The following is a 72,089-nucleotide window of genomic DNA, read 5'->3' as shown; positions in this document are numbered from 1 at the left end:
CAGCTCGACTGTGGGCTGACACGTCAGATACGTGAACGGGAGTAACCACTCTCCGTCTGTGTGCCTGTACGGACACAGTGGGGGGGGGCAAACGAACACGCAGCTGCTGAAAAAAAAAAACAAAACCCGAGTAACGACACCAAGGAGGTTGCTGTGAGGGCGAAGTCATAAATTGTACTGTCAGTGGTCAGAAGAATACATCACACGGAGGGGAAGAGAAGTATGTGGGGGGGGTTTTAAGATAGAGATATATATATAATATAGATTATATATAGATATGTATAGATATAGATATACTATATACTATTAAAAAATAAAAAAAACTTACACTGTTTTTTTCATTAAGGGGGGAATACACAAAAAAAAAAAAAAACACACATCATTCGCACACAGACGATCGTATTTTTAAAAATACCCTTCCGTCCTACTATTGCTCTGCAAACAACAGTTAACGACATGAAACAAACTTTAAACAAATTGTCACGCGGCCGGCACACAGACCATAGGTGCTAAATATAAGATTAATGATGCAGTGCTAGCTGTGCATTAAATGATTTGTTACTGCGATGGTGGTGGGTGCGAAGAAACACCTGATCTTGAAGAAGCCAAAAAGGAGAAGAGGTTTACCCGGTTCCACTTGGTTATGCATGATCCCTTCAGTTATCCACCTTATTCTTCCTGTAGAGAGCTGCAGACATTTGTGACGTTAAGTACCTGTATGTGTCTTGCCTTTCTGGTGTCCACTCCCTGCGTATCCAGATATGTCTCTGAAGTGAACAGCTGCACACTCGAAAGAAACGGCTTCGCGATAGGCACTCAGGAAAACGACGCTTGTTGTCTCACCCATAGTTTTTTCCACACTGTATTATCTTGAACCCTATGAACAACAACCTGGTTTTTGGTGCCAACAGTTTTAAGCGTTCGCAGCACGTTGTTATTCCTGCCCTTATTTCTCTTTAAAAAAACAGCTGCTGACTGAAAGCCAAGCTGGCCGGAAGCGTCACACAAAAGGGGTTCACAAGAAAAACAGCTGCCTTCTGTGTTGAAAAATAAGGTGGATAGGTTAACCAAAAGGGAAGTGATGCTGTGATTCGCGGCGGTTGTTATCCCTAAGCCGCCACTCTGCTGTCAGCAGAGTATGAAATGTGCATTTTTCATTCATTGGGTCCGTTCTGCCTGTTTGGTGGGTGTGTGTGATGGTTATTGTGCAGGTGTCCATGTGTAGATTTTCCCAAAAAGCTAAAGTCAGACGCGCAGACGTGTTTGTTTTCTGGGTTTCTTCGGCTTGACGTATGTGATTACGGTCCCCTAAGTTCAAATCGGGTGAAAACAACTGCTTCGTCAAGGAAGGAGGACTATTTGTGTGGTGTGGTGTGGGTGACTCCAACAAATAGACGATACGTTAGGCTGTAAACGGGGAAGACGGCGGTAAAAAGGGCTGAGTTCAAAATAAATGAAAAAATAATTTCCATCATTGATCAACCATGACTCGTCCAAACCCGAGGTACTACCGAACCCGGAGCTCTTGTGTTTACCACTTACACCCACTAATATATATATGTGTGTAGGTTGGGGTTGGGTGGGTGTGGTTGGGTGATGGTGGTGTGTGGAGTGGGATAGGGTGTGTTGTAATAGAGCATGGGGGGAGTGGATGGAGGGCAACTGGTGGCGGACACTCGTCAGGTGGGGGGTAGGGGTAAATGTTGAAGTGGGTGGTGCGGGGTGGGGGGAAATGTTGTAGGGGGGGTATTGATTGGTAATTTATGTTTAGTTAACAGTAACACTGAAGTGAAATGAAAGTGAAAGTCGTGACATTTGTCCAAGTATGGGGGTTAACCCACACACGACATTGGTGGTCTACTGCCTTTAGACACCAGGCAGTGCACACACACTAGCAGTGAGAACAGAAGGAACCACACTGGGTCCACACACCCGGAGCAGCGGCAGCTATATCCAGCGCCCGGGGGGCAACTGGGGGTTCAGTGCCTTGCTCAAGGGCACTTCAGCTAGGGTATTGAGGTGGAAGAGAGCGCTGTTCATTCACTCCCTCCCACCTACAACTCCTGCCAGCAACGAGACCGAACCTGCGACCTTCGGTTACAAGTCCAAGTCTCTAAACCCATAAATACATGTGTATAACACGGCTAGTTGAGTGAATGACTGCTGTTTAAAAAAATTAAACCTTATAGTAAAGTGTTACGAGATAAATACATGTGTATAACACGGCTAGTTGAGTGAAGATTTGTCAACTTTTCGTACATACTGGTTTCAAGCTTGAGTGAATAATATTAGTTTTAATAGTTTAAAGTGTAATTCATTTGAAGTGATTGTAATGCAGAGAATGAGGGAATGAATAATATGGAAACATTTCTCTCTGTGTGTTTTTGCAGTGCATGCATCTGAAACGAAAGGAGGGTTCAGACTCCCTCAGCTCTGTATGTTCTGTGACATTGAATCTACGGCGTGTAACGCCACCGGCGTCTGCAGTCCTCGTGCAACATCACCTCCATCTGCGAGAATCCCGAGAGGTGTGCGTCAGCGCTGGTACGCATCACGTCTCTGTGTTATACATCTGTGTCTATGTCTACAGACTCAATCTGCAAATCTGAATCTCAACGATGCTAAAATAACACTGGAAAAGCAGAATCATCTGCTCTCTGTCCAGTAGCACTGCTGTCTAGACATTCATCATTCTCTGTGTGAACTCTCTGTGTTTCTTCAGTCTCTCACGACTGTGTTAATCAGAAAATGGCTTCACTGTGATACAGGAAATCCTGTCTGACTTCCAGAGAATCCTGCAGGAAATGGTTTCAGTTTCAACTCTGAGAGTGAAAACGCACAGTTAGAGTGATCAAGAAAAAAATCACTTCTGTAAATGCTTTCTGTCACATAGAAAGCATTTAAAAAGGTGTTTTTTCCCCCTTTTTTCTTTTTCAATTGGCATGGCCCATTTTATATTGCAGTGATTTCACATTCAATCTTTAATGTAAAAACAACATAAAGACAAAGACAGTAAATATTTTTTTTCCTCTAATATTTAACCATTGACTAGCTGTTCAACATGGTATAAGTGAGAGCTATCAATTTTAACATTTATTAGACTTTAAAAAAATAACAACTTTTAATTTAAGTGAACAGCAATCTTTACATGAACCCATTATAATAAATGTCATATTTAGCTACCTGTGCCCTTCATCAAGTAGGAAATATATAGAAATTGAATAAACTTATCAAACACTAAATTCTAATTTAAATAAAGATGAATCCTAAAAGCTAAAAGTAATATGCATTGCTAAGAACATCATTTGAACAACTTTTAAAGGCGATTTTCTCATTATTTAGATTTTTTTGCACCCTCAGATTCCAGATTTTCAAATAGTTCAGCCAAACATTGTCCTCTAACAAAACCATACATCAATGGAAATCTTAGATTTATTCAGCTTCCAGATGATGTATAACTTCAATTTTGAAAAATTGACACTTAAGACCATTTTGTGGTCTAGGGTCACATTTGATGAACAGCTGTTATGTGAGGTGTTATTTCGGCTGCTTTAAGAGCTGCTGCTGCTGAACATGAGGTGGATCTGACACACATCATAGTTTCTCATTACTCTTTACCTTCTCTTTGATTCACTTCAGCTCTAAAAGCTCCTGTACGAGCTGAGAGTTTGAAACTGCTGGGTGTTAGATGAGGGAGACAGTGCTGCTGCTCCAGGACAGTTTGGAAAAACCACTGCATTTCAGTGAGACCTGTTCTTAAATCTGACTTCGTATATAACACATATTTACAAACATGTACAGCTTTAAGGCAGATTATAATCGCCTTTTTGGTAACTCAATGACTTAACTGATGACATAACTGTGACATTGCATGCTCATAGTTTCTTTTGCACTTTAATATGATACAGTGCTTTAATATAATACAGCACGGCATTGCATTTGTGCGTGCAATTAAAGAGCACGTGCTATGAGCACGTGCTATGAGCACAATATAACGGCTGACATTGTTTTTTACTGACATACATCTCATCTGAACGCTAGCAGTGTTGTTCTACTGAAGCACCTCGTCACCTGTAGCTTTTATGTTGTCATATGTTGTAATGAAAGTCTCCCATTTGATGTGGTCGCAAAGACGCTCTGTGTGTCCAAATAAACACACTTTTGTCAAGAAAAAAGAAAAAAAAGAAGCACTTCTGGTAATCTCAAATAATTGAATAATAGCCAATCAACTCACAATGTGTGCATGTTGTATTTCAGGAAGAGAGAAATGAGGCATCAACCGAGGAGCCGGTGTTAATGCAATCCGGCGTTCCGTTTCGACCGGTATCTGACAGTTCTACAATAACAACACCGTCATCTGGTGAAGCAGGTGAAGGACATGGAGGATTTCTACATCTGCTCCTGCAATCAGGAAGAGTGCAACGATAAATGCTTCTTCACTGACGGTAAGACACTCAAGAAATGAACACTTTTATTAACCAAGAATAGAACGTAGATCAAAAGTGACCATTGCAAAGACATTTATAATGTAACAAAAGATTTTGATTTCAAATAAATGCTGCTCTTTTGAACTTTCTGTTCATCTGTGAATCCTGAAAAAAAAAATGTATCACAGTTTCCACAAAAATATTGGGCAGCATCTGCTTTCAACATTGATAATAATCAGAAATGTTTCTTGAGCAGCAAAATCATCATAGTAGAATGATTTCTGAAGATCACGTGACACACTGAACTGGGTAATGATGCTGTGAAAATACAAGCTGTGCATCTGAGAAATAAATTACAGTTTTAATATATTATTCACATAGAAAACAGCCATTCTAAATTATAATAATATATCACATTTTTTTACAGTATTTTTGATCAAATAAATGCATCATTGGTGAGCAGAAGAAGAGACTCTTTTTCAAGAAAACATTTGCATCAGTCAGATGTTCACTTCCTGTCTAAGTCGTGCCGTTCTCGATCTGAATAAGAATATTAATGCTCGTACGATCACAGTTTTGATGCTTACTACGCTGTGTGTGGAGTCGTACACAAAAACTATCGTTGGGTAAAATTGTGTAGAGTATGGTTTCCTATAATGTGTCTCTGTGTGGAGCTGCTGAAGTGTTGAGATATTGGCGGAACTTCCTGTCTGTGTTTATATAGATCATCGCGAGGCAGAAAATGATGTTGTTTTTATAGCCGCGTGTTATTTCCTCATTGCATCTGCTTCTGCACACGTGTGCAGTTTGTTTGTGGCCACGCATCACTGTGTTAACTGTAACGTGTAACATTAGGTGGTAGTTTTCCACAAGGAAAGCACCACTCATGTTTATTTCTGCTGCAGGGATGGCAAGGGAGAATCTAGTTTTAGATGAGCTAAAACAGGAAGCTGCATCATGTAATTCTGGGAGGAAACTTTTGGTGCAGAAAATATGTATTCGTCTAAATGCAAACACTGCAGATGTGACGTTCAGCGTCTGTTTTGGTCTTGCTTTCCAGTACAAATATCTAAATATATAAATGCAAAGTTAATATAAAAAGTTTGGTTTTCTGAGAAATGAATCAAAAATGAAGCAAGAACAAATAACTGTCGATTGGAGTGAGAGAAAAATAGAACTTAGCTCTTTTATTTTTCTGAGATATTTGTTCTCATTTTAAGAGTATAAACTTACTTAATTGTTATTCATTTCTTGGTTTAATAATGTTTATATATTTGTTACTGGAAAACCAGATAAAAATACTGAATACACAGGGGAATTTTTTTTTTTTTTAAATATAAATATATGTTTGTAAAAAAGTTTCTTCCAAACGCATCAAACAAAACTCTCTCTGTTCCAAAAGTTTGAATGCCTCTAGCATTACTACAGTAGTTACTGTAATTACTGGCCCACAATGATGATTGAGTTAGCTCTTCCCCCTCAGAAGTGCTCATTGTATCAGCTTTTTATTTTTGTTTCCTGTTATTGCTGTTATTCCAGGAAGTTGTGTATAGACAGTCAGATAGGAAATGGAGGCGATTATGTTCAAGGTTACTTAGCTTGTTTTTGTGGCAGGCATATTCAAAAATGAGGAATATATATATATATATATATAATTTAAAATCATTTTTCATTTAAAATTATATTACTTGTTATATATAATAAAAATACAAGTGTTTACAAACAAATATTTTTAAAAGTAATGTATTTTAAATGAATTGTAAAAAAAAAAAAAATCTAAATTTTACATATTATGTAACAGCATCCATCCCAGCTTTGTTTTTATTAATGACACATTAATTATGGCACCTAATCATGTCCATAATTATAACAGCTTAAAAAAATTGTTCAATGAAATAAACATTTTAAAAGAGCATTTTTCTTATAATTTCCCTCTGAAATAAATTATTATTATTATTATTTGTATACTAATTACATTTTTGTTAAATTTTAAATTACCTTTTATTTGTATGTTTTCATTTTTATTACTAGTGCTTTTTATTAGGATTTTTGTATATTGCTATTTATTTTTATTTATTTCACTTTTAGTTAATTTTTTATTTTTTTATATTAAGTTAGAGTTGAAATTTTAAAAGGCTTCAGTTTAAAAAGTTTTTTAATTTTTTGAAAAGGTGACTTTAATTTTTCCTTTACTTTGAGTATTGTAATATTTTTATTTTTTTTTTATTAGTATATTTTTTTAGTTAGCATAATAACCCCGGGTTTAGTAATTTTCCTTTTTGTATTCCTGTAGTTTGTCTCCTCAGGAGACTATAAAAATCTCCCCCGGGTTTCTTTTGGATGTTTCCCTGGCTGATGTTCGTCGTTCTGCCTGGCCTTCTATGTTTTTGCGGTTCGCCACAGGTCTCCTGCGCCCAAGCCCCAAAAGGATCGACGCGAGACCTGGCCGATCATCATGGCGATGACGACCGATCCGAAACGCTCGCCCGCCAACGCCTAACCAAAAACCCCGACTGCCCCCGATCCAGCTGGCGTTTTGGGGGGGAAAAGGCCCGTTGCTGAAGTTCGGCCAAAACTAAAGCGGGGGCGCCCGACGCCTTCCCGATGGTGCGTAAAAATTTTTCCCTACAAGATGCCTCGGGGAAAAACCCGGTGGGAGATTTTCTCAGAACCGAGCCCGGCACAAAAAAGTGCTCATTTTCTAACCGCCGAGCCCGGAAAGGGCCGGCGGTTTTGGTTGTAACACCTATCACGGCGGGGAAAAACCTGGGGTTTTCCGGGCCCCGCCCGTGTTTGGTTGGGACAGCTGGCGAGGAGGTCTCTGGGGGGGTGGCTCATCTCCATGCTGCCCGGGCCGTGCGGGCCCGCGCCCATGTCCCCGGGACCTGAAAAGGCAAACTCTTGGTAAAGCAGACCTCGCTGCTGCTGTGGACTTGGCTCAGTCGGGAACTCGAAACCCAAAATCCGGAAGAACTGGCCAACCGGGAAGGTGAACTGAAAGCTAATGAGTTAGTGCTGGAAACCCTGCGGCATCTGCAGGAAAATTTCAGGTTTTTTTTTTTTTTTTAAAAAAACCATTCTTCCCACCTAAAATTATGAATACAGCTCGTGTTTTAAAAAATCATAAAAATTAGATATAAATGTAAAATTAAAATTTGAAGTTTAAATTTTATATATTAAATTTATTTATATATTTAAAATTTAAAAAACTTTTTAATAGTAGTAGTTTTATTTTAAAATTAAATCATCAAAATTATATCTAAATGATTTTTTTTTTTTTTTTTTTTTTTTAAGAAATTGTTTGTATATTATTTATTTAATTCCAACCATTGCTTTTTGAAAAAAAAAAAAAAAATTGTAAAAAACCATTAAAAAAAATCATAAAAAAATTAGATTAAATATGTAAAATCTGTTTTTTGTTTCAATTTTCAATGAAATTGTTTTTAAAGATTTTTTTTCTCTGAAATAAATTATTGTTTTTATTATTTATACTAATATTTTTTTATTAATATTTTAATGCCTTTTATTTGTTTCAGTTTTCTTTTAAATTACATTTTTGGCTTTTTAGTAGGATTTTGAAATTTTACTATTTAGGTTTTTTTATTTTTTTATTTCATTTTAAAAAGTTCAGTTATTTATTTTATATTTAAAATTTCATAAAACTTTTTTTAGATATATTTAGATTATTTAAAATTTATAATCACAAAAATTTTTTATATAAAGTTTTATGTTACAGTTTTTAAAAAATAAAAAAAAAAATTAAAATTTTTTGAAATTATTTATTTAATAAAAAATCTTTGCTTTTAAAAAAGAAAAAATATAACAATTTTTTTAAAAAAGCATAACAAATTAGATATAAATAATCTACAAATGCTGTATATATTAAAATATAATTATAATCATAACTAATATATATATATATATATAAATTTTTATATATATTAATATATATATTATATATTATATATATATATAGTATTAATTCTTGCTTTCTTTAAAATGTTGTTTTAAAAGGTAAATGCAAATTTCTAAAAAAAAATCAAAATTAGCAGATAAAAACACTTTTACACATGAATTGCAATCATTTTTGGTTTATCCTTGTTTCTTTTTTTTCTATTTTTTTTTTTATTTTTTTTAAAATTAACACGTTTTTTTCTTTATAACAGAAATTTGTTACGTTAATCTAAAAAAAATTGAGCGTGATGGGGTCAGTGTTTAAAAAAATATAAAATACCAGACTGAAAGAGAAAGAAACGTCTTTTTAACCCACACACTCCAAAATATGAGTTTAGAAGAAGTAAAGCTTATTTTAAAGAGGAAATTCCCGGTGCAACCGAACTGAAAGTCAGCACACTTCCCAGTCTAGAAATTTTTTAAAAAGAAAGCTTTAATTTAAAAGCTAATAAGCAAAATTTTTTTTTAGGCGTAAACTCATTAACAGTGAAACAACATTTAAAATAAAAGTCTGTATTTTGCATTAAGTCTTAAAAATTAAATCTACAAAATAGTTGTTTTAAATTCGGTAATATATTAAAAAAGTTAGGAGGTTTTCTGCTTTATGCCCTAAAGGACTTTTTTCTTCCTCTTCTGTCTCTCTCAGGGGGAACGGCCCGTATATGGCTCCTGAAGGCTGGGTCCAGGATGGACCCGGGCATCGGTCCTTCAAACGGCGGGTTTTCTCCCGGCTCTGGTTTTGTGGAAATCCGTCCAGAGCAGGCCATCGGGAAATGCCTCATTACCAAACCCCAAACACACACCCACACACACAACAACCCAACCCCCACTGAATGACAAATCTCCGCCTCTCACCCGTCCCCGTCCACAGACCACAGCAGATCCCCTTCTGACCCACAGAAATTTTTCATGAAAAAATCTATAAATCTTTTAAAAAAAAACACCCTTCCCAGTTGATTTAAAAAAAAAGATAAATACCCCAAAAGAGTGGTTTTTTTTTTAATAAAATTTTTAATTTTAAAAACGTATTAAACATAAAAAACAATTATATTATATTATTTTACACCCCTTAAAAATGATTTTTTTTTAAAATTTTTACAACTTTTTTAAAATTAAAATTATATATAATATATATATATTATATATAAAAATAATTTCATCAAAATGTATTTAAAATACACTGTAAAATTTAAATATTTATTATTCTTTTAACAATATAAATTTTAAAATTTAAAAAAATATAATTCAAAAAATATGTAAAAAATTTTATATATAAAATTATATGATTTATTATAAATTCGATTAAATTTTAAAAAATATTAAAAAAATAAATAAAAATATTTTATTATAAAAATAAAAAATGTTTTTTTTATTATGTTGGTATTTAATATTTAATTATAATATATTTAAATTTATAATATTAATAATATTTATATAAATAAAAATAATAAATATTAATAAATTTAATAAATATAAATTATTTAAAAATAAAATTTTTTTTTGTCTTTTAACATATATAAATTTTGAAAAGCATCAGTCAAGCTTTTTTCAAAAGTTCCAGGAAAAAGCTCTAAAAAAAGGAAGCTCTTGTCATACCGGACATTCCATGTCACACAGCCCTTCTGTACCTGCACCAGCACTTCTTTGGGCTTTTCGTTGTTGTTAAGGGTTTTTTAGATTCAGGAGTTTTTTTGGGGGAAAATACCAATTTTGCTTGTTTTGAAAGGCTGGTAAAACCCCGGTGACCCACTTCCCCCAATCAATTCGTCGTGGCCAAAAGGGTCATTTTTTTTTTTGGTTTTGGGTGTGTGTGTGTGTGTGTGTGAGATGTGGGGAATACGACCTCCCTTCGGAAAAACTGAAAAGGGTCATCTGTTGTGGAAGCTGAAGGACGGCTGGACCGCTGAACCGAGATCCCCCCCCCGGGGTAAACCCCCGTAAACCCCAAAATGTCTCACAGAGTTACGGCCCCACTAAACCAGCGCCCCCCGCCCAATTTCAAAACCCCCCTTCAATTTTTTCAGACACTTTTATTTTTCAGCAAGTTACATAGTTAAATAAAAAAAACTTAAACCTTTTTTCTTGAATAAAAAGAATTTAAAATTTAAATAAAATTAAATATTTAAATTTTTTTTCTCTAGTTTCCAAAACAACATTTCTCTTTTTTATTTATTTTAACATAAATTAAAAAAAAAAATTAAAAAACTTAAATAAAACTATTAGACCTATTAAAAAAAATTATATATATAAATTGAAAAAAGGCAACAAAAAAAATAAAACACTAAAATCACATAAAAGCAAAAATTATAAAAATAAATTTTTAATTTAAAAAAATTAACAAAAAAATAAATTAAAAATCTACTCACTATGTTTTTGTGCTGGGAGATTTATTTTTTAATCTACTCAAATTTTTTAAAATACATTTTATTTTTTATTTTAAATTTTTTTTAAACAAATATTATATTTTTATTTTTATATATTTTTTAACTCATTAGTACTATAGGATGGAGGGGCCCAAAAACTCAAAAAAATAATTTAAAAATTGAAAATATAAAAAAATTGTGAAATACACAATAAATGATAAAACAAAATAAATGATAAATCCCAAATTATATATTAAAAATATTTATTTCTTCATTTTTTTATTGTTTAATTTTTTTTTTATTCATTCTTTATTTTATTCATTTTTTATTTTTTCGGGGTTTTATGGTTGTGGACACGTCACTCGTGGGCGGTGTCCCCTTTAAAACGCGATTTTTTTGGTTTTCTAAGTAGGCCCCTTTTTCTTGTTTTTCGGCTGAAATCAGTGCGTACAAAGTTGGCTTTACGCCCCTTTTCAAAAGGAACAAAGCGGCAGGGCAGGGGAAAACAGAAACCACCATTTAGCTTTCATACTGGCAGCTTTTGTCGCGGGTGAACCGGGGGCTTGTGTGTGCAAATACAGCGGTATTTAAATTAGTAATTTTTTTTAGCGTTCCCTAACACGTGTGCCATGGCTTGATGATGTTTGGCCCCAATACTCGTTGGATCTACGTGCCCTGTCCAACACTAGAAAAGAATCCCGCATATAAGTAGTTTACTTATAAAAATATCTTAAAGTTTTAGCCTTATTTTTATTAATTTTAAACGGCCTTAAATTTTGGGCAAAAACTGTAGAAGGTGTGTTTTTCAATGCATTTTATTTTTGAATAATGGTATGTAAAACTAAATGTATTTTTTACCAAAAATGTGTTATTTTAATTTAAATCATGTCGTTTTGACAAGAACAATATGCCGCCTGCCCCTGCTGGGGTGAATACTCTCGGGTGCCGAAAAAAATATGCCCTGCTTTTGTTTACTCCTGAGCCAAAATCTCCCAAAAAATTTTTTCTACTTTTATTTAAAAATTTTGTCATATCAACATTTTTTTTGCAATTCTATGCAAAATCAACAAAAATCTTTCGTACCCTCCCGCCTAGCCCTATGCCACAAAAAAGAAAAGGCGCCTGAAAATAACCTAAAAAAGTAACCCCCGAAAAAAAATTTGGAGGGGGGACATAATTACAAATAAATAAAACAAATAAACCCTAAAAAAAAGAACAAATAAATGAAAAAAAATAAATCATGAATGAAGAATAAATAAAAAACTAAATTTAATAATATTTATTTCGCATTTTTTTTGTTTAAAATTTCTTATGTATTAGTTTTTATTTTTGGATTTTTGCATTTATTTTGCTTTATTTTTGTGTTTAAATATTTCATATGCATTTAACGATTATTTATATATTTAAAAATTTTTGCAAAATTTTTTAATTTTAAGTATTTTGGGTTCCAAATTTTTTTTATATCTATTTTAATATAATTTAATTTTTTTTTTTTTATTTTAACAATTCATTTTTATTGAATGTTTTTTTTCAGTTGAAAATTTTTTTTAAATTTTTTTCTATTTTTTTCACTGTTTTTCTTAAATTTTCCCCCTTTGCATCAGGGGCCAGCTCCCGGGTAAGCATGAGGGGGTTGGGAAACACGACCCGAGGGCGTTTGCGGCGCAGTGCATCGTGGAGCGATCGTGAAATCAGCGCGCTGTGATCCGCCCTTTAGCTCCCACAAAGCCAAGGATTCTGGGAAGGAAATAGATCCGAACCCCAGACCCCCGCGCGAAACACCGAAAAATCCGTTTCAGACGATTGCACTTCAGGAACAACCAAACACGCCAAATACACGCTTGCGACGTCATGATTTTATTTAGCTATGAACTCATACTCGATATACGGAAGCGTGTATGATGCACCAGTCCTTCGTTATGAATCATTTATAACTGAGGAAAATCTGCTTTTGCTGTGAAACAGTCAAACACAGAGGAACATGAATCCTGGCGCGAGGATTCTGGGGCGTTACCAGAAAATCAAGTTCTTTGTGACGACAGTGTTATAAATCCCCAAAGATGATTATAAGCGATAAATCAGACCGAATCCAGCTGATTTAAGTGTTTATTAAAGAAAATATAGAAAATAATACAAAGAGAACGTGAGCCAAGATGATCCAGATGAGTGAAATATGAATTCTACTGTATTTGAGGCTCTCAGGTGAAGCTGTTTTGTTTATTAATGTGAAAATACAGTCTGAAGACTTTTACACGATTGCCTTACAGAGCAGAATTGATTTTGATAAATGCTGATCTAATTCTTCAGGTTCAGCATCTGAAAGCAAGTATAAAAAGCCTAGAAAATGAGCACACTTTTACTATGCATACAATTATATAATGGTATGTACATTTGTTTAAAAACTTTATAAAAACATCATAAAATCATTCATTGTAATTCACCGTTTTATGGACATAAACTTACTGCAGCTGAATATTTGTGCTTTAAGTAACATGAAATCAAGTTTAACTCCGTTGAAGATATACAATTCATGTTTCTGGTCTTTATTGTGAACCATTCTTCGTTTAGCGAATACCTGATTTCTTAAATTTCTATCAGTATATCAGATTACAGATGTAAAATGAGCTGCAAACTGTTTCATGTTGATTTCTAAAAGGCTTTTCACACACAGAGTTTCGGCTATTTTATAGTGGCGATCACTTTAGTAGCAGAGCTGAATCAGTAGAAGATAATCACGTTGATGCCGAGATGATTTCTATGCATATAAACAGAACTGTAAATACAGGGTGGATTTAGTGAGGACTCAGTCTCGTGGTGTGTTTGTGTCGCGTGTGGAGGCAGGTCTGACTCTGATTAAATCTGCCTCCTGCTGGACAGATTCAGCTACATGAATACAGAATAAGATTGGTGTTTAGGAAGCACAGACTTTTCCAATCACAGCAGTTCTCACAATAACAGTTTTTTCTCTTAGATTTTAAATGAAAAAGCATACACCTTATAACATTGGGTCATTTTCATTTTTTGAGGGTGAGTAAATCATTGGGTCATTTTCATTTTTGGGTGAAGTATCCTTAATAGAGCAGCCCCCTCATTTTAAGTTGAATCCCAAAAATTAAAGGTCACCCCTTTTAAGTGAAGTGACCTGTGGCCGTATGAGTGACCCATATTCCAAATTTGTCCCATCCAAAGTGCACACACATGCACACACCATGGAAGAAAGTGCAGCTCCAGGGGGGTGCAACCTTTACATATTATGAAGAAATGAGCTGCAACTTCCACCCGACTCGAGAGGGGTGGAGCCTAGACGTCTCTGCTTTGCATATGGCAATAAACAGAGGAGGAGAAGCAACATGAGCGAGAGTGGGGAGGCAGTTATTCTGCTCTATTATGGCTCTCAGCGGTACTTTGATATCAAACATTAATGGTTCTGCACAGCACAGTGCATCTCGGCCGAGCTGAGGGGCTGAGGATATGGTTATATCGCCTGTCTGTCAACAGCGGCAGAAGCGGGAGCTACTGATATGGCGATCATAATGCGGACAGGGATGCGGCCTTTCGTTTTTTGAGCCTGGTTTGGTTTATGAAGATTAAAAAAAAAAAAAAACTGGATTCTTATCATTCTAAAGATGGCTGTACACACAATTCCAACAACATATCTGTGTACCTTGTAAAAGTGGATTTTGCTCCAATAGTTTTATGAAATTAATTGAAATAACCGACAACACAAATCTACGAATATGTTCAGGTGAGGTATCCGGTTTACTGCTAACTAATTAAAAACTCCATTAATATGACGAGCTACAGCTCAAAATACATGTCAGATGGAAACATTGTGCATTAAGATCAATTCACTATAAAAATTCAAAAAACAGTTAAACACTGAAATTCAAATATGAAATCAAACCATCCAGTCATCTCTTATCAACGAAGTGTTCTCTGCTGAAAAAAAAAAACAATAGAAACCATCACATTTGTAATGGTTTTACTGGTTTTAATGGAAACTGTGATGGACCTCTACTGGTAATTTGTTGCACTACAGGAAACCAAATCCAAAAGAAAAAAAGCCCAAAACACACAACATTAAAAAATCATTAAAACTTCAATAAAACAAGGCGCAGCCAGAGCCGGATTAACGCAAAGGCAAACTAGGCAAAGTAGCTTGTATATGTTCTCTCCGGCATCAGCAGAATCCACCGCATATACGTCATGGTATCTCATGAGTGGAGGCGAAACAGGAAGAAAAGGGTATTGAATAAAGTTCACACAAAGGCATTTCATTAAGTTATATCTGATTCTGAGTTGATATCTTTCAGTTTTGAGACAAAAGTCAGAATTATAAGTTAAAATCTCTAGAGTGACCTCAGAATTGCAAAGATGTGAACACAATTCTGAAAAAGTCTACAATTGTGAATAAAGATTCACAATTACCTTGTTTTATTTTTTATTCAGTGGCGGATATGGGCCCCCATAGCACCACCAAGAAATCCCTAAGAGCCTGGGATTTCCAGAGTGGCGATCAGGAAAGAGGTTAATTAGAGGTAATCTGTAGCCGTGTCCTTCATGTAGGCGTACAGAGCACTAGATCTACAATATTTAGAGGTCAAAAAATGGCCAATAGACTCCCATTTAAAACATTTTTCTATAGGCATAGAATGATCTTAATCATTTTTATTGTCTTATCCTTTTCTAAGCGGCCTTGAGGCAAGGTAAGAACACGGTTCATTCATTTCTGTACCTGGCACTTCCTTCTGATCGTGACACAGCTACGTGAAACTGTTGAAAACATTTTAAGTTCAAGTTCATGTGAATGTTTTTAGCAAACATAATCTTACCTCTCATTTTACATATTGTGTCGATGTTTTTATTTTTTTGTTTGTGTTTTCTATGTTCCCACAGAAAACAATTCCTACTGATAAAGATTACAGCATTTTTCAAAACAACCTGCGTACCGCATGCGAACAGCTGTAAGCTGTCTGTGATGGCAGACAGATCGCTCACTACAGTAATGAAGAGTTTGGATAAGATCGAGTCTGACTGAAGATGGCGGATCATTCTCCTGAAGAACACCTGATTCTAGAGACTGGCGCCTACATCTGGTTAAACCATCTGTCAGACTCGCGCACAGACTCTCTGTGTTTCGGGTGAGTTTCTTGCTTGTCGTCATCAATTATCGGGCATTTTTAATGAATTTCTTGCCCTATTTTTTAATTTAGTGTAAGTTTATCGTGAATGTTGTTTCTCGGTGATTGTAGATCTCCATGTTCTTCAGAGAGAGTAATTGGTTTGTGAACTGAAACGTTTCTGATGGCTCAGATGAATCTGAGAGGCATTGTGAATGATTGGATTTGATGGAGATGATTTATGGATGGCCTTGTATATCTGACACACTGCAGTGGTTGGATAAACACATCCAAAGCTAAAGAACCCAAAATGAAATGGGATCAGCAAACAGTACACAATGAACTCCTGAAGCAATACATGCAAGAAGACCTGCACTGACTGGAGCTGCCACATTTAACAACACAAAATGAGTATGTTTTAAATCAGATCATTTTGTGGACACAATAACTCGAGGAAGTTGGTTATTTCTAATTCCTGTCCTCGATGCAGAGCGGCGAGTGATCATCATTCACTGACACATAATTCCTAATGTGTTGAAACACAGTGTGGGAATACACCGGTGGCCATCCGGGGGTGTCAGAGTACGATGGGTGGGGTGGGTCCGGTGGTAAAAATCAACATGATTTAAAATTGTGTAATGTTTTACTATGCTTTAATATGGCCTGTCAAGCGATTATTTATATATATATATATATAGATCTGATATATATATATATATATAGATATATATATATATATATACATCGATAATTAACTAGCGCTACATGATTTGGTTGCCGATTAATTGAACTTAATGAGATTTAATTCCACACCCTTTAGAAGTCATTAATTTGTGATTAAAAGAGAAAAAATTCAAAGCACTTGACTAGACTTTACAAAAAAGTGCTTTAGAAATGAATTTGAAATTATTTCGCAACTAAAAGCACCCAGTAGGCGAATGGTGGCAAATGCCTGCTTAATGAGTTTTGCCATTCATTCCATTCATTCATTCGATCATTCATTCTCATCATTTTAGTCAGTCTATCATTGAATCCAGTTCAAGCAGCCATTCATTCAATCGAAGTCACTCAGTTCACGGCATTCCTTCAGATCATGTCATTTCCATTCATTCATTTCATTCATTCAGTCATCTTCTTCATCTCTATCAGTCCAGGTTTATTCATCCATTCAGCCAGTTCAGATCATCATTCAGCTTCATTTATTCCATCATTCATTTCATCTGTCAGTCATGTCAGCGTCTCAGTCAGATGCGTTCATTCAGTCATGTACATTCATTCAGTCATTCTGTCATTGTTCAGGCAGTCAGTCATTCTTCATTCATTCAGTCAGTCAGTCATTCATTCATTCATTCAATCATTCATTCATTCATTCATTCAGTCAGTCAGTCAGTCACTCACTCATTCAATCAATCAATCATTCATTCATTCAGTTATTCATTCATTCATTCAGTCATTTATTCAGTCAGTCAGTCAGGGCAGGTCAGTCCAGTCATTTAATTATTCCTTTCTTCATTCCCTAATTAATTCATTCAGTCAGATCCAGTCACCTGATCACGATCATGTAATCAATCACTCATTCATTCATCTCACGTCAGTTATTCAGTCATTCATTCCATTCAGTCTATCATTCATTCATTCATTCATTCATTCATTCCGTCATTCCATCATTCATTCAGTCATTCATTTCCTTCCATCATATCCGTCCAGTCCAGTTCCATTCAGTCAGTCAGTCATTCAATCATTCATTCATTCAATCAGTGATTCATTCAATCAATCAATCAATCCTTCATTCAGTCATTCATTCGTTCAACCAATTTGTTCATTCAGAAATGAAGCAAGTGACTATTTTTATGAATTGTCTCACTGAATTCATTTGGTTCACGGTCGATTCATTTAAAATGTGGATTAATTCAGTAATGAAATACAGCTGTTTTAAAATCATTCAGAGCTACAGAAATGCATCTGAATATTTCAAGTAAAGGTTCAATTAAATACATAATCTACTGGTTTTAAAACACGATGTCCAGTTGGGGGATTCCAACCACCCCCTCATCTTTCAAAACCGAATGACTAGCACTCTTCTGTGCTGTGTGTGTGTGGTTTGTGTGTGTGTGTGTGTGGTGGTGTGTGTGGGTGTGGTGTGTGGTGGTGGTTGTGTGTGTGTGTGTGTTTTTTTCACGCACAGAACCCAGAGACAAAACCAAGAGGCTTTATATAATATTTGTCACTTATTATTTTTCTTTTCCAGCTCCCCCTGATGTTCGTGTGTATTTGTAGAAGAACCTCCTGAGTCACAGTAAGCTGGATTCTGAGCTGTCTGGCCACTGGCTTCTACCCCAGTGTATATTGAGATGTACATTAGGTGGGACAAATCTTTTCTTGTAGACCAAACATCTTCTGGAATCAGACCAAATGCTGAGGGATCATTTCAGGAGAAGATGAGATCCAGTGTGTGATATCGATGCAATCTACAATAGGATTTTATGACTGCCAGCTGGTCAGTCACAGCGAGTCGAGCTCAGACCGAGCGGCCGGTTGTAACAGTGTGGACCATATATCAGGCAAACAAAATTTAGTGGTGAGTAAGTATGATCAGAGTATCCAGGATGCACGGATGGCTTCTTCTTCTGCGCAATTATAATGTGAAGAATTACACTACAAATCACTATCCGTAGGAGGACGAGTGTTTGATGCGTTTTAAAGTAAATTAAAGCGGGGTCATGAAATGCATTTTCAGATGTTCTAGGTTATCCTGGAGTTTTATAGGTTGAACATCTTTTTGCATCAAAAGTTCAAACATTTGTCCAGCATTTTCTATTGTAGAGTAACCTCTCATATGGTAGTAAAGCTCAAGGACATTGTGATTCTACCTTTCAAGGCGCCATTTAAATAATGTATATAATTAATAATTGCCACAAACAATTAACCTGGTTCCAACAAGTATTTATGATGCACTTGTTTTTTTCTTCAGCACGAATCTCCTGTGGTCTCTTATAACAGAATAATAGCAGCTGTAAGTTATAATTTCTCTGTATGTGATTGTTGCGCTGCATATATAAAAATAAAAGTACCAAAATGGTAAGTTATAAATATTCAACACGATCATTGCTGCTTTAAATCTTCTTGGTGCTTTTTTTTTTTAAAAAGATATTTAAAAAATTGTATGAAACTAGTATTGACAGATATACTGATGGCATAACTATGTATCTAAACATGGTGAAAGTAATTTTAATCGATTTTATGATACATTATTTGAGGTTTCATTTAATAGTGATACAGACTACAGATTATCAAACAAAATGTGATGTCGCGGCCATTTCATTGCAGCTTGACATAAACATACAAGCATCATGGTCATTTATGTACTCAAGATTAAGTTTTTATATTCTTTGTTCATCCTTTCCCTAACTCTGATGATGAAGGTTGGAGTGATTGTTCTAGATCCACAGTCCCAGTGAGAGTGAGAGTTACTTGAACACGTTTCAAAGCATCCGTGGTCCAATCAAAAGGGAACGTCGACATCATTTTATATTCACTGTTATTATGATTGCACACGGAACCTAAAAGATCAATGTCACAGTGTGATACACTCTCATAGTGCAATACACATCATCTACAGTACTCACTAATGTAAAGTATTGTGTGTGGAAAACTACATAGTGATGTACATACTGTATAAAAGATCCTGTAAACTTGAATAATCATTGATCCATAGGTGCTAATACAATAATCCCAGCTTTAGTTCAAAAATCCCAGCTTTAGTTCAAATAATCCCAGCTTTAGGTGATCAAATATATAAGTGTTTGACACATACAAAGTGTGTACCTGCTTTGTAGAATGTGTGTGGTGTTTGTGGTTGTGCAATATCATAAATAAATGTATGAAGTGTAGAGTGTTTGTTTTATGTACTGGACGTGATGCGACATGATACTTGAATAATTTTCACTGATATCAGACTATTTTAATTCAGCTCATGTAGATGCAACATGTGAAAAATGAAAATTAAAACTTTTCAACCTCATCTAACTGTGTCTTTGAATAGAGAGAAAGTAGAGCCGAACCACAGATTATAGACCTTACTTTTAAAACATAAGTTTAAACTGTGATCTTTTGAAATTGTTCTGGAAAAGCAGATACAAATAAACTGACCAAAATCATTTAATGTTCAATATCAAGAGCACATGTGAAGTTTTGTATCATTATATAGCAAACCACGTGAAAATCAAACCATGATAACACTTTCGGTTATCAACTTAATAAAATTTTGTTACACGATCTAATTTCTTCAAGCAAAATAAAACACCGAACATCCAGGGTTCAAAACGTCTAAACAGTAATATTAAGAAAATCACTGTTTGCAAAGCATATGCAGTTATCACTAAGTTTTGTTTAACACCTTTATTAAATCGTGTCCTAAAATCATTCTTTATTGTGAAGATGTTAGTGTTTTTTTATATACACACTGAATACGGGCCTGTGAATCAATATGAGAGATTTAAAGTTGGACTCAATTTTTTTCTCACTTTAATAAATTCATATTTCTGTTATTGTGTGAATGATTCATCAATGCAAGTGTAGTTCTACAGAAACCAAAATCTTGTTTTCCAATAGAGAGACACTTTAATTTTATTTAAAAACAACAACAACAAAAAAAAAAAACAATACATACTAGTAGTGAGAGTATGATATCGTGTGTTTTAAGAGACACTATGTGACAATGAAAATTAAATGAGGAAAATGAACCTGTCAAGCAATGTATTTCTCAGTCATTTAATACAAACAGGACACTCGTCTGAAATATAAAGGACAAAGAGTTGGTTCATATGCTCTCGTTTAAATATGTTTTATGTAGATGTAAGAATTGTTTTGTCCATTTTTGTTTATTTTCTATTTCCGCCCCTGTTTTAAGCGATGCACAGCCAGGTAGAGCACAGATTTCTATTAGTTTCATAGTCGAACTTCTGATCGGCAGATGCTTACAGAACAAATGTAGACAATTCCATATGGAGCACCTAAGGAAAAGAAAATAAGATGAGAGAGAAAACTGTATTTTAGTGTGTTCTTCCGGTAATTTTTTTTGGCGAGACAATCCAAAAAACATTGAAATTAATTTTTTCTTTATCTCACATTTTCACACGAGGTCCATGCATTTTCATCTTATATTGTCTTGCATTTGTAACCACGGTTGCAAATTGTTGTCCTATACTACATTGTGTGTGTGGTGTGCTGTGTGTGTGCTGTTATATATATATGCTAAACAGGAAAAGAGTAGCTACTGGGTAATTTTCCAAGTACATTATCCAGCCCCTTTTACAACACATTAACGCATAATGAAGATAGAATGAAAGTACAGGGCTACAGGTTAAAAAAAAAATAAAAAAAAAATCTATGGGAAATTCCCTTATATTAAAAAAATACATTGTGACATTTGTTAATTAATTAATTAATTAATTAATTTATTAATTTATTTATTTATTTGTTATCTATTTAGTTACCATTAATTATTATTGAATTTTTTTTTTTTTTTTTTTAAGTTTTTTTTTGTAGTGTACTTTGACAGGTAGGAATTTCAAAAACAAATCTCCTCCATCTAGCGCATGTTTTATGGTCTAGAATATAATTTAAGTTTGTGTGGACTGGCCCCAACTCTGATTAGTTCCCTGGTTCACTGAAAGTAGTCCCTAACATAGAACAAATTTCTTTTTTTTTTTTTTTTTTTTTGTCTGATTTAAAACATGTGAACAAGCAGACCAAGGACCTATCTTGTCTTGTTGGTTAAATTTAGGAAAACACTTATATTAAAAATAATAAAATAATATTTCACTGATTTGTTATTATTATAATGACACTATCATAATTGGAACCTGTTTATCTTTTTGCACAAAATGTATTTGTTAAATAATCATGAATATTAAATCAATTTAGAATTTTTTTTTTTTTTTTATTTTTTTTTTTTTTTTTTTTTTTTTTTGTAGATTGTAATTTTTTCATCATCCATATTTTCAGTGTGCTATTTGTAGCTCTAGTAATCATACATGGTCTGCCAGTATATATAGCCGCTCAAAGGCAATGAGCAATCCAGTCATTCATTCATATAGATCAGTGCTAGCAGGACAAAAAGTGTCTCTTGTCCATTTCTGTCTTTCTCAGAGAAGCACTACCTCCGCTAAGTATGTTTACAGTCATGATAAAAGCAGACCGCTGCCAGGTGTTCAGTGCTGTGGGTGAGTCTGATCACATACAGATCTCTCACTACAGCATCGAAGAACAAGTCTGGATGAAGAGAGAATCTGACTGAAGACGACTGGGACCAAGCTCCCTGAAGGACCGCCTGGAACCTAGAGACTGGTATCTAGATCTGATCCAAGATTCTGTCCAACTGCACTGAGTCTTCAGGTGAGTTTAATGCTCTCTCTTCTTCATTATCATCACATGTTATGAAACTTCATTGGACAAGTTGTCATAAGTTGAATGAAAAAAAAAAAAAAAAAAAACTGAGCAGCCACAGTGTGTCCTACACCTCACATCAGTACAAATATAACAGATTTAAGTATATCTCTCATCATTATTGTTCTGTGCTTGTAGAGCTTTTATGTTCTTCAGAGACTGATTGGCTTTGTGGAGTCTGAGATAATGCTTTCCCTGATGGAACAGTGAATCTGACGCCGGTTGATGAAATATGGATTTGGACGGAGAGGATTGTGTTGCCTTTAATTCTGACACCTTACAGTGTTTCGATAAAAGTCCAAAGGTAAAAGAAACCGAAATCAAGCGGGACCATCAAGTAAAAACTTCAAGCATTCCTCAAGAACTGCCTGGACTGGATCTCAACGTTTAATAACACGAAAAAGAGTAAGTTCGGATCAGATTCATTTAATGAGCTCCTGTCTTTGTGTGTGTTTGTGTTTTTGAACTTCAGGAAGCTGTTTCTGATTTGATACAGAGGTGATTTATTATTATTAAATGATAGGTCAGTTGTAATGAAGAGTTACAAATATAAAACTGTTGAGGACAGCATTATTCTCATTTGAACATGGTTTTAATTTCATTTTCTGGGTTTGGGTTTTTCAACTGCAGCCCTTCAATATTGTTTAAAAAAACTTTAAAATTGTTTAAATTATAAAAATATATAGGAAGTTATTAGATGTGTGTCTCAGTGAAGTAAGTACGCAGTAGAATACAAGACTGTCACACAGTGGATCACATGCAGGCTTAGTTATTTTGATGGAATTAATCACAAGAATATTTTTTCACAACCAATTGAAAAGGAATTCTTGATAGCTGTTTTAATTTCATTAATTATTTTCTGCTCCAGATTCACCAGATTTACGTGTGTTTTGCGAGGAGAGCCTCCCGATGATCACAGTAAGCTGGTTCTGATCTGTCTGGTCACTGGGTTTCTACCCCAGAGATATTGAGATGAACATCAGACTGAACAGAATTAACATTGAGAGCCAGATATCTTCTGGAATCCAGACCAAATGATAATGAAAGCTGTCAGCAGCTCAGGATCCAGTGTGAAGATCGAGCAGAAACCACAGAGGATCTTATGACTTGTCATGTGATTCACAGTCAGCCTGACAGAACCAAGGTCTCATGTAGAATGGGGTTCGATATCACCATATATAATGATATATATGATATAAACATATATAACATCTATTCTATATTCATTCTAAATTAGGTATTGTGCATTAATGAATATCATATTATTCACACATTTGTTCATTTTGGTTAATGTTATATTATAAATATGCTTTTGTTCTGGTTATTCTCAATGATGCTCTATCTGTTTATTGTAATAATATTAAAAAAAAGAATTAGTACCCTATATGTAGAAATTTAATTAAAGGGATACATTCCAAGCCCGTAAAAGCTCAGTTCGTCTTCGGAACACAATTGAAGATATTTTGGATGAAAACCAGCAGGCTTGAGACTGTCCCATAGACTGCCAAATAAATAACGCGTGTCAAGGTCCAGGAAAGGTATGAAAGTCATCATCAGAATACTCCATCTGTCCATCAGCGTGCAATCTGGGAAATATAAAGCGACGGGAACACTTTTTGTAAGCGAAAAAAAAAATAAAAATAACAACTTTATTTAATAATTCCATTGTCAACAGTCTCCTCTGTGTCTCTTCATATCACCGTATGCTCTTCTGTATCAGTCCGTGCCACAAGGATGCGCTGTTTCTCTGTGTATTGCTTTGGTTTGAAAAGAAACAGCTAGCAGTCCTTAGTGGCTCGGACTGGATGCTTAATAACCCAGATTGCACATCTGGCGATGGCAAGCATGTGATGTATAATGCTGACGATGCTTTCATACCTTTTATGCGACCTTGACACTGTTATTTACTTGACAGTCTATGGGACAGTCACAAGGCCTCCCTGTTTTCCCACCAAAATATCTTAAAAATTTTTTCTGGCGACAATGAAGCTTTTAACGGGTTTAAATGACAGTGATGGAATGTAAGTGATTAATGACAGCATTTTTCATTTTGGGGTGGAAGTAACCCTTTAATTGCAAAAATGTGTCAATATCTTGGCTTTTGTCTCGATACATTCAAAAACTTCAGTGCATAGACTAACCATCAAAATATATTTCCTTTCACAGCTAATCCTGAACTTATGAATCTTCACTGATTCGTACAGACTCCCCTCGTTTTGTTCTAAGTTCATACATCTATGTATATATTCTTCTTAATAATTTATATTGATTTATATCACATACATTTTTATTACACACCATTGGATGATGTTAAGTTTCAAATAAAATCTCGTGCTATGGTTTCTTTTCACAACACCTCATTTACAAGCTAATAATGCGAGATAATAAGAAATAGAGTAATATTTGTTTGCCTCAAGCAATTGCACTTGAAAGTTTCTATATACTGATTTTGTTTTTATTATTGTATATATGGTTACATTCTGCAGATGGCAGATGTTCTGGCTAATGAAACAGAATCTCCGTGGTCTGGTTACGAGTTAGAGAATAATAATATTCAGCTCTAGTTCTAGTTGTAGTCTTTTCTGTGACTTCGGTCGCTGCCGTCAACAAAAAGGAAAAAGCATCATGGTGAGAATAAAACATTCGATGTGATCATTTTTGCTTTAAATCTCTTCTGCAAATTTCTGTTTTAAAAAAAAATATATGAGCTAAAAATGACATATGTGGTGGTAGATGATGAGATTTTTCAATATTTGGATTTCATCTGATGATATTAAGATGATCAGATATGTTTATCAAACAAATGTGAAGTGAGGACATCAGTGCAGCTTAAACATACTGTGTGTCCTCAAGAGGAAGTTTCTGTGTAATGTTTGTAATGCATTCCTCTGCTCGTAAACAAGGCGCAGCGCATGTATGTTCTACTCCGGCATCAGCAGAATCACATACGTCATGGTATCGCGCCGGTGGGACTGACATGGAAGAGAAGAAATTGTTGAAGAAAGTAGTTATTTTTGTTTTCTTTGCACACAAAAGGCATTTCATTGAATTTATATCATACAATTCTGGAGTTAATATCTTTCAGTTTTGAGACAAAAAGTCAAATTACATGTTAAAATCTCACAATTCTGACTTTTTCCTCAGAACTACAATTGTAACTACAATTCTGAGAAAAAGTCAAAATTGTGAGATAAAGATTCACAATTACCTTGTTGTTATTTTTTATTCAGTGGCAGATATGGGCTTCCATAGTTTAGGGAGGCAGCTGTAACCAGAAGGTCGCAGGTTCGAGGTCTCGGTGCTGGCAGGAGTTGTAGGTGGGAGGGTGAATGAACAGCGCTCTCTTCCACCCTCAATACCCCATGGCTGAAGTGCCCTTGAGCAGGCACTGAACCCCCAGTTACTTCCCAATGCCCACTGCTCCGGGTGTGTTCACGGGTGTGTTCACTTCTCACTGCTGTGTTTGTACACCTTGGATGGGTTAAATTATTGGAGGCCACTGGAGGCATCAGAGTGACGTTAGAATGAGTGCAATCTGTAGCCATGTCCTTCATGTAGACGTACAGAGCACTCGTCTACAATATTTAGGGTAAAAAATGTGGCCAATAGGACTCCCCATTTAAAACATTTTTCTATAGGCATAAGAATAGTCTTAATCTTTTTTTTTGTTGCCTTATCCTTTTCTAAGCGGCCTTGAGGCAAGGTAATGAGCACGGTTCATTCATTTCCATACACGGCACTTCCTTCTGATCGACGTGACACAGCTACAGTGAAACTGTTGAAAACATTTTTTAAGTTCAGTTCATATTTAAGATGTTTTTAGCAAACATAATCTTGCCTCTCATTTTACATATTGTGTATTGTGTTTTTATTTTTTGTTTGTGTTTTTTCTATATTCCTCAGAAAAAAAAACTTCCTGCGCTACAAGTTTACAGCATTTTTCAAAAAAGCAAAAGCCGTTTCCTGTGTTTAGAGCTCCACTCTGTCTGTGATGGCAGACAGATCGCTCACTACAGTAATGAAGAAAGAGTTTGGATAAGATCGAGTCTGACTGAAGATGACCGGATCAATGCTCCTGAAGAACCACCTGATTCTAGAGACTGGCTCCTACATCTGTTAAACACTCTGTCAGACTGCACAGACTCTCAGTGTTCTGGTGAGTTTCTTGCTTTAGTCATCAATTATCGGGCATGTTATGAAATTTCTTGTATATTTTATGTAGTGTAAGTTTATCGTGAATGTTGTTCTGTGATTGTAGAGCTCCATGTTCTTCAGAGAGTAATTGGTTGTGAACTGGAGAAACTTTCTGATTGGATCAGTGAATCTGAGAGCATTTGATGAATATGGATTTGATGGAGAGGATTTTATGGCCTTTAATTCTGACACACTGCAGTGGATTGATAAACACCCCCAAAGCTAAAGAAACCAAAAATTAAATGGGATCAGCAAACAGTACGCAACAAACTCCTCAAACAATACCTGAAGACCAACACAAACAGCACCTCCACAATCAACAAAAAAAAAACGACAATGGCATAACCACATCAGTTTTTTGACACAATAACTCGAGGAAGTTTTTTCTAATTCTGTCTCGATGCAGAGGCGATTTATCATCATTCACTGACAAATAATTACTAATGTGTTTGAAAACAGTGTGGGAATTACACAGTGACCATCAGGGGGGTCAGAGTGTTAGCGTGGGGGTGGGGTGTCCGGTGTAAATCAACATGATTTTAATTGTGTAATGTTTTATGCTTTAAATATGGCTTGTCAAGCGATTTATTTATATATATATATATATATATATATATATATATATATATATATATATATATATATATATAATATATAATTAACTAGCCTACATGATGTGCCGATTAATTAACTGAATGAATTTAATTCACACATTTAAAGTCATTATTGTGTTAAAAGAAAAAAATTCAAAGCACTGAATAGACTTTACAAAAAATAGCTTTAGAAATGAATTTGAAATTATTTCAACTAAAAGCACCCAGATAGTGAATGGTGCTAAAATGCCCGTCTTAATGGTTTACCCATTCATTCATTCATTCATTCATTCATTCATTCATTCATTCATTTAGTCATTCATTGATTCAGTCAATCAGCCATTCATTCAATCAGTCCAATCAGTCATTCATTCATTCATTCATTCAGTCAGTGATTCAGCCATTCATTGCATTCATTCATTCATTTTAATCAATCATTCAGTCATTCAGTCATTCAGTCAGTCAGTCAGTCAGTCAGTCAGTCATTCATTCAGTCATTCTGTCATTCATTCAGTCAGTCATTCATTCATTCAGTCAGTCAGTCATTCATTCATTCATTCAATCATTCATTCATTCATTCATTCAGTCATTCATTCATTCAGTCATTCCAGTCAGTCAGTCATCACTCCTCCCATTCATCAATCAATCAATCATTCATTCATTTTATCAGTTACTCTTTATTCATTCATTCATTCAGTCATTTAGGCAGTCATTGTCAGTCAGCTCAGTCAGTCAGTCAGTCATTCATTCAGGCATTCTGGTCATCATTCAGTCATTCATTCATTCAGTATCAGTCCAGTCATCAGTAGTTCATTCATTCATTCATTTCATTCATTCCTTCAGTCCATTCCAGTCAGTCAGTCCAATTCAGGCATCACTCACTCACCTCCTGTTACATCAGTAACATATCATTCATTCAGTTATTCATTCATTCATTCAGTCATTTATTCAGTCAGTCAGTCAGTCAGTCAGTCAGTCATTTATTCATTTATTCATTCAAATATTAATTCATTCAGTCAGTCAGTCACTCACTCATTCAATCAATCAATCATTCATTCATTCATTCAGTTATTCATTCATTCATTCATTCAGTCATTCATTCATTCATTCATTCATTCATTCATTCATTCCGTCATTCATTCATTCATTCATTCATTCATTCATGCATTCAGTCAGTCAGTCAGTCATTTAATCATTCATTCATTTAATCAGTGATTCATTCAATCAATCAATCAATCCTTCATTTAGTCATTCATTCGTTCAACCAATTTGTTCATTCAGAAATGAAGCAAGTGACTATTTTTATGAATTGCTCACTGAATCATTGGTTCACTTCCGATTCATTTAAAAATGTGGATTAATTCAGTAATGAAATACAGCTGTTTAAAATCAGTCAGAGCTACAGAAATGCATCTTAATATTTACAAGTAAAGGTTCAATTATACATAAGCTACTGTTTTAACACGATGTCCACTGGTGGATCAACCACCCCCTCATCTTTCAAAACCTATATGACTTCTCAAACTTCTATGTGACTGTGCCACTCTTCGAGTGTGTGTGTGTGTGTGTGTGTGTGTGTGTGTGTGTGTGTGTGTGTGTGTGTGTGTGTGTGTAGTTTACACAGCACAGAAGACACAGAGACAAAACCAAGGTCTCTTATAAATATTTGTCACTTATTATTTTCTTTTCCAGCTCCACCTGATGTTCGTGTATTTGTGAAGAACGCTCCTGATCACAGTAAGCTGGTTCTGAGCTGTCTGGCCACTGGCTTCTACCCCAGAGATATTGAGATGTACATTAGGTGGGACAAATCTGTTCTTGTGAACCAAACATCTTCTGGAATCAGACCAAATGCTGATGGATCATTTCAGATGAGATCCAGTGTGGAGATCGATGCAAAATCACAAATGGGAAAGTTTATGACTGTCTAGTCATTCACAGCAGCAGTCTGACTCAGACACGAGCGGTTGTAACAGTGTGGACCATATATCAGCACAAATTAAGTGGTGAGTAATTATGATCAGAGTATCCATTATGCACTGATGCTTCTTCTGCAATTATAATGTGAAGATTATATACAAATCACTATCCGTGGTAGGAGGAGGAGTGTTGATGTTTTAAAGTAATTAAAGGGGTCGCGAAATTTGCATTTTCAGATGTTCATATTGTTTCTTTCTCTTGAGTTTAGCTTATGAAATTTTTTGCATCAAAAAGTTCAAACATTTGTAAACAAAGAACATCTTCCATCCTCAATTTCAATCTCTGTCACAAACGCCCAATGCAAGATAATTTACAAAAACTAATGAGAGTCTGTTGTGAAACAAAACCATTTCTGTTCTATCTGTAAATATTATTAATAGTTTAAATTTTTTGGATCAATATTCTGCTGTTTCAGAAAGACAGAAATGGTTCCTTGCAGTATGTTTTTATTAGCCTCATATGTTAAAAATCAAGCGACATTGTGATTCTACATTTCATGAGCCCTTTAAATAATGTATAGTGTAATTGCCACAAACAATTAACTGTTCAACAAGTATTTATGATGCACTTTTTTTTTTCTTCAGCAGAATCTCTGTGGTCTCTTATAACAGGAATAATAGCAGCTGTAGTTATATTTCTCTGTGTGATTGTTTGCTGCATATATGAAAAGAAAAAGTCAAATGGTAAGTTATAAATATTCAACACGATCATTGCTGCTTTATAAAATCTCTCTTTGGGGTTTTTTTTTTTAAAAGATATTTAAAAAATGTATGAACAGTTTGACAGAATATGATGGCATAACTATGTATCTAAACATGGTGAAAGTAATTTTTATGATTTTATGATCATTATTTGAGTTTCATTTAATGACACAGACTACAAGATTATCCATCATATTTATCAAACAAATGTGACGTGCATCATTGCAGCTTGACATAAACATACAAGAGCATGGTATTTATGTACTCAAGATTAAGTTTTTATATTCTTTGTAATCTTTCCTAACCTCTGATGATGAAGTTGGAGTGATTGTTCAGATCCACAGTCCAGTGAGTGAGAGTTACTTGAAACGTTTCAAAGCATCCGTGGTCCAATCAAGGTGCTTCTGTAGACACATTTTATTCACTGTTATTAGCAGTTGCACACGGAACCTAAAAAGATCAATGTCACAGTGTTACACTCTTCAGTGCAATACATCATCTACAGTACTGTAAGTGTTATTATTGGAAAACTAGATAGTGATGTACATACTGTATAAGATCCTGTAACTTGAATAATCATGATCATGGTGCTAGCAATAATCCCAGCTTTAGTTCAAAAAATAGCTTTAGTTCAAATAATCCCAGCTTTCAGGGATCAAATATATAAGTGTTTGACACATACAAAGTGTACCTGTTTGTACAATATGTTGTGTTTTGTGTGCAATATCATAAATAAATGTATGAAGTGTGAGTGTTTGTTTATGTACTGGACATGATGCGACATGATATGAATATTTTCACACCGATATCAGAAGTTTAAGTCTCAGCTGTCATGTGAATCAACAATGTGACAAAATTGAAAATAAAACGTTTTCTCACCTAATTGCCTTTGAATGAAGAGAAGTAAAGCCGAACCACAGATTATAGTGCTTTACTTTTAAAATAAGGTAATGTATCTTTTAAAATTGTTCTGGAGAGCAAAAAAAAATACTGACAAAATCATTTAATGTTCAATATCAGAGCACATGTGCGGTTTTTTTCATTATAGCTAAAGGAAAAGCAAACCATGATAACGACTAGAATTTGATTACAATTACGTAAAATTGTTACACGTCTAATTCTTCGAGCAATAAAACCACAACATCCAGGGTTCAGCTCTAAAAGTATATTAAGAATCACTGTTTTGCCAAGCATATCGTTATCATAAGTTTGTTTAACACTTTATTAATCGTGTCATAAAATCATTCTTTATTGTGAATGTTGTGTGTTTTTTATATACACACTGAATACGGTGCCTTGAATCAATATGAAATTAAAGTGGACTCAATTTCTACTTTAATAATTCATATTTCTGTTATTGTGTGAATGATTCATCAATGCAACGTTAGTCTACGAACAAAAAAATCTTGTTTTTCAATAGAGGACACTTTAAAAACAAATAAAAAACAACAACAAAAAAAAAAAAAAAACAAAACAATACTAGTAGTGAGAGGTATGATATGCGTGTGTTTTAAGAGACACTGTTGACAATGAAATTAAATGAGGAAATGAACTATGTCAGAGCAAGTATTTACCCAGTCATTTAAAACAATACAGGGACACTCTGTTCTGAAATATAAAGGACAAAAGTGGTTCATCTGCTCTCAGTTTATTTAATTTATGTTTTATGTAAGATATAAGAAATTGTTTTTGCCTTTTTGTTGTTTGTTCTTTTCCCCTGTTTTAAAAGCGATGACAACAGCAAGGTAAGCACACAGTTTGATTAGTTTCATAGTCGAACTTCTGATCGGACAGGATGCTTACCAGACAAATGTAGACAATTTCCATATGGAGCACCTAAGAAAAGAAAAATAAGATGAGAGAGAAAACTGTAAATTTTAGGTGTGTTCTTCCGAGAACTTTTTGCGAGACAATAATCCAAAAACATTGAAAATTAATTTGTTTCTTTGATCTCACATTTTTCACACGAATGGTCCATGCTTTTCATCTTATATTTGCGCAGTTTAACCACGGTTGCATATTGTTGTGCCTATACTACATTGTGTGTGTGTGTGTGTGTGTGTGTGTATATATATATATTAACAGGAAAAAGTAGGCTACTGGTATTTTCCAGTACCCTTATCCAGTCTTTTAATTAACAAACATTAACGCAATGAAGTAGAATTGAAAAGTAAAAGGTACTAGGTTAAAAAAAAAATAAAAAAAAAATCTATGGGAAATTTCCCTTATATTAAAAAAAGTAAACATTGTGACAATTTGTTAATTAATTAATTAATTTATTTAATTTATTAATCTATTTATTTATTTGGTTATTATTTAGTTTAATTAATTAGTATTATTAATTTTTTTTTTTTTTTTTTATATTTTTTTTTGTATTGGTACTTTGACAGGTAGGAATTTCAAAAACAAACTCTCCCTCCATCTAGCGCATCATGTTTATCTAAAATTATAATTTAAGTTTGTGTGGACTGGCCCCAACTCTGTTGATTGTCCTGTTCACATGATAGTCAACTAGACAAATTTCTTTTTTTTTTTTTTTTTTCTGATTTAAAAAATGTGAAAAGCAGACCAAGGCAACCTATCTGTGTGACTTGTTGCGTTAAATTTAGGAAAACACTTATATTAAAAATAATAAATAAATATTTCACTGATGTTGTTATTATTATAATTGACACTATCATAATTGGAACCTGTTTATCTTTTTTGCACAAAATGTATTTGTTAAATAAACATGTATATTAAATCAATTTAGAATTTTTTTTTTTTTGTAGATTTAATTTTTCATCATTCAATTTTCAGTGTGCTATTTGTAGCTCTAGTAATCATACATGCGTCTGGGCCAGTATATATAGCCGCTCAAAAGGCAATGAGGCAAATCCAGTCATTCATATTCATATAGATCAGTGCTAGCAGGACAAAAAAGTGTCTCCTTGTCATTTCTGTCTTTCTTTTCTCAGAGAAGCACTACCTCCGCTACCGATGTTTACAGTCAGTGATAAAGCAAAGTACACGCATGGCCAGTGTTCAGTGCTGTGGGTGAGTCTGATCACATACAGATCTCTCACTACAGATAGTGAAGAACAAGTCCTGGGATGAGAGAGAAATCTGACTGAAGACGAACTGGGACCAGCTCCTGAAGGACCGCCTGGAACTAGAGACTGGTATCTAGATCTGATCAGGAATTCTGTCCAACTGACAGGAGTCTTCAGGTGAGTTTAATGCTCTCTCTTCTTCATTATCAGACATGTTATGAAACTTCATTGGACAAGTTGTCATAAGGTGAAAATGAAAAAAAAAAAAAAAAAAACTGACTGAGCTAGCCACAGTGTGTCCCTACACCTCACATCAGTACAAATATGCATAGATTTAAGTCTCTGTCATCATTATTGTTCTGTGCTTGTAGAGCTTATGTTCTTCAGAGGACTGATTGGCTGTTGAGCTGGAGAAGGCTTCCTGATGGGAACAGTGAATCTGACGCCGGTTGAAAAAAAGTAGAGCTAGCCCATCTGAAAAAAAAAAAAAAAAAAAAAAGACAAAAAATGAAAAAAAAGAATGAAAAAAAAAAAAAAGAGAAATAAAACAAATAAGAAAAAAAAAAAAAAATAAAAAAAAAAAAGAGATAAGAAAAAGAAAAAAATAGATAAAAAAGAATAATAAAAAAACAAAAACAAAAAACAATAAAAATAAAAAGACAAAAACAAAAAAAAAAAGAAATAAAAAAATAAAAAGAATAAAAAAAAAGAGAAAACAAAAAACACAAATAGAAAGAAAAAAAAAAAAAAAAATAAAAATAAAAAACAAAAAGAAAAAAAAAAAAAAAAAAAAAAAAAAAGAAAAAAAAAAAAAAAAACATCTAACCAAAAAAAAAATAAGAAAAATAAAAGACAAAAAAAAAAAAAAAAAAAAAAAAAGAAAAAAAAAAAAAAAAAGAAAAATAAAAAATAAATAAAAAAAAATCAAAAAAAATTTGTTTTACGGAATTATTAGGGATTTGCAGGAGGAGGATTTTGTTGCCTTTTAATCTCTGACACCTTACAGTGGTCCGATAAAGTCCAAATGTCAAAGAAACCTGAAATTCAAAGCGGGACCATCAAGTTAAAACTTCAAGCATTCCTCAAGAACTGCCTGGACTGTGATCTCACTCCACCGTTTAATAACCACGGAACAAAGAGGTAAGTTCGGATCATGATTCATTAATGGAGCTCCTGTCCTTTGTGTCGTGTTTTTTGTGTTTTTTGAACTTCAGGAAGCTGTTTCTGATTTGATTACAGAGGTGATTTATTATTATTCAAATGATAGGTCAGTTGTAATGAAGAGTTACAAATATAAAAACTGTTGAGGACCAAAGCATTAATTTCTCATTTTGAACATGGTTTTAATTTTCATTTTCTGGGTTTGTGGTTTTTCAACTGGCACCCCTTTTCACATTTGTTTAAAAAAACTTAATTGTTTAAATTATAAAACATATATGTGAAGTTATTAGATGTGGTGTGCAGTGGAAGTAAAGTTAACCAGTAGAAGACCAAGACTGTCACAGTGTGATCACATGCAGGCTTTAGTTTTTTGATGAAATAATCACAACAAGAATATTTTTTTCACACATTGAGGACAAGAATTCTTGATAGCTGTTTTAAATTTCATTATTATTTTCTGCTCCCAGGATTCACCAGATGTTTCGTGTGTTTGGAGAGAGAGCTCCCGATGAATCACAGTAAGCTGGTTCCTGATTTCTGTTCTGGTCACTGGTTTCTACCGCCCCGAAGATATTGAGATGGAAAACATCAGACTGAACAGAATAAACATTGAGAGCCAGATATCTTCTGGAATCAGGACCAAATGATAATGAAAAGCTTTCAGCCCTCAGATCCAGATGTGGGAAGAGTCGACAGAAACCACAGAGGATCTTATCATGACTGGTCATGTGATTCACAAGAAAAAAAAAGCAAAAGACACCTGACAGAACCAGTCCTCAGTAGAATGGGGTAAATATCTACCATATATAATTGATATATATGATATAAACATATATAACATTCTATTCTATATTCATTCTAAATTAGGTATTGTGCATTAAATGAATATCATATTATTTCACACACCTTTGTTCATTTTGGTTTAATGTTATATATATAATATGGCTTTTGTGTTCTGGGTAATTCTCAATGAATCTCTAGTCTGTTGATTGCTAATAATTATTAAAAAAAAAAGAATTAGTACCCTATATGTAGAAATTTAAGTTAAAGGGATTACATTCCAAGCCCGTAAAAGCTCAGTTTCGTCTTCGTAACACAATTGACGATATTTTGGGGGATGAAAAAACAGCAGGCTTGAGACTGTCCCATAGACATGCCAAATAAGTAACAGTGTCAAGGTCCAGGAAAGGTATGAAAGGTCATCATCAGAATACCCATCTGTCATCAGACGTGCAATCTGGGAAATATAAAGCGACGGGAATACACTTTTTGTAAGCGAAAAAAAAAATAAAAATAATACAACTTTATTTAATATTCCATTGTCACAAGTCTCCTCTGTGTCCTCTTCATATCACCGTGTGCTCTTCTGTATCATCCGTTGCCACAAGGATGCGCTGTTTCTACGTGTATTTAGCTTTTGATTTGAAAGAGAAAACAGCGCATCCTTGTGGCGCGGATGATCATATAACCCAGATTGCACGTCTGATGGCAGATGGAGTATTCTGATGACGACTTTCATACCTTTTCTGGACCTTGACACTGTTATTTACTTGCCAGTCTATGGGACAGTCACAGGCCTCCCGGTTTTCATCCAAAATATCTTAAATTGTTTTCTGAAGACGAATGAAGCTTTTACGGGTTTGGAATGACGTGGGGGTAAGTGATTAATGACAACATTTTCATTTTGGGGTGGAGTATCCCTTTAATTGCAAAAATGTGTGTGTTTACAGATACATTCAAAAGCTTCAGTGAATAGACTACCATAAAATATATTTCACTTTCACAGCTAATCCTGAAACTTATGAATCTTCACTGATTCGTACAGACTCCCCTCGTTGTTCTAAGTCATACATCTATGTATATTCTTCTTAATATATTGATTTATATCAAACAAACAATTAAACACACACCATTGGATGATGTTAAGTTTCAAATAAAATGCTATGTTTTTACAACACTCATTTACAAGCTAATAATGCGAGATATAGAAATAGAGTAATGTTGTTTGCCTCAAGCAATTGCACTTAAAGTTTCTATATACTGATTTTGTTTTTATTATTGTTTTATGTTTGTTCTGCAGATGGCAGATGTTCTGGCTGTGAAACAGAATCTCCGTGGTCTGTTACAGTAGGAATAATAATATCAGCTCTAGTTCTAGTTGTAGTCTTTTCTGTGATTCGTCGCTGCATCAACAAAAGGAAAAAGCATCATGGTGAGAATAAAACATTCGATGTGATCATTTTTGCTTTAAATCTCTTCTGCAAATTTCTGTTTTAAAAAAAAATATATGAGCTAAAAATGACATATGTGGTGGTAGATGATGAGATTTTTCAATATTTGGATTTCATCTGATGATATTAAGATGATCAGATATGTTTATCAAACAAATGTGAAGTGAGACATCAGTGCAGCTTAAACATACTGTGTGTCCTCAAGAGGAAGTTTCTGTGTAATGTTTGTAATGCATTCCTCTGCTCGTAAACAAGGCGCAGCGCATGTATGTTCTACTCCGGCATCAGCAGAATCACACGCATACGTCATGGTATACGCCGGTGGAGACTGACATGGAAGAGAAGAAATTGTTGAAGAAAGTAGTTATTTTTGTTTTATTTGCACACAAAAGGCATTTCATTAATTTATATCATACAATTCTGAGTTAATATCTTTCAGTTTTGAGACAAAAAGTCAGAATTACATGTTAAAATCTCACAATTCTGACTTTTTTCCTCAGAACTACAATTGTAAACTACAATTCTGAGAAAAAAGTCAAAATTGTGAGATAAAGATTCACAATTACTTTGTTTTATTTTTTATTCAGTGGCAGATATGGGCTTCCATAGTTTAGGAGGCAGCTGTAACCAGAAGGTCGCAGGTTCGAGTCTCGGTGCTGGCAGGAGTTGTAGGTGGGGGGAGTGAATGAACAGTGCTCTCTTCCACCCTCAATACCCATGGCTGAAGTGCCCTTGAGCAAGGCACTGAACCCCCAGTTACTTCCCAATGCCCACTGCTCCGGGTGTGTTCACGGTGTGTTCACTTCTCACTGCTGTGTTTGTACACTTGGATGGGTTAAATTATTGGAGGCCACTGGAGGCATCAGAGTGACGTTAGATGAGTGCAATCTGTAGCCATGTCCTTCATGTAGACGTACAGAGCACTCGTCTACAATATTTAGGGTAAAAAATGGCCAATAGACTCCCATTTAAAACATTTTCTATAGGCATAAGAATGATCTTAATCTTTTTTTTGTTGCCTTATCCTTTTCTAAGCGACGCGAGGCAAGGTAAGAGCACGGTTCATTCATTTCCATACACGGCACTTCCTTCTGATCGACGTGACACAGCTACATTGAAACTGTTGAAAACATTTTAAGTTCAAGTTCATATTTAAGATGTTTTTAGCAAACATAATCTTGCCTCTCATTTTACATATTGTGTATTGTGTTTTTATTTTTGTTTGTGTTTTCTATGTTCCTCAGAAAAATACTTCCTGCGCTACAAGTTTACAGCATTTTTCAAAGCAAGCACGTTTCCTGTTTTTAGAGCTCTCGGTGTCTGTGATGGCAGACAGATCGCTCACTACAGTAATGAAGAAAGAGTTTGGATAAGATCGAGTCTGACTGAAGATGACCGGATCAATGCTCCTGAAGAACCACCTGATTCTAGAGACTGGTTCCTACATCTGTTAAACACTCTGTCAGACTGCACAGACTCTCTGTGTTCTGGTGAGTTTCTTGCTTTAGTCATCAATTATCGGGCATGTTATGAAATTTCTTGTATATTTTATGTAGTGTAAGTTTATCGTGAATGTTGTTCTGTGTGATTGTAGAGCTCCATGTTCTTCAGAGAGTAATTGATTGTGAACGGGAGAAACTTTCTGATGGATCAGTGAATCTGAGAGCATTTGATGAATATGGATTTGATGGAGAGGATTTTATGGCCTTTAATTCTGACACACTGCAGTGGATTGATAAACACCCCAAAGCTAAAGAAACCAAAATTAAATGGGATCAGCAAACAGTACGCAATGAACTCCTGAAGCAATACCTCAAGACCTGCACTGACTGGATCTCCACATTTAACAACACAAAAAAGAGTATGTTTAAATCAGATCAGTTTTTGACACAATAACTCGAGGAAGTTGTTTCTAATTCTGTCTCGATGCAGAGGCGATTTATCATCATTCACTGACAAATAATTACTAATGTGTTGAAAACAGTGTGGGAATTACACAGTGACCATCAGGGGGGTCAGAGTACGTGGGGTGGGGTGTCCGGTGTAAATCAACATGATTTTAATTGTGTAATGTTTTATGCTTTAAATATGGCTGTCAAGCGATTATTTATATATATATATATATATATATATATATATATATATATATATATATATATACATATATAATTAACTAGCCTACATGATGTGCCAATTAATTAACTGAATGAATTTAATTCACACATTTAAAGTCATTATTGTGTTAAAAGAAAAAAATTCAAAGCACTGAATAGACTTTACAAAAAATAGCTTTAGAAATGAATTTGAAATTATTTCAACTAAAAGCACCAGTAGGCGAATGGTGGCAAATGCCGTCTTAATGAGTTTGCCATTCATTCATTCATTCATTCATTCATTCATTCATTCATTCATTTAGTCATTCATTGATTCAGTCAATCAGCCATTCATTCAATCGAGTCAATCAGTCATTCATTCATTCATTCATTCATTCATTCAGTTATTCATCCATTCAGCCATTCAGTCAGTCATTCATTCATTTATTCAATCATTCAGTCATTCAGTCATTCAGTCAGTCAGTCAGTCAGTCAGTCATTCATTCAGTCATTCTGTCATTCATTCATTCATTCATTCATTCATTCATTCATTCAGTCAGCCATTCATTCATTCATTCAGTCATTCATTCATTCATTCATTCAGTCATCCATTCATCCATCCATTCATTCATTCAGTCAGTCAGTCAGTCACTCACTCATTCAATCAATCAATCATTCATTCATTCAGTTATTCATTCATTCATTCAGTCATTTATTCAGTCAGTCAGTCAGTCAGTCAGTCAGTCAGCCATTCATTCATTCATTCATTCATTCATTCATTCATTCATTCAATCAGTCAGTCAGTCAGTCAGTCAGTCAGTCATTCAATCATTCATTCAATCAATCAATCATTCAGTCAGTCAGTCAGTCAGTCAGTCAGTCAGTCAGTCACTCACTCACTCACTCAATCAATCAATCATTCATTCATTCAGTTATTCATTCATTCATTCAGTCATTTATTCAGTCAGTCAGTCAGTCAGTCAGTCAGTCAGTCAGTCATTCATTCATTTATTCATTCAAATATTAATTCATTCAGTCAGTCAGTCACTCACTCATTCAATCAATCATTCATTCATTCATTCAGTCATTCATTCATTCATTCATTCATTCATTCCGTCATTCATTCATTCATTCATTCATTCCGTCATTCCATCATTCATTCAGTCATTCATTCATTCATTCATTCCGTCAGTCAGTCAGTCAGTCAGTCAGTCATTCAATCATTCATTCATTCAATCAGTGATTCATTCAATCAATCAATCAATCCTTCATTCAGTCATTCATTCGTTCAACCAATTTGTTCATTCAGAAATGAAGCAAGTGACTATTTTTATGAATTGCTCACTGAATCATTGGTTCACTCGATTCATTTAAAAATGTGGATTAATTCAGTAATGAAATACAGCTGTTTAAAATCAGTCAGAGCTACAGAAATGCATCTTAATATTTACAAGTAAAGGTTCAATTATACATAAGCTACTGTTTTAACACGATGTCCACTGGTGGATCAACCACCCCCTCATCTTTCAAAACCTATATGACTAGCACTCTTCTGTGTGTGTGTGTGTGTGTGTGTGTGTGTGTGTGTGTGTGTGTGTGTGTGTGTGTGTGTGTGTGTGTGTGTGTTTTCACAGCACAGAAGACACAGAGACAAAACCAAGGTCTTTATAAATATTTGTCACTTATTATTTTCTTTTCCAGCTCCACCTGATGTTCGTGTATTTGTGAAGAAAGCTACTGATCACAGTAAGCTGGTTCTGAGCTGTCTGGCCACTGGCTTCTACCCCAGAGATATTGAGATGTACATTAGGTGGGACAAATCTGTTCTTGTGAACCAAACATCTTCTGGAATCAGACCAAATGCTGATGGATCATTTCAGATGAGATCCAGTGTGGAGATCGATGCAAATCACAATGGGTTTTATGACTGTCTGGTCATTCACAGCAGTCTGACTCAGACACGAGCGGTTGTAACAGTGTGGACCATATATCAGCACAAATTAAGTGGTGAGTAATTATGATCAGAGTATCCATTATGCACTGATGCTTCTTCTGCAATTATAATGTGAAGATTACATACAAATCACTATCCGTAGGAGGACGAGTGTTGATGTTTTAAAGTAATTAAAGGGGTCATGAAATGCATTTTCAAATGTTCATATTATGTTTCTGGAGTTTAACTTATGAAATTTTTTGCGTCAAAAAGTTCAAACATTTGTAAAAAAAGAACATCTTCCATCCTCAATTTCACTCTCTGTCACAAACGAATCAATGCAAGATATTTACAAAAACTAATGAGAGTCTGTTGTGAAACAAAACCATTTCTGTTCGTTCGCTCCGGTATTATTAATAGTTTAATTTTTTGGATCAATATTCTGCTGTTTCAGAAAGACAGAAATGGTTGGTGTGAAACTTGCAGTATGTTTTTATTGTAGAGTAACCTCTCATATGTGTAAAAATCAAGGACATTTGATTCTACATCTCATGAGCCCTTTAAATAATGTATAGTCTAATTGCCACAAACAATTAACTGTTCAACAAGTATTTATGATGCACTTTTTTTTTTCTTCAGCAGAATCTCTGTGGTCTCTTATAACAGGAATAATAGCAGCTGTAGTTATATTTCTCTGTGTGATTGTTTGCTGCATATATGAAAAGAAAAAGTCAAATGGTAAGTTATAAATATTCAACACGATCATTGCTGCTTTAAATCTCTTGGGGCTTTTTTTTTTTAAAAGATATTTAAAAAATGTATGAACAGTTTGACAGTATATGATGGCATAACTATGTATCTAAACATGGTGAAAGTAATTTTATGATTTTATGATCATTATTTGAGTTTCATTTAATGACACAGACTACAAGATTATCCATCATATTTATCAAACAAATGTGACGTGCGGCATCATTGCAGCTTGACATCAACATACAAGAGCATGGTATTTATGTACTCAAGATTAAGTTTTTATATTCTTTGTAATCTTTCCTAACTCTGATGATGAAGTTGGAGTGATTGTTCAGATCCACAGTCCAGTGAGTGAGAGTTACTTGAAACGTTTCAAAGCATCCGTGGTCCAATCAAAAGTGCTCGTAGACACATTTTATTCACTGTTATTAGCAGTTGCACACGGAACCTAAAAGATCAATGTCACAGTGTTACACTCTTCAGTGCAATACATCATCTACAGTACTGTAAGTGTTATTATTGTGGAAAACTACATAGTGATGTACATACTGTATAAGATCCTGTAACTTGAATAATCATGATCATGGTGCTAGCAATAATCCCAGCTTTAGTTCAAAAAATCCCAGCTTTAGTTCAAATAATCCCAGCTTTCAGGGATCAAATATATAAGTGTTTGACACATACAAAGTGTACCTGTTTGTAGAATGTGTTGTTTTTTGTGTGCAATATCATAAATAAATGTATGAAGTGTGAGTGTTTGTTTATGTACTGGACATGATGCGACATGATATGAATATTTTCACCGATATCAGACATTTAATTCAGCTCATGTGAATGCAACATGTGAAAAATGAAAATTAAAACTTTTCTCAACTAATTGCCTTTGAATGAAGAGAAGTAGAGCCGAACCACAGATTATAGGCCTTACTTTTAAAATAAGGTAATGTATCTTTTAAAATTGTTCTGGAAAGCAAAACAAAAATACTGACAAAATCATTTAATGTTCAATATCAAGAGCACATGTGACGTTTTGTATCATTATAAGCTAAAGGAAAATCAAACCATGATAACGACTTTGATTATCAATTAATAAAAATTTGTTAAACGTCTAATTCTTCAGCAAATAAAACACCAACATCCAGGTTCAGCGTCTAAAAGTAATATTAAGAAAATCACTGTTTTGCAAAGCATATCATTATCATAAGTTTGTTTAACACTTTATTAATCGCGTCATAAAATCAATCTTTATTGTGAATGTTGTGTGTTTTTATATACACACTGAATACGGTGCCTTGAATCAATATGAAATTAAAGTGGACTCAATTTCTACTTTAATAATTCATATTTCTGTTATTGTGTGAATGATTCATCAATGCAAGTTAGTCTACGAAAAAAAATCTTGTTTTTCAATAGAGACACTTTAATTTTATTTAAAAACAACAACAACAAAAAAAAAAAAAACAATACATACTAGTAGTGAGAGTATGATATGCGTGTGTTTTAAGAGACACTGTTGACAATGAAATTAAATGAGGAAATGAACCTGTCAAGCAAGTATTTCGAGTCATTTAAACAAACAGGACACTCGTCTGAAATATAAAGGACAAAAGTGGTTCATATGCTCTCGTTTAAATATGTTTTATGTAGATATAAGAATTGTTTTGCCTATTTGTTTTATCTTTTTCCCTGTTTTAAGCGATGCACAGCAAGGTAAGCACAGTTTATTAGTTTCATAGTCGAACTTCTGATCGACAGATGCTTACAGACAAAGGTAGACAATTCCATATGGAGCACCTAAGAAAAGAAAATAAGATGAGAGAGAAAACTGTATTTTAGTGTGTTCTTCCGAGAATTTTTGCGAGACAATCCAAAAACATTGAAATTATTTTTTTCTTTATCTCACATTTTCACACGAGGTCCATGCTTTTCATCTTATATTTGCGCAGTTTAACCACGGTTGCATATTGTTGTGCCTATACTACATTGTGTGTGTGTGTGTGTGTGTGTGTGTATATATATATATAAAGGAAAAAGTAGGCTACTGGTAATTTTCCAGTACATTATCCAGTCTTTTACAAACATTAACGCAATGAAGTAGAATGAAAAGTACAGGTACAGGTTAAAAAAAAAATCTATGGAAAAAATCTATGGGAAATTCCCTTATATTAAAAAAATACATTGTGACATTTGTTAATTAATTAATTAATTAATTAATTTATTAATTTATTTATTTATTTGTTATTATTTATTTAATTATTATTAACTATCTCATATTTATCTAAAAAATAATTTAAGTTTGTGTGTACAGTCCACAACTACAAGTAGGAATTTCAAAAACAAATCTCCTCCATCTAGCGCATGTTTATCTAAAATATAATTTAAGTTTGTGTGGACTGGCCCCAACTCTGATTAGTCCTGTTCACTGATAGTCCTAACTAGACAAATTTAATTTGTTTGTCTGATTTAAAACCTGTGAAAAGCAGACCACGGACCTATCTTGTCTTGTTGGTTACATTTAGGAAAACACCTATATTAAAGATATTAAAATAATATTTCACTGATTTGTTATTATTATAATTGACACTATCATAATTGGAACCTGTTTATCTTTTTTGCACAAAATGTATTTGTTAAATAAACATGTATATTAAATCAATTTAGAATTTTTTTTTTTTTTTTTTTTTTTTTTTTTTTTTTTTTGTAGATTTAATTTTTCATCATTCAATTTTCAGTGTGCTATTTGTAGCTCTAGTAATCATACATGGTCTGCCAGTATATATAGCCGCTCAAAGGCAATGAGCAATCCAGTCATTCATTCATATAGATCAGTGCTAGCAGGACAAAAAGTGTCTCTTGTCATTTCTGTCTTTCTCAGAGAAGCACTACCTCCGCTACATGTTTACAGTCATGATAAAAGCAGACACGCTGCCAGTGTTCAGTGCTGTGGGTGAGTCTGATCACATACAGATCTCTCACTACAGCATCGAAGAACAAGTCTGGATGAGAGAGAATCTGACTGAAGACGACTGGGACCAAGCTCCTGAAGGACCACCTGAAACTAGAGACTGGTATCTAGATCTGATCAGGATTCTGTCCAACTGCACTGAGTCTTCAGGTGAGTTTAATGCTCTCTCTTCTTCATTATCAGACATGTTATGAAACTTCACTGGACAAGTTGTCATAAGTTGAATGAAAAAAAAAAAAAAAAAAACTGAGCAGCCACAGTGTGTCCTACACTCACATCAGTACAAATATGCATAGATTTAAGTCTCTCATCATTATTGTTCTGTGCTTGTAGAGCTTTATGTTCTTCAGAGACTGATTGGCTGTGAGCTGGAGAAGCTTCCTGATGGAACAGTGAATCTGACGCCGGTTGATGAATATGGATTTGGAGGAGAGGATTGTGTTGCCTTTAATTCTGACACCTTACAGTGTTCCGATAAAAGTCCAAAGGTCAAAGAAACCGAAATCAAGCGGGACCATCAAGTAAAACTTCAAGCATTCCTCAAGAACTGCCTGGACTGGATCTCAACGTTTAATAACACGAAAAAGAGTAAGTTCGGATCAGATTCATTTAATGAGCTCCTGTCTTTGTGTGTGTTTTTGTACTTCAGGAAGCTGTTTCTGATTTGATACAGAGGTGATTTATTATTATTAAATGATAGGTCAGTTGTAATGAAGAGTTACAAATATAAAACTGTTGAGGACAGCATTATTCTCATTTGAACATGGTTTTAATTTCATTTTCTGGGTTTGGGTTTTTCAACTGCACCCCTTCAACATTGTTTAAAAAAACTTAATTGTTTAAATTATAAAAATATATGGAAGTTATTAGATGTGTGTGCAGTGAAGTAAGTACCAGTAGAAGACAAGACTGTCACAGTGGATCACATGCAGCTTAGTTTTTTGATGAATAATCACAAGAATATTTTTTTCACACATTGAGAAAGAATTCTTGATAGCTGTTTTAATTTCATTATTATTTTCGTGCTCCAGATTCACCAGATGTTCGTGTGTTTGCGAGGAGAGCTCCCGATGATCACAGTACTGGTTCTGATCTGTCTGGTCACTGGTTTCTACCCCAGAGATATTGAGATGAACATCAGACTGAACAGAATTAACATTGAGAGCCAAACATCATCTGGAATCAGACCAAATGATAATGAAAGCTTTCAGATGAGATCCAGTGTGAAGATCGACAGAAACCACAGAGGATCTTATGACTGTCATGTGATTCACAGCAGCCTGACAGAACCAGTCTCAGTAGAATGGGGTAAATATCACCATATATAATGATATATATGATATAAACATATATAACATCTATTCTATATTCATTCTAAATTAGGTATTGTGTATAAATTAATATCATATTCACACATTTGTTCATTTTGGTTAATGTTATATTATAAATATGCTTTTGTTCTGGTTATTCTCAATGATGCTCTATCTGTTTATTGTAATAAAAAAAAAAAGAATTAGTAGCTTATATGTAGAAATTTAAATAAAGGGATACGTTCCAAACCCGCAAAAGCTCAGTTCATCTTCGGAACACAATTGAAGATATTTTGGATGAAAACCAGCAGGCTTGAGACTGTCCCATAGACTGCCAAATAAATAACAGTGTCAAGGTCCAGGAAAGGTATGAAAGTCATCATCAGAATACTCCATCTGTCATCAGACGTGCAATCTGGGAAATATAAAGCGACGGGAACACTTTTTGTAAGCGAAAAAAAAAAAAAAAAAATAACAACTTTATTTAATAATTCCATTGTCAACAGTCTCCTCTGTGTCTCTTCATATCACCGTATGCTCTTCTGTATCATCCGTGCCACAAGGATGCGCTGTTTCTACGTGTATTTAGCTTTGATTTGAAAGAAAACAGCAGTCCTTGTGGCGCGGATGATCATATAACCCAGATTGCACGTCTGATGGCAGATGGAGTATTCTGATGACGACTTTCATACCTTTTATGGACCTTGACACTGTTATTTACTTGGCAGTATATGGGACAGTCACAAACCTCCAGGTTTTCATCCAAAATATCTTAAATTGTGTTCTGAAGACGAACGAAGCTTTTACGGGTTTGGAATGACATGGGGTAAGTGATTAATGACAACATTTTCATTTTGGGGTGGAGTAACCCTTTAATTGCAAAAATGTGTGTGTTACAGATACATTCAAAAGCTTCAGTGAATAGACTACCATAAAATATATTTCACTTTCACAGCTAATCCTGAACTTATGAATCTTCACTGATTCGTACAGACTCCCCTCGTTGTTCTAAGTCATACATCTATGTATATTCTTCTTAATAATTATATTGATTTATATCAAACATTTTATTACACACCATTGGATGATGTTAAGTTTCAAATAAAATGCTATGTTTTTACAACACTCATTTACAAGCTAATAATGCGAGAAACAGAAATAGAGTAATGTTGTTTGCCTCAAGTGATTTCAGTTAAAGTTTCTATATACTGATTTTGTTTTTATTATTGTTTTATGTTTGTTCTGCAGATGGCAGATGTTCTGGCTGTGAAACAGAATCTCCGTGGTCTGTTACAGTAGGAATAATAATATCAGCTCTAGTTCTAGTTGTAGTCTTTTCTGTGATTCGTCGCTGCATCAACAAAAGGAAAAAGCATCATGGTGAGAATAAAACATTCGACGTGATCATTGTTGCTTTAAATCTCTTCTGCAAATTTCTGTTTTGAAATATATGAGCTAAAAATGACATATGTGGTGGTAGAGATTTTGATGAATAGATTTTTCAATATTTGGATTTCATCTGATGATATTAAGATGATCAGATATGTTTATCAAACAAATGTGAAGTGTGACATCAGTGCAGCTTAAACGTACTGTATGTCCTCAAGAGGAAGTTTTTCTTCTGTGTGATCTGCTGTATCTTTCCCAGGTCTGATGAGAAGTTATCGTTATTATGGTGGAACGACTGAACAGCTTCAGGTCCCCAAAGTGTCTGATCAAGAGCTCAATACTGACTGAGATGAGAACAGGTTCACACTGACTAAATAAAAGGCACTCTTTTCTAATTTTACAACTGTCTTCTGAAAAATTTATTCTTGTATTCCCAGCATTTTCTAATCTGTGTCAGCTCTACTTTATTAAGAATAAATGGTTATTAAGAAGTTATTGATAAGAGGTAACATAAATTGCAAAACAAAAGCAGTTATTTATCTCATTACATGAATAGTAAATAATATAAGTCAAATTAAGAACTCTTATTGCTATAAGATGTAATAGTTTTCTAAGCTCAAATATTATTTATGGCCTTTACATCCCCAGCTAACAGCGAACGTTCTTTGAATGTTCTGGCAAGGTTCTCTTACAAACATTCTTCCAGTAACATTAATAGAATGTTCAAAAGTAACATTCCAATAAAGTTTACAAAGTGATACAATGTAATGTTCCCTTGATGTTTGCATAACCAAAAGAAAAATAAAGGTTTTTAAAACATTAAAAAAGTGAACTATTTGAACATTCAGAAAAAGTTTGTTTTCAGATTTCATTTTTGTACCTTCGCTGTTTGTACCTTTCACTTCAGCTTGAATCAGAATACTGAATCACAACAGACGCTGTTTATTATGTTAATGTATGCTCCTATAAAATGAAACTACTTCAAACTTTTCACATTTGACGGATTCCTCAAATGTTATATTTGTATCACATGCAGTATAATTCTCTGTTGTTGTTTCAGGGAGGAGGACTGTGAAACTGTGTAAGATATATTTATGGAATTGTTTTGTTGGAATTTGAATTTATGTTTTTGTTTAAATATCAAATTTATTTACACTGTGAATGTGCCTCAGATGCTGTACTGTATATCTGTCTGTAAAGGTGTGAACAAAATAGCACAATGTTCCTAGCTGGAAGCAAATAATATTATGTGGGAAATTAATTATAGACCATTAAGTTACTGTAAAGCTCTTACTGTGGAGGGTTCAATGAGATTAAAGGGTTATTTTTGTTTTATTTTTTAAATAGGTAAAAATGTTTTAGATGTTGTCATTGAGGATTTTGAGGTTTAGTTATACGGCTGAAAAACAAAAGTGTAATTTCATCAGCAGCCAGTGAGGGGCAGCAGTGCGCTCAAAAACACCTGGAAGAGACGATAGAAACCTTCACTTCACTGCTGATCTGTTCAGCGCGAGGTCTGACATAAAAAGGACTGAAATAGTTGATGCGCTCTCGTTCAACACGTTTTCTGAATAGACAACAATGTTTTGGCTCATTTCATTATCTCTTTTTGTTTGCATTTCTCATCAAAGCAATGCGAAACCAGGTAAGCACAGAGTTTTCTGGTCAAATGTGTGACTTATACAGTGTTAATAATCTAATAGTTGGAATAAAATAAAAGATTTGACTGAACTGCATCAGTAAGCTCTCTTAAATGTGAACCCGAGCTAAACAGAGCTCTTCTGCTTGCATAGCAAACTCAATAATCAGAATAAAATAATCATTAATACAATAGATCACAATAATCGTAATTAAAAAATCAATTTCTTATATATATAGCTATATATATATATATATATATATATATATATATAATATATATATATATATATATATATATATCTCAGTATTTATATGTTGATCCTTATTTATTTCAAATACAGTTCATGAATGTTATGTGCAGATAAAAAACGTTCATGTTCCCGTTGCGTTGTCGATGTTGCTTTGTTAGTTTCCGGTGTGTGGTTTGTTTCAAATTTTTTTCTGTTTTGATAGAACTAGTCTACTAGAATGAACTTTCTTGACAGGGTTTATACTCAACGAAAACTCAATTCCATGTAGTTCTAATAAAAAACACGGTCAGTGAGTGTGTGTCAGTGTGGGAATATTCTCAATCAGAGTCAGGATGGTGACAAATCATTGTTCTGAACCCTAGAGTGCAGGCTCAGAGACTGCATATGGCGCATCTAACCCACACTTCCTTTGCTTCTGAGCTGCCAAATGCCTTTATACAGACAACAGGAAAGATCTCATTGTCATTTTTTTCACAACTCATCTGACTGACATCCTCTTTTAAAACCTCATCAGCTCTTTATTTAAAATACTGACAATTTCACCTCTATCTGTCTGTCTTTTATCTGCAAAGGTTTAAGTACTAAACAAAATATAGTTTTGGTAAAAAAAAAAAAAAAAAAGATCATTCTTACCTATATAAAGATCTTTTTTTTTTTTCTTTTTTTTAATTAAGTCTGCACTTACCTATTTACAGCCTGGGAGGAAGTGGGGAAATAATAAACTGATCATAGGACTCCTATCTTACCCTGATTGGTGGAATTGGTGTTGTTACATCTACCTGGTCTCCCCTAAATTTGGTTGTTGTACACTATGGTACACTCTCAGAAAAAAACTGTCACAAAAGCACTCTTTCAAAAGGTACCAAACTGCACTATTTCAGTACAAAATGTACAATTATAGGTATTAATATGCACCTTTAGGGGTAAATAAGAAACAAAGATATACCTTTTGAAAAAGATACCGCCCCAGTGACAGCATTTATAACTTTTTTTCTGAGACTGTAGCTATAGTTTGTGTTCTGTAGCTATAGTCTAAGCCTCTAGTGTGGATTTTACGTTGCAGTTTAAAGGGATATTTCACCCAAAAATGACATTTCTATCATTAAGTACTCAAAAAAAACCTTCGTTCATCTTTGCAACACAAATTAACTAAGCATCACATGCACACATGCACTGTGGAAGACTGACCCAAAAGTCATTACAGTTCTGGGCCTGGGAAAGTTTCAGTTGCATTGCTTTCAATGCATGGTCAGAAAGCTCTCGGATTTCATCAAAAATATCTCAGTTCATGTTCTGAAGATGAACGACGGTCTTACGGGTTTGGAATGACATGAGGGTGAGTAATTAATGACAGAATTTTCATTTTTGGATGAACTATCCCTTTAAGTAAGACCTTACGAATGGCTGGTACGAACCCTACGTTGTTTTTAAAGGAGAAAAGTTTTAACTGCTTCTTTTCATTGTGGTTCGTGCTTTTCAGAGAAACACTCCCTCCACTACAAGTATACAGTCCTGACCAAAGCAGGTCCATTCCCAGTGTTCAGTGCTGTGGGTGAGTCTGATCACATACAGATCGCTCGCTACCGATCTGAAGAGCGAGTCTGGATGAGAAAGAATCTGACTGTAGACGCCTGGAACGAAGCTCCTGGAGCACCGGCTGAAACTAATGATGGGTATCTAGATCTGATCAGGATTCTGTCAAACTGCACTGAGTGTTCTGGTGAGTTTAGTGCTTTTATCAACATCTAATCAGCATTTGACCTCAGGAATGAAAATGAAGGTTTAATTTCATCAAGTATAGCCACTTTGAGCATCTTTACTCAAAAATGCACCCATGCACTCTCAAGGGTACACAAGTATAATTATTTACTTATATTGATTGTAGAGTTGCATGTACTCCAGAGAATAAGTGGCTGTGAGCTGGAGAAACTCCCTGATGGAGCAGTGACGAGTCTGAAAGTATTTGATGAGTTTGCATACGATGGAAAGGACTTTATTAGCTGTAAGTATGACTTTTTCCCGTGGATGGATAAAGTCATAGAAACCAAAATGAATCATCAAACTGGACAAAACCCATTTCTCAAGAATTTCCTCATAAACTGCACTAAGTGGATCTCCACGTTTAACAACACATATAAGAGTAAGTTCTGATCGCATCACTTTAATTAATTAGCTCGTGTGTGTGTTTGTGTTTTTGACTAATTTTGTCGTGGTACAGAGGTTGTTTATCATCATTATCATCACCACTGAAGACACTTTAAGCAATGTTTACATTTTCAAAGGTAAACAATGAGTCCGCACACCAGAAAATGCTCCTAGCAATTTTAATAATAGCTCACCACGTGTAACGTTTCGGGCCCAAGCCCTTCATCAGACATTCAAACCTGTATGAATTTCACTCTAAAAAAAAATCCATCTTAACTTAAAAACTTGAGGGCATTTGCTGTCTTACATTTTTAAGTTTAAACGAATTGTCTGTCAAATTTCTCAGCTCATTTTTAAAATGTATCTACTTTAATCTCATATGCCTTACACATGAAGTTGAAATTGGTTAGATTATTTTGATACAGTAAACTACATACTAATCATATCTTTTACAGTGTTCTTTTTTTTTAAGGAAACGAAGAAGAATATTTTTGACAGCACAGCAAGCAATTTCAGAAAATTTAATGTTTATTTGTTAATTGCATTATTATTATTTTCTGCTCCAGATTCACCAGATGTTCATGTGTTTGCGAGGAAAGCTCCTGAAGATCACAGTAAGCTGGTTCTGATCTGTCTGGTCACTGGTTTCTACCCCAGAGATATTGAGATGAACATCAGATTGGACAGAACTGCACTTGGGAACCAAATATTTTCTGAAATCAGACCCAATGCTGATGGATCCTTTCAGCTCAGATCCAGTGTGAAGATCGACAGAAACCATAAAGGATCTTTTGACTGTTTTGTCAATCACAGCAGCCTGACAAAACCAGTTTCAGTAGAATGGGGTAAATATCAACAGGAGAACATGAAATTCTGAAACGTCACAAACAATTACATTTAAAGTGCCTTAATGCATTTATTTATTATTTGTATTTTCATTCTGCAGATGGAAAATGTCTTAACTGTGATCCAGATTCTCAGCAGGCTGTTACAGCAGGAGTAGCAGCAGCTGCAGCAGCGGTAGTTCTAGTTGTTCTCATTGTGATTGGTTACTGCATCTGCAAAAAGAAATCATCAAATGGTGAGTTATAAATATTCAGCATGATCATTGTTGCATTAAACCTTGTTTTAAAGGGATGCATGAAAAAACGTATGGACAGATTAACAGTATGAAAAACAAAACAAAAACAGAGATGTTGATGATGATTTTATTTGATGGACATTAGATTATAACAAATGAATGAGAAGTGTGACATCAGTGCAGCCTGACATAAACATTCATGAGAACATGATATCTGTATGTGTTAGAGATGAAGTTTTGATAATATGTTGTATCTTTTCTAGGTCTGTGAAGTTACCAGTGGGAAATATAAGATGAGAAGTTATGATTTTCATTTATATTTAATCATTTAGCAGACGCTTTTATCCAATGCAACTTACAAATGAGGACAATAGAAGCAATCCAAACAACAAAAGAGCAATAATGTGTAAGTGCTGTGACAAGTCTCAGTCAGTCTAACACAGAAAAAGAAAACAAGTAGATAGAATAGAAAAAGAATAGGGAACACTAGTGTTAGAGGGATAATTTGTATTATTATTATTATTATATATATAGAGGAGAGCATTATTAAGATGTTGACGCATTATAATCATCCTCCACACATATGTGTCTCCACATCACGTTCACTGTCTGTCTTTGTGCAAAGAGAGCAGGAAAACTCAAATCAAAATTCAGTCCACGCTGCAGGTGCATTAATGTCATGTGTTTTCATCAAGGGCTCAGGAGTGATGAACTGGGATGTGAACAGGTTTATGAGCACTGATTAGAAATTAAATATATATATTTTTTTAAATTTTGGTGCATTCTGAAGAGAAATAGTATTCCTAAATCCCATTTTGCAAGAAAAAAAAAGTTTGTTTTTCACTGTAATCAGAATATTGCATGACAGACTTCACTTATTATCTTTCTTTATGCTCAGTTGAAATCTGACCTTTTTTCCAAATTTGAGAGTTGCTTGAAACATTTATGCATTTAGCAGATGCTTTAAGCGACTTACAGTGCATTCAGGCTATACAATTTTTTTTTTTTTTTACCAGTATATGTGTTCCCTGGAAATTAAACCCACAACCTTTTGCACTGCTAACACAATGCTCTACCGCTGAGCCACAGGAACACAACGTTTCAACATTTCAAAGGTTGAAGAATACCATTAAATGTGTAACATGAAAAGTAGTTCTCTATTCTCTGGCAAACAGACATGGTCAGTTATGAAACAGTGTATAATAGCTTATAGTATAAATGCTTCTGACCAAGCTGATTACTATACAACTGCATTCATTAAGCTGCTTTTTCAAAGCAAATGATGAAGAAATTCACACTCAACTGTTTCTGGTCACTGAGCTGTATTCACATTGTTGTAGTCTGTCTTGTGTTGTTTGTTGATTTCTTAAAGGTGAAGTGTGTGATTTCTGCAGCACTGCAAAACAATAATGACTTTCAAACTTTTTTTTTCCTGAAGTCTCATCTTTTCTGTCATTGGTTGGACAAATACATGTAGTCCCGCCCCCAAACTCATGCCATTGGTTGAGTCAGACATTGACTCAAACAGGTCAATGTCTGTCACAAAGTCAAACTACCAATGACTTCTAGTGTACTTCATATTACCAATGCAAATTTATCACTTATCTTAAGCTATTTTTTTTCTTTGCTACTTGAGTGATATGTGCATTTTCTGATAAATCACTTTCTCATGACATAATTGCATCTCATTGCTCAGGAAAACTGTTCAGAGCTTATAATAATTTGCTCATATATTTGTTTTATAATAATAATAATAAAAAGCAAGCACAAACAAAGATGCCAAGGTGCAAAGTACTGAAGAATTATATTAAAAACAACTTTTATATATGGATTTTTTAAATATATAAGGATCAGATTTACAGCATTATTGATTTTTTATTTTATTTTATTTTCAGATAGGTGAGATAGTGAAGAGGGAATTATTTTTCTGACATTTTATACTTTAATTACATAAAATCAGTTCCCTTTTATTGTATATATTGATGTCCAGTCTCTGTATACATGTAATCCACATTGGTAAAGCATTGAATCTATGATTTGTTTTCTAATCAAGCTTGATTTTGGGTCAATCTTAAATGACAGTATCTACTGTACAGTTTGGACAATGTGTTGTGTTCAGTGTGCAATATCAGAAATAAATGTCTTGAGCGTGAGTGTGTGTTATATGTACTGGAGATGGAATATGATATGCATGTTAGAAAGATCTTCACCGATTTCCAAACTCATATGAATGATAATAACTGAAATCATCACATCATCACATAGCAGCTGTAAAAATACAAAGTAAGTTTGCATTTTTGTTGTTGTTACTTATGATATTAAATGAATAACGGTGTCATTAATATAATATAATATAATATAATATATAATAATATATATAATATAATATATATAATATAATAGAATATAATATAATAACGTTCCACATAACGTGTCATAGGAATACGCACACACACACACACACACTGACAATGCCAGAAAATATGAGTTTGACAAAATATGACACACACACACACACTGACAATGCCAGAAAATATGAGTTTGACAAAATATGATCATTTCTGGTCTTGGTTAAATTTGCTTAGCAGGATAAAATGTATTAAAATATCTTTAATTACATTTCCTTACTCTTATTTGTTTTGAGATGTTTTTAGGTAACAGCCAAACATTTCACACCTAATAGTTCCAGTAAGGAAATTATATAGCCTATGGTTTGTTAACTTACTTCTTTTTGAAACAGAGAAATATAGCTCCTTATTTGTATTTTGCTTGTAGAAAAAACCTATTTTAGCCACAGAAAGTGAGAGCTGAGTGGAATATGTATAAGGCAGCCTAGACGTCTGACACTCTGAAGCTGTTTATTCAACTGGTGTGATGTGCATTGCTCATTTGATTCCCTTTAGGTTTGGATTTCATTCGATGAAAACTTTGGAAGTATCTATATTTTTTCAGCACACCAAAATATAAGGGAAGTGCGGAGGATCTTTTTTAAGTCAAAGCATGTATAATCATTATATACAATTAAGTCACACACTGCCTCTTCCTGGAGAGTTTAATGCTGTTATTAACCTGCTGTTCTCAACAATTTGTGTTATTTTTTTTAGTGAATATAAATCTATCAAATTACTTCAGAAGATGCACACTAGTGTTACAATAAGTGTTCAGGAGTGAAAGTGAAAGTGTAATTTCAATCCATCAGACGCATGTGAGGGGCAAGGGTGCAGGGCGCTTCAAAAACAGCCGGAAGAGACCGAAATAAACATTCACTTTGATGGAAGATCAGCTGCTAGCGTGTTTTTTCGAAATGTTAAGAACAAAAAGGTCGCCAGGTTTTTCTGTGTGTAGTAATGTTTTTTGTAGTTTGGTATTCATGTTTTGGTATGAGTTGATCGTAGCGTATGGTGCAGCAAGGTAAGAAATAATGTTTATTTATTTTCGGTGAGTAGGGTCGACAGTCACTTACAAACACACTATATAAATAGGTTTATAATACCAGGGGGGTAAAGTGATAGTATTGTAAAAATAAATACAAAAATTGAGTAGATAGTGTGTACTGAGTTAGAAGTTTGGTTTTCAGGTTTCACTCCACCATAACCCTTGTAAGAGTCCTTTCAACCTGTTCTCTCATTGCTTTGTGATTTTTATTACAAAGTCGGGTCCTCAGAGAAACATTAAACAATACTACAAATTTATACAGTGAGATCCTTATCCAAAAGCAACACTATTCTAGAAGTCAGAACCTTACCGAGATACTTTTTTCAGTGCTGCAGTTGTTGGCGATGACAGTCAGATCAAACACTCACAGTAAGGAAGACTGGGATAAGATCGATTCTGACTGAAGATAACTGGACCATGTCGCTCGCTGAAAGCACCACCTGATTCTAGAGACTGGTTCCTACATCAGATCAGGATTCTGGTCAAACTGCCACAGACTCCCCTCTGTGTTCTGGGTGAGTTTCATTTACACATCAATGATCCGATAATGCAATTCATCTACATGTGTATGATGCAGGGGTGGTAGATTATGCAGGGGAACGTGTCCCCCCATTTTTTATGATTACCGAAGCCTGAATTGAGTCCCCCGCACTTTTTCGGGGGAAGAACGCTCGAGCGACTGTGTTTGCATAAGAGTTTTTTTCCCTGTGTGGAATAAATACAGATTTAAACCTATATGCCAGGATAGTCCTGTATATGACCTGATATTTCATTCGGACCCAGAATAAGGCGAAAATGAACATCACGGAGCACTCAAACACTCATGCAGTGGTCCGTTTCATTCATACTCGAAGCCGGAATACACTTCCCGTGCAGAAAGTCGAACCACGGAATCACCAAAAAACCGCATCCAGCTATCCGCTGTATAAAGGACAGTGGTTTTCTACAGAAAAATTGAAACTTTTGGAAGCATGAAGACATTAAACATACAGCTTTGCTACAATATATGGTTGTTGTTTTTCAAGTCATCATCCGCAGTCATAAAATAAAGTATATGAACAATGCAGTCTAATTGACATATCATTTATTTACAGTATAGAAACTATTTCTGCCTTATTATGTGATAAAAAAAGTGTTTTGTAGTATATAAACATTAACAAATCGTTATTATTGATTATTGTTCAGCAGTTATCTGATTTCTAAGGCCAATTAAAAGCTAGAAATTAGAGAAAACATAAAGTTACCTATACAACATACCAGTCAAAAGTTTGGGGGGGGGGGGGGGGGGGAACAGTAAAATTAATGTTAGTTTTTTAACAAGTCTGTGTCTGTTCACCAGCCTGCATTTATTTGATCCAAAATACAGCAAAACAAAAAATTTTGAAAATTTTTAGTATTTAGAAAAACTGTTTTCTTTTGAATATATTTTCAAATGAAATTTATTGTATTTCAAAGCTCATCTTTAACACCCCCTCATCCCATCCTTCAAAAACGGGTTGATATTCATTTCTGTCAAGAACTTTTATTATTATAGATGTTAAAAACCCGAAAAAATGTACTAAACTTTTTTAAAATATTAATAATAATCAAATTTAAAAAAGTTTTTTGACGCAAATCGGGATTTAGAATGATTTCTGAGCTAGTAATATGCTGAAAATACAGCTACGCCCAGAAATAAATTACGTTTACAATATATTCAAAAAAAGAGTTATTTTTAAAAGTAAAATATTTCCAACATTACTATTTTTGCTGACTTTGGATAAAATAAATGAAGGTTTTGGTGAGCAAAGACTTCTTAAATAAATAAAAAAATCTTACTTTTCAAAAACTGTTGACTCAATGTTAAGAAAGTTTTTTTTTTTATTTAACATTCGTCCCCCTCCTTCTAAAATATGGCTCGCCCCTGATCATGAGTGTTGTTCTGTGATTGTAGAGCTCCATGTTTTTTAAGAAAAATTGATTGTAACGGAGAACTTTCTGATGGATCATGAACTGAGAGCATTTGATAAATATGGATTTGAGGGAGAGGATTTTATGGCCTTTGATTCTGAACTCGCAGTGGATTGAAAAACACCCCAAAGCAAAAAAGAAACCAAATTAAATGGGATCAGCAAACTAAACAAACCAATTCCTCAAGAAATCCTAAAGAAGCTGAAGGGTCCCCACTTTTTCACAAAAAAGCAAATTTCGGGTCGGATCACTTTAATTAGATCTTGTCTTTGTGAGTCTGAGCAGATTTGTTCGGAGATCATCATGTATGAAAATCTACTGATGATTAAAAATGTACTGTAACACCTTGAGGCATTTTGGTTTGAAATATCAATGTTTGAGTTTTTGATTTAACTTTCTGGGTTTGTATCAAAAAAATGCCACTCCAGCCCTTCACTAATGAAACATTTTTAAATTTAAAAAGTCTTTAAGGTTGTTCATGTATGAAGGGTTTTCTTCTTAGATGAAATTTGTGATCTTTACACACATGTATTGAATGAATTAAAAATAAAAAATTTTTAAACCAAAAAAAGAATTTTTTGAAAAATTTTTCTTTGTTATTTTCATTTGATTTCTGTGCTCCAGTTTCACCAGATTTTGGGTGTTTGCGAGGAAGCTCCTGTACACAGTAACTGGTTCGTCTTCCGGGTCACGGGTTTCTCCCGAGATGTTGAGATGAACATCGATTGAACGAATTAACATTCAAAACCAGAATCATCTGAATCAGCCCAAAATATAAAGAAATTTTTCAGAGAATCCGTGTGAAGTGCAAAACCACAGAGGATCTTATGCTGTCATGTCTTTCCCAACACCCTGACAGAACCTTCGTAAAATGGGGTAAATATCTCATAAATCGTCTTAAGTGAATACAAACGAAAGATCTTTTACATTAAAATAGAAGTAAAAACAATAGTAACATTATAATTACTTGTAGCGTAAACATAAAAAAAGCTGAAATGGTTTAAAGTTTCTGTTTTCAATGGTTAAATTTAAAGTGCCTCCATTCAGTTCAACAGTTTAAATTTGAAACAACTTTGTAAAAATTTTTTTTTTAATTTTTTTCTTCTTTTGCAATGGGAAAATGTATTGACTGTAAAACAATTTATATGGCTTTTTAAGCGGGGCGCAAGTCTTTCTGTTCAGTTCTTGGGTGATTGGTTACTGCTCTAAAAAAGAAAAAGTTAAATGGTGATTATAAATATTCAAATAACAATATTATTGTTGTTTTAAGGACAGGCAATTTTAAATAATATTATCTCAACCTCCCCAGCTGATTTAAATTAATTATGAATGAAATGACCCATACCAGAAAATTTTTGCCTGCATTTCACCCATCCAATCACACACACTGTAGTGATACACACACCACACCTGAAAAACTCCCCGGGGGCGTTGGGGGGTTGGTGCCAAAGGGGCTCACCTCAGTCATGGTACTGAGGGGGGAAAAAGAAACTGGATTTCTCCCCCCACCGACAATCCCCCGCCCGGACCGAGACTCCAAAACCCGCCCTTCAGGGCACAAATCTGATCCTAAAACCCTTAGGCCAAAATGCCCCCCTATTAAATTAATCCACTAAAAAAAAAAAATGTTTTTAAATTAAAATCGAATCTTTGCTTTTGCTCTGGAATGGAATGCCTTCTCTGATGCGTCAGTTTTGGGCTTAGGCCCTAAATATTTTTTTAGTCACATGACTGGGGACCTGGTGGCAAAAAATCCTAAACTGCAGCACAAAAACCTTTTGAAAATTTGTAAATTTTGATCAAGGATAAAACAAGATATGTGAAAAAATGCAAGGATAAAAAAAGATATGTTGGGACAAATTTTTTGGGTTTGCTGTGGGAAAATATTTAATGTGAAACTTTGCACATTGTGTTTATATTCTGGGTTCATCTACTTGCCTGTACAAAGTCTGCATCATCAATAAGGTGTGTACTGAATTTGGCCTTTAAACATCACTGTCTTACTACATTACTACTTAATGCACATCTCATATAAATAAAACCCTGTCTTCTAATCAGTGTTCCCTTTCAGTTTAAAATACATCACTATACTGAAATAAAGTCGGCAGCAACTTCAGTTCACACAGACTTTAAGAATGGAAAACATTTTTTGTATTACAATTTTGCTGAAATTGTATTTTAAATATGCAAATGACACACTCTCATTTAATATGCACTCATTTGCATAATTTTCCAGAACATGAATCTGAACCTTGGATAAAACCAAGTTCAGAATTCTTGTTTAATTTTATTGACATATTAGAGGTTTTTACCGATGGGATGTTAGATCTCTCTGTAAATCAGAAAATACTGTCATCAGCCAGAGAAACTTATACTTAAATTTGTATTATTTAGGATGTTTCTTTCCACTGGTTATGAAAGAAGGCATGTTATGAAAGCAAAATAGCACAAAATCTTAAAATTGACCAGTGTATGAAGTACAATGATTTTGCCAGTAGTGTCTTGCATTAAATCTCGTTTTTATATATCATTGTTTTGACAATTTATAGTGATTTCACACCTGTCTTGTTTAGTCTGATTGAATCGAACTCAAGTTTACCCCCTTGGTGCAGATCTTTTGGGCAGGTGTGAATACAGCATTTGCATTTGGGTACGGACCTAACAACCGCACCGAGACCCAGCTGAAGAGGGGGTCTCGGTCCGGTTCCAAACGGACTCTGGTAAGCTTGAGAATTTCTGTCTAATGAATGGATGACCTTTAGCATACGTGTGAATTTGTTTACAATTTCTGGTTAACTTGCAAAAATGGCAGTGTGAAAGTGAACCACACCAAACAAAAAAAATCACATTGTATTTGGTCGGACCAAAGCCGTGAACTAGCGGACTTTCCAGTTTTGGCAGTATATTTCTAAATATTTTTTAAGATGTATACTATAGGTAGAAGTTTTTATATAATCTGTGTCTTTCTAGATTACATACCTGGTCGTGATGATGTGGTGGAGACGATAACACATATGGTCGTGACGACGGTGGAAAGAGGAACAGTTCTGAGCATTTTAATCACGTTGTTTAGCTCAAATAGGTATCTCGATATCACATTTATTGTCTTTTTGAGCAGAAAGTTGTAAAATACAAATTTAGTCCAAAGCATCATAATTTAGATTCTGAAGGTACAGCAGTCTAGTGATGTTTTTGCACAGAGTTTAGTGGTAATGGATCTACCGGCTGAACTGGGGTTAATTAACTGGGGTTAAATAGATTAAAAGCACACTGATTACACATGAAATTACACTGTGCTCTTGCTTTCTGGTTCTGCAAAAAAAAAATATAGTATGTTTTAATTTATTTTTTGTTCCTTTCAAATGTTTTAACCTGTGCCATCTCTATTTTAATAAGAATACATAATTATGACAGTACCATTTATTTCCTTTATGCTTAGTTGAAATATGTTGCTGCTTTTTCATGTTTGACAGTTTCTTCAAAGAATCAAAAACATACTTTATATGGGTTACTTGTGTAACCTAATTCTCTGTTGTTGTTTCGGGCAATGGAGGTTGGCGAGATGCGAAAGGAAATTAACCCTCTGAAATAAAGGCAAAAAAGCTAAAAGAATACCGGATGAAATAAAACAACAGAAACCTCTTTCTAGGTGTTAGATCATTCAGAAGCCAAAATTACATTTGCCACCACTGTAAGTGACAGATGTGATAGTAATACTGCCTTTGGGGAAGATGACCTTTGTTTTTTTTTTATGGTTTATTAGGGTTTTTGTTATTTTGTTTATTAGGTTTGTTTGCATTTGATGTGTTTTTTATTGCTTTTGCAGTTTTTCAAGTGTTTTCCGGTTTCTCAACCCCAAATGTTTTTTAAAAAGTGAAACTAAAATGAAATAGCCTATCGCTGTTTGCCATTACTTTACAATGTTTTACAAATGAAGTACTTTTAACTATACAAATAATAAAATAAAATGCTGAATGGAAATAAAAACTGTTGAATTCTCATTTTTGAAGGTATTTTACATTTGCAATGAATTGGTTAGACAGCTTTAAAGCATTGGTGTCTCAACTTTACTCGGGTACTGTTCCAGCTATCCGACATGGGTACAGTTGGAACAAAAAAGCTTCTTGTGTTTATGAGTTAATTGTGGCAAATATGACCTACTTATGGATGTAAATAATTATTAATATTTTAGTGAACAAATGCTGGAAATCAAATGTCATATGAAAAATCACTTCTTTTCAGTGCATAGTTTTTGGTGTGGTAACGGAAAAAGCAAAAAGTGTACCAACAGTACCCAGTCTCCTTATACAATAGATTTTAATAAATTATAATATTCTCATGCCAAGCACACACAAATGTTATAATTGGGAACTATATTGGAAGTATAAAATAAAACTAATAATGTAAGTTCTTACACTTGATAACCATAATAATTCTAATAATACATAATGTTTAATGCAAATACATAAAAATAATATATAACGTGACAGAGGCCTATGTAATGTAAATCCTTTCATTAGATGACCTGCTAATACTACTGGTACTTCTAATAATAATAATACAATAATATTACAAAGTTATCATCATAACTGAAATTTGGACATTAACACTATATGCAAGGTAGGTTTAAAGCATGTGTAAGCAAGCTAAGGCTAGATAGATGAATGCTATGCTAGTAAGATAACTACAAAATAAACGAGAAAAGCTGATTTCACAACCTATAGCTTCAGTTATATACTAGTATATGGACTATGCAATTTAAAAGATTTTAATGGTCATTATAAGCATTTTTAACGATATCAATATAATGTGATTTTTTTATGGGACAAGAGAATACATCCCATTTAAGGAGCATGGAAAGGGAATGTGATAGTTTTGGATGGGTGGTTGGAGATTTAGTAAGGAGTTGGCTATTAAAGAGTTAAGTATTACTCCAAGAATGGCTTTACCAGCGTCCCTTGGGGATTTTGCCACAGCCTTCAGTGATGATGAACAAATGGGTAGCAGTTGTCATCAAAATGCAAATATCCAGAAGGTAAGGGTCTCAATACGTTATCGTATTTCAGGGGAATTATAGCAATATGATGGCATTTTGTTGGATAAGTGAGGCGGGATTAAAGGGTGTGGTAGTGTGTTCAGACTCCAGTTCTGCTCTTTTGTGCACTGAAGCACAACACTCAGACACTAGACAGAGTTTAATAGTGGAAATTCTGCAAGAATTATATACATAACAGCAGAAAAGGGGTGAGCTAATTAATGTGGTTCCAGCTCACGTGGAGGTGAAAGGGAATGAAGAGAGACAAACTGGCGAAACAAGCTCTGATGGCACTAGAATAGAAATGGAAGTATTATACAGTAGATATGAAATGAAGAAGCAAATAAACCCAAGATGGCATGTATTGTGAAAAGTATAAAGATGATAGAAAAAAAAAGAGAGGAAAGAGGACATTAAAATTAATTTTGAGATATAACACAATAAGTAATAACTTGTTAGTGCTTTAGATAAATATTTGGAGAACACAGGTTTAATGAATAGATTTGAATTTAATATATATATATATATACACAGAGTGAGCTTCTGAAAACGCAGCTACTGGCTTTCTTTCGTAGCATAGATTTTCGCTATTGAGAGTGAGACGTGGGAGGGGGGTAGTAATTAGAGCTCTGATCGAGTTCACAGTAGATCAACCAAAAAAAAAAAAAAATTGGTAGATGAAGGATCACGACCTGGTTTTTATGCCTGTGTTTACACTCTGTTGTTCCTGGATGCGTCCAGTAGGGGAGGCTGTACAGGCGAGCTTGTTTTATCAGAACAGAAGCGACAAGTATAAGAGGAAATCGCTGGAGTTATTATTGTTCAGCAAGCGTGCAACGTTGCAACATTTGTAGTTAAATGATTAGCTAAGAGTCGATGTCAATTAATTTTTATATGTTAATAGATGCATCTATAAATGTACTTATTGACGGTCAGGTAAATGTGGGTAGAAACATTTTACTGCAAAGTAACCTCATGCTATTTGTTTTCTTTGTTTGAAGGGGAAGCTCAGACTTCAGTAAGTGCTAGTTTGATCTGCTTCTCTTGCAGATTAGAAAACGCCTGCACTCGTCTGGCAGCAGCAGGTTTGAGCACATGCTTGCTAAATCTTTTCACATTATTTTATATCAGCTGTCGTAGTTTATTTGAGACTTCTAGAGAGAGTTTCTTCATTTCACGCTATCTGAAAGCAAAGGGAGGAGTCTGCTTAATGTTTCCTTTTGCTCTCAGCAGGGGCAAAAACATGTACACTTCCAACATGCATGTTATTGCCAACAGTCCCTGTCTACTCTCTCCAGTGAGTATTGAATGCTTAAATCATACTTTTGACATCTACTATTTGTACTCTTAACGTCAGAACGTAAAAATAAAAGGTATTCTTTATATTGGTGTGTATTTGTGTTTTTTTAGGATAAATGCTTTTTTTAAGGATGCTCTTGTGTTTCCTGCATGAAGCCAGATCTTTTATGTATTATGTGTAAGATTTTACAAGGTGTAGCTCATAAGAATATAGTGGTTGTTAAACTTTGTTGGTTTGGAGGGATTGTTCTTTTTATGCTGGTTTTTACCAAACGTAGGGTGATTTTACCCCCATTATCATGAGGCAAAGATTGCGGGTGTGAAATGGAATTGTATTATCATAACACTTTTCCATACTCGCTGGCACTAACCATTGCTTCTGCATCCTATAGGTCCTGAATCCACTCTGAAGAGGAGGATCTTCTTCTGGTTCCCTGTCCTGTATCCAGAGCACAGAGACATCTTTTAGGTCCACAGTTAAGAAACGAATTTACTTCACGGCCCATTTATCTGTGTCACGAAGCTTTGTGTGGGAAATCTGTCCATCCTAAAAGACTGAGGGAGACTATTTCTGCAAGGACCTACCATTTTACATAAAGTACTATAAAGGATGCTGGCAAATAAAACACGTCTCAGATGACATCCCGCCATTGATCACACAAATAACCATTTCTTTCTACAGCCAACCACGATTTACTAACACATATTCCGGGAGGAGTCGTGACCCACTCATAGCACAGAGTGGAGCTCACTTAAGATAATCAACTTACTAGAGATTTATAAATATACCTTTATCTCTACCCCTATCCCATTGACGGTTTGTCAGCATTCTGCCAGCACCTTTTTGCCGTTATATGGCAGACTCAACTTCTCCTCTATTTGAGAGACAGGAGGTTTATATTGGGGATTTTTTCTCAGTTCTCTGGCCACCCGCCGGGCCCAGGATCGCCCCTTCTCCCGCCAGATTCCGCCGCGAAATTGCGTGCTCCCACATGGCGGCTTTCTCTGCTCGACCATTAATACGCGCTCACTCCTGACACCGAGGCTTAACCTCCCATCTACCGCCGCCATGTCCAATTTTTCCCAGGCGTCCTCTTCGTCTTAAACTGGTGCCTACAATTCCTCCAATCGGAGAATTGCGGGACTGCGTCACATTAATCAGCGAGGCAAACCTTGGCGATTAATTCCGACGCTCCGGCCTCGCGAAGGTTAACAAGCGCGACCCGTGCGATCTAAGTTATTAGTCTCCCAGCAATCCGCCAAACCTCAATCCTGAATCCACAACAACAGGGCGGCCAATATATCCGGGCAAAACTTCGCCAGCCCCCAAACTTCGCCTCAATTTCCGACTCCTCCATTGCCCCCCGGCGCACAAAATCCGGCTCTCCTGGCGCGCTGGCTCGCGGCAGGCTTCTAGAGCTCAGGAGCGCTGCCGCCGATCTCACCACGCAGCAAAGCCTCACTGGCTTCCGGCTTCAACTCAACCTTTTTACCGTGGCTCATCCGGCCGCCAGGCGTCATCATGCACAGCCGGACCTCAAGCTCTTCGCTAGCGGCACAGGCGTGTTGCAAACTCATTTTTAGGTAAAGTCGCTAAAAAGGTGTCATTGGTTGCTGAAAGTTGTTAAAGACGTTGTGACACAAGGATCTTGATATTATTTTCATAAATCGCGAGGCGACGCAGAATACAAACAAATTTCTAAGATTGTCTTTAATTTTGGCAAGTATTTTTTCCTGTATTTTTAAATTACATTTCACTCAGATAAGCGGATAAAAAGATTGATTTTGCGAGAAAATGATTTTCAGCTATGTAAGGCCTACCTACTTTGACTATCGATTTATCCACCTTTTTTTTCTCACGCGAAGTGAGCCTATGGGTGAGACTTTTAGTTTCATTATTCAACAGCTATAGGTAAATAATGAGGAGAATAACAACGTGCGGTAAACAGTAAAACTGTTTGCAGTAAAAACCAGAGTGTTCTTAATTAAGATCAGGGCCGGCGCTATCCATTTGGGTGCCCTAAGCACAAATGCTTGGCAGTCCCCCCCCCTAACCTCAAACCAACCAACCAAAGAAATAACTACCATTCAGAATTTCTTAGTTAGGTTCTCTTTACTTCAAAAATAACTAAGCTGCAAATGAATAATTGGAACTGAACAATGTAAACAGAGAAAAGTTAAAAGTGCAAAAAAAAGTTTAGTGCAAATAACAGTATAAGTGTATGAATTTTATGAATTATGAATTTTTAAAGTGCACATTTTTAAACTGCAAATAACCATGCAATTATACACAGTACACACACATATATCATGTAGACACAAACTTTTTATTTTGGATGCTATTAATCGAGATTTAATCTTTCTTCCCGAAAGCCCTAATGAATTTGATGCAACTCTGTGAATATGAAAATATACAAACACTACTGATTGTGTTTTTTTTTTTTCTAATTGCAGTTTTTACGCAATTGCAGATGTAGCCCTTGGCTGAACCTCTTGAAAATGACCGCATGCCATGGTACAACAGCGAAAAATCTTTATCTAAGCGGTCTGAATTTGTAGAAATCATTAGTTCGGTTGGGGTTTTCTAAAGTTCAGAGCTGAGGCAGATAGACATTGTATTGGGCGAAGAAATTACAATAGGGAACGTTCTGCAACTAATAGCTATATACCACGGTAACACATACTATGACGTACGGGGAAAAACTTAGCTTTATTTGTCACATTTCAAATATAGCTGATGAGGACCCCTAACGATTGGCCTTCCTTTCCTTCTCAAACAAAATGCATCTTTAACAGCCTTCAGTTTCACAATTTCCCGGACCCCGTTAAAATAAAAGACTCAACATACAGGGCTAAACCCGGATCTTTACTTTTCTAGCAGCCTTGAATAGCATGGCCTTCCTGGACATGCATGTACTACCACATAAGGAGCTTCTAAAACTAACATTTTATTTAAAACATTTATCTTACCTGGCCCGGCCCAGCTGTGAGCATCATCCAGCTGTCTCTTCTTTTTTTTTTCTTTTTTCCGCTGACTCTGGTGCCTTGCAGGCCATGTCTGAGTCAGTGTCTAAGTGGCTTTGGATTAAAGGCATAACGAACAGACCACGGGGAGGGTGGGGAAGGGGGCACCAGGGGGAGACTGGCACAGAGATTCACCTTTTTCTCGACTAATTTGGTCTAGGCCTATTTTACTTTTGTATTGCTTTTGATATTAACATGCTTTTAGAAATATTTATTTGTTATTTATATAGTAGCCTTTTGTGATGATTTTTTCACGACCCAGAATTTTTGGTGCCCCCAGCACTTGGTGCCCAAACGCGCAGTGCTTTCATGTGCGTTTGCGGAGCGCCGGCCCTGATTAAGAAAACCAGATTAAAATAAATTGAGGACCAACAATTGTCAATATCAAGCAGCAAACCAACTGTTCGTACAGCTAAAAATAAGGTTTACCACTAAGGGACAAACAACAAAAGTGCAACTATCACATGTAAAAACGTGAGTATACTAGCACCTCTCTCAAGTCTAGCCACGTGCGCATCGGTTGTTTTTCAATACTTTTTTTTTTGCTGAAAAGAGGAAATGCAGTTTTTAACCTAATAACTTAAATTTGCACGTTTAAAAAAAAAAAAAAAAAAAAAAAAAAAAACCTGGAGTGTCCGCTCCGCGTAGCTCTATCTATTTTCTCCACTGCTTCAGCAGTGACCTTTCACAGAACCAGAAAGGAAAAAAAAAAACGGGTCCTTAAAATTAAATTTTTTAAATTACCTGAAATACATATATATAGAAATGGGGCCCCTTGGTGATCGGTTTAAAGGAGGTATGAAAAGCATTTAACAATACTGTTTATTGAACAAACTTAACGTATTTTAAACAATTTAATGTACATGCATTGTCAAAAGATTTCAAAGGGCCCAACAACTTCCCGATGTTTGTTTCTCCATGTCACTGTACAATTTAATCCTCGCTAAACGTTTAATTCAAATGTACACTTATCTTGAATTTTTAAACAATCTTTAAACAGAGGTGCTACGGCAATCATAAACCCTTGAATGTGGACATCAAAGTTGCAGTTTTCCTGCGAGCCCTCTTGATGTATATAAAAAAAAAAAAATTTTTGACTTACTGTAGCAGGCGATCACTCACTTTTCATGATCCCACGAACTATTGGAGGAAAATCCCCAATACTGATTTGGGGTTTATATGAAGTGTTTCTGAGGGGAGCGGGACTGTCTAATAAAAATTTTGTGGTATAATTTCACAAAAACTTGTGAGAACATTCTGGTTTTGCTTCAAAGTGGGTTATTTAAAACAGATTTGGGTATGATTATTGTATATAACTAAATGATATGAATGAATGTACATGAATTATATAACTAAAATTAACTGTAATTTTCATGTTTAGGTTAAATAAAGATGTCAGGGCTTTATTTATTATTTTCCTTCTCCTTTTAGGAAAACAAATCAAAGAAAACAAATCAAATGACTTAACCCAAATCATTTTATATATATATATAATATTTATATATATATTAAAAAAAAAAAAAAAACATACTGTAAAACAGTGATATTTTTGGGGTTAAGGCTATCATACCCGGGCCATACACATTAACGATCAGCCCTTTCGATGCCCGCCTTCTCAGTTTTGCATTAGCCCTTGGGAAAAATTTTGGGGTAAGAAACTCCTAATCGATCCGTCAACTCCGTTAAACTTGCCGTTTGAAACATAAGGGCCTTGATTACTCTTGTGATTTCTGTAAATTCTGAGAAAAAAAAAAAAAAAAAAACTTAAATATTTCATGGGTCTTAGCATTGGCTGGCAAAAGTCGACATCACCTCAGATTTCAGAGTTATGCCTATGCATCCAGATTCATAGCCTTATTCTGGGTACATGGCACAGGAAATTCTATTTTTTTAATTTTTGTACGCTAACTTTTGAATGCAAAGACCGCACCAAGATTTTCTGACACGTTATCGGAAGAAGCTCACGGATTTTTAAAACCGTTTTCACAAAGTAATCCTCATAGCTCTACCATTTAGGGCAACCCATATTGTTCTTAGTATTGAACTCCCGGCAGTGCTGCAAGAGCTTTCCCGGTTGAGTGAATGTTTTTTCTTTCAACTACCGGTGTTGCTTAGCCGTCCGCGCAGTGAGTACTGAACCCCTGTCGAATGCTGCAAGAGCCCTCCCGGTCAAGCGATCTGGCCTTCTGACCCATTCGCCTGGCGAACCCTGACTCAGTCCGTGTCGAGTATTGAGCCCCACTACGCCGCCTCGGCGAGCCTCCCCGGCTACACTCCTTACTTACTTCTAAAAAAAAAAAATAAATGGGCCGTACACAGCGCTTTCAATTGTTCACGAAATACAGTCAACTTTACCTTTCCGCCTTTATGTTCGAGAGGCTTACCCGCTTTGATGTCGCGAGTATTTACCTCCCATCAGACGCCGGCGCGAGCCTCCCCGCCTAGACAACATTATTTTTCCTTTTCTACGGTCGGCGAAGCTATCTGCTCGGGCGCTATGAGTATTGAGCTCCCCGCTGATGCGTCGGTGGAGAGTCTCCCCGCGACTTACTTTTTTCATCCTATGGTCAACAAAGGCTTACCCGTCCGGTGCTGTGAGTATTGGGGCTCCCATCGGACGTCGGCTAAGCTCCCGGCCACACACCCTTTCCTTTTCCTCCTTCGGTCAGCGAGGCTTACCTACAACAACTTGTGGCAACACAAACTTTACCTTTCCGTCTTGCGTCCGGAGAGGCTTATCCATTCGATGCATTGAGTATTGAGCCCATCGGACGTCGGCGAGAGTCTCACGGCCACCTAACTTTTTGTTCCTGTTTGACGGGTAGCGATGCTCAGCCGTACGACGTTAAGAGTCTCGAAATCCTGCCAAACGCTGTCCAAATCTTTTCCCCCCGCCTGGTGAGGCTACCGTTCGATGCCCTGAGTCTGTCTCCATCGGATGCCAGGAGCCCGCGCAGTCGGTTTTCCTTTTCCCGCTCCCGGCCGGCGAGGCTTACCCATCTGATGCCGTTGAGTATTGTGCTCGGTGTCAGATGTCGGCGAGAGTGCTCCCGGTTGGTTTTTTTACTTGCTGCCCACAAAACAGGTCTTTTCCATTTTGATGCCGGGGAGTATTGATCTCCCATCGGATGTCGCTAGAGTCCTCTTTGCCCGGCGGCCCAAAGCCTGTTTATCTGCTCAACTGAGAGGACCTACACGTCCGTCGTCCTGAGTCTCGATCTCCAGTCGGAGGCTTCATGGGCCCTTTCGGTCAGTAATTGCCCTGGTTGCCCACGATTAGCAGGGGCTCATCAGCCGTAGGGCCCGTACGCCAACACTGTGACCTATTCCAGCGAGGCAACTCGGGCCCTCCTGGGCGGGCTATTCCAATCACGCTGCTCCTCCTTCATCGGCCCGGGAGGGCTCATCCGTTCCAATGCAGTGAGGTGCTCCGGTTGAGCAACGGCCGAGCCCTCCCGACGGGCGCCCCAAATCAAAGTGTCCGATACCAGCAGCCGGTAGGGCCTACCTTCCAAATGTTAAGGGCGCTCCCACCGGAGTACGTAGGCTCTTCCGGCTGCCAACCAGCTGACTTTCCAAATATCACCCCGCCGATCTCAATGCTATTTGGGGGGGTCCTTAGTATGGCGGCTGTCCTTTTGCTATTGCCTTTTTGGGGGGTACTCTAGGTTGGGCCATTCCCGAGCTCGGAGCCCTTCCCGGACAGCACGCCAAATATGCATTATATACTTCAGCTAATTATATGTAAGTGTGAACTCGTGAAATGATGTTTTATTAACAAGGTTCGGGAAGAGCACGTCAGATACTTAGCCTAATTAGCACAGGTGGAGCTCACTTAAGATAATCAACACTAGGGTATAAATACAGCTGACTTACCCCTATCCATTGCGGTTTATCAGCATCCCCCCTCCACCCATCTCCTCCACTTAGAGTTCATTTTACACTTATGTAGAGGGGGGGGGTACTCTAGGTTCGGGCCATTCCCGAGCTCGGAGCCCTTCCCCGGACAGCACACCAAATATGCATTATATACTTCAGCTAATTATATGTAAGTGTGAACTCGTGAATCCCACTTTAGTTGTTTTATCAGTGAGCGAGAGCATTTTGACACAAGGACTGAATAACAATTAAAAGAGTCATCAATGGGAGTCATCCTAGTTCATGTTTTTAATAATGGTGATAAAAAATAATATTGTTGAACACAAAAGATGTATCTCTTTCTTCTCAGATGGCTAAATGGCCCTTAAAATTTTAGAAATCATTTCGCCGTGTATCCGCCTCCCCCTACTGGACGCTTCAGGAACAACAGGGGCGTGAAACTGTACGCTAAACTGTTAAAAATACTATTTCAGTATGTTTGAAATGTTATGTTCATAACGTAGCCTATATTAAAATAAAAAGAAAATAACAGGAGAGTTTCAAAGTGGCTTAAGCTATTGTGTGCAAACTTTTTTTTTTGTTGGTTGTCAGCATTAAAAGGTATAATTGCTGCTGTGCAAATTGTTTGTGATTAAAATAACTACATTTTCATTGTTTTTTTTTATTGACAGATCGATGCATTTCTTACAGATTTCTGCTCATTCGAAATCAGATAAGTTACAGATGAAGTAGCACTGTAAGATTACATTTGTTTGGATGCATTATTGCTTAAGCGATTGAGTGTGAATGTTTAAATCATGCTTTAACCCGAAAATATTCATTAAAAGGAACAGACAAACTTCTTGAGAACTAGCCTACTATATAACTTCCCGCTCGGCTGTTGCCCTCATTATAACCTTCTGATTTCATCCATCTGTATCAAGCTATAGCTAAATATTTTTATCATGTAAATTCGGGCAAAATATGCATTTATATTACGGGGGGTTTGGCCAAAATTGTATGGTGCTGAAGCAATGAAAACCCAAACCCCCGCCCGGAAAAACCCGCCCCGGGTCCAGTCAGAATCACACCCCCCCACAGGGCCTGGGAAGAGGTTTTTTTGGGTTTGGGGGGGCTGTAGTGGGAGGTGCATTTTTTTCGTTTTCAGGTGGACACCTCTTAATAATGTCTACTCTAAATAACAAAGTAAACAAACACTAATAAGAATTAAAACATATTTATCCCAAAACTTTTAACCAGGGGCTCCGTGGACAAACAGACACGTACAAATAGCAAGTAGTTAAAAAGCCCCCAAAAAGGGTTTTCGCGAAAAAAGCGGCAAGGAAAAAACCCCAACAGCAAAAATTTTTAAAGCACATATAAAGGCCCACGTTATTTAAAAATGTTTAAAAGATTGCTTGAAAGTCATTTTTTCCCTTTTTTTCCAAAAAATTCAAAAATTTTTTAGAATGGAGAAATATCTGAATTTTCCCATTTAAATTGCAAGTGGAAGGTTTTAAAACACCTTTTATAAACGATCGCGTTAGTTGAGCTGTAGGGGCGCCGGAAATTTTGTTTGGCCCCAGCCCCAGTTCAAAAAGAATCGGGGCTGTGGATTTTCAAAAAACCCCTGAATTTATCCATTTCCCGAAAAATATTAAAAATAAGGGGCTGGGTGAACCCGGGAGGGAAAAATAGAGTAAAATTTAAAGGGATTACACAGG

The 72,089-nt window shown here is 35.3% G+C and overlaps 2 protein-coding genes, 1 long non-coding RNA gene and 2 pseudogenes across 3 annotated transcripts; all 5 read left to right on the top strand.

Annotated features, from left to right (window-relative positions):
* The first annotated feature begins 15,784 nt into the window (after window positions 1-15,784).
* Window positions 15,785-33,264, top strand: LOC122148717 (annotated as a pseudogene).
* A 3,534-nt stretch (window positions 33,265-36,798) lies between these two features.
* On the top strand, window positions 36,799-41,011 carry LOC109111269 (zinc-alpha-2-glycoprotein-like). Its single transcript, XM_042775909.1, has 5 exons — window positions 36,799-36,844; window positions 37,448-37,693; window positions 37,798-38,064; window positions 39,998-40,303; window positions 40,872-41,011. The coding sequence occupies exons 1-5, from the start codon at window positions 36,799-36,801 to the stop codon at window positions 40,976-40,978; spliced, it is 972 nt and encodes a 323-aa protein (XP_042631843.1). The 3' UTR covers window positions 40,979-41,011.
* Window positions 41,012-42,559: 1,548 nt separating this feature from the next.
* Window positions 42,560-47,042, top strand: LOC109056690 (annotated as a pseudogene).
* A 1,070-nt stretch (window positions 47,043-48,112) lies between these two features.
* Window positions 48,113-52,686, top strand: LOC122148761 (patr class I histocompatibility antigen, A-5 alpha chain-like). Its single transcript, XM_042776167.1, has 6 exons — window positions 48,113-48,291; window positions 50,019-50,258; window positions 50,424-50,678; window positions 51,250-51,528; window positions 51,630-51,764; window positions 52,028-52,686. The coding sequence occupies exons 1-6, from the start codon at window positions 48,228-48,230 to the stop codon at window positions 52,033-52,035; spliced, it is 981 nt and encodes a 326-aa protein (XP_042632101.1). The 5' UTR covers window positions 48,113-48,227; the 3' UTR covers window positions 52,036-52,686.
* Window positions 52,687-58,340: 5,654 nt separating this feature from the next.
* Window positions 58,341-60,218, top strand: LOC122148762. Its single transcript, XR_006162601.1, has 3 exons — window positions 58,341-58,376; window positions 59,762-59,869; window positions 60,120-60,218. It is a non-coding gene; the product is annotated as an uncharacterized LOC122148762 (long non-coding RNA).
* Window positions 60,219-72,089: the final 11,871 nt, after the last annotated feature.

This window comes from Cyprinus carpio, chromosome A19, assembly GCF_018340385.1.
Source record: "Cyprinus carpio isolate SPL01 chromosome A19, ASM1834038v1, whole genome shotgun sequence".
NCBI classification, from domain to species: domain Eukaryota; kingdom Metazoa; phylum Chordata; class Actinopteri; order Cypriniformes; family Cyprinidae; genus Cyprinus; species Cyprinus carpio.
This window is presented reverse-complemented; position numbering and strand designations above follow the sequence as displayed.

Excerpts from the sequence above, each read along its gene's own strand:
- LOC109111269 (XM_042775909.1), top strand. The coding sequence starts at position 36,799 with ATGGGCTTCCATAGTTTAGGAGGCAGCTGTAACCAGAAGGTCGCAG. Across the intron at positions 36,845-37,447 it reads CTGTAACCAGAAGGTCGCAG|AAAAATACTTCCTGCGCTAC; the intron begins GTTCGAGTCTCG and ends TATGTTCCTCAG. Across the intron at positions 40,304-40,871 it reads ATATCAGCACAAATTAAGTG|AATCTCTGTGGTCTCTTATA; the intron begins GTGAGTAATTAT and ends TTTCTTCAGCAG.
- LOC122148761 (XM_042776167.1), top strand. The coding sequence starts at position 48,228 with ATGTTTTGGCTCATTTCATTATCTCTTTTTGTTTGCATTTCTCATCAA. Across the intron at positions 48,292-50,018 it reads TCAAAGCAATGCGAAACCAG|AGAAACACTCCCTCCACTAC; the intron begins GTAAGCACAGAG and ends CGTGCTTTTCAG. Across the intron at positions 51,529-51,629 it reads ACCAGTTTCAGTAGAATGGG|ATGGAAAATGTCTTAACTGT; the intron begins GTAAATATCAAC and ends TTCATTCTGCAG.